The 72,089-nt window shown below is 39.5% G+C and overlaps 1 protein-coding gene across 3 annotated transcripts; it reads left to right on the top strand.

Annotated features, from left to right (window-relative positions):
* The first annotated feature begins 39,234 nt into the window (after positions 1-39,234).
* LOC121877274 (regulator of microtubule dynamics protein 1-like) lies at positions 39,235-60,683 on the top strand. Of its 3 annotated transcripts, none has more exons than XM_042382949.1 (10): positions 39,235-39,486; positions 41,274-41,393; positions 42,804-42,963; positions 45,347-45,382; positions 47,040-47,250; positions 48,113-48,287; positions 49,646-49,757; positions 52,817-53,031; positions 54,627-54,860; positions 58,590-60,683. In XM_042382949.1, the coding sequence occupies exons 2-10, from the start codon at positions 41,352-41,354 to the stop codon at positions 58,638-58,640; spliced, it is 1,236 nt and encodes a 411-aa protein (XP_042238883.1). In that variant the 5' UTR covers positions 39,235-39,486; positions 41,274-41,351; the 3' UTR covers positions 58,641-60,683. The 3 variants fall into 3 exon arrangements, with proteins under 3 accessions (XP_042238883.1, XP_042238884.1, XP_042238885.1); XM_042382950.1 differs by having other exon boundaries at positions 39,235-39,365; XM_042382951.1 differs by lacking the exon at positions 45,347-45,382 and having other exon boundaries at positions 39,236-39,486.
* Positions 60,684-72,089: the final 11,406 nt, after the last annotated feature.

Raw genomic sequence — 72,089 nt, forward strand, 5'->3', positions numbered from 1 at the left:
CACACTTATTGTATTTTTGCATCATACTGTGTTAAAGTTGACTTGATACAAATACACACAAATTATGAACATCATCTTGACACGTAGTTAAGTTAGCATGACACACACACACACACACAATAAGCAAAAATTCTTTAAAAAAATATGGTGTCATCTCAGAACCCCTGATATGACTACACAAGTATATATTTGTTAGTAGAGGCGGACGTACTGACTAACAGACGTAGTAGTGTGTGTGTGTGTGTGTGTGTGTGATTCCCCTTCCCTTTCCTTATGCTTCTTCCTTTTTTACTTCATCCTCTTTAATCCTCCCGCCCCTTCTCTTTCCTTTTCCTCTTTACACTTATTCGTTCTCAACCTCTTAATTTTTCTTCCCTCCCTCCCTCCTTCATTTTCCTTCTCTCTCTCTCTCCCTCCTTCATCTTCCTTTTCTCCTCTTTCTCCCACTTGTTCCTTCTCCTCTCCTCTCTCCCCCTCCAATTTCTTCCTCCCCTCTTCCTCCTTCCCTCCCTGACTCAGATGAAAAGTTGAAATTTCTTGACTAATATAATCGTCTATTAACTGTGTTCCAGCCCCAATTTAACATACAAGTCAATTCATCTTTCGGATAATGTTTCATAATTATCGTTCATTCGCACCCAGTATAAACACGCTCAAACGGACGATCAATTCTTAAAGCTCCTTCGTAAAACACGCGGGCCATTAGATAAATATTGTCTTGTAGTTCTTAACTTTTAGAAGGCAGCGATACACTCAGGTATTTCTTTCTGTTAACACCAACGTCAGACGATTTTATTCACCTGTGAGAAACCTCTGCTCTTTAAATTCCTACATGAACGCTTGGACTATACTAAAAAAAAAGTTTCTTAAATGTTCGTTCAAAAATCTCATAAGCCTACTTCGTGAAATCCTCGGAATACCTATGAAAAAAGTAGTATATTTCACAAATGTTCGTTCCAAAAATATCGTAAAACTCCCTTGCAAAATACTCAGATCATCAATTAAAAAATGTCTCAAATTACAGAAAATTATCGTTCAACAATCTTAAACTCCCTGATGAAACATTCAGACCATCGTTCCAAAAATGTTTCGTATTTCACCCCAATGTTTTTTTTATTAATGGTGGTGTTTGTGTCGCCGGTTATTAAAAACTTCTGAAACATTCTAAAGACAAACTCCACCTTTGTCACTCACTGCCCCTCCCATCCACTGCCCCTCTCATCCCTCCCGCCCACTTGCCCATCCCAGCCTTCCCGTCTAACTGCCCCACCCGCCCACCTGCTCCTCCCATCCTTCTCGCTCACCGCATTGATTCTTCCCGATATTCCGAACATTTTTGACATCATAATACGTCTTGGATGAGGTGAAGTGAGGAGGGTAAGATGTGAGGGCGGGGAGGGAAGATGTGGAGGAGGAAAGGCAGGAGGGGAGAGAGGAGATGGGGAGGGAAGAAGGGAGGCAGAAGAGGAAGGGGGGGCTGGGATGATAGAGAGGAAGGAAAGGAGGCTGGAAGGATGGGGAGGAAGGGTGAAGAGGTGGGTGGATGGAGAGGAAGGAGAGGAGGCTGGGAGAATGGAGAGGAGAATGGGGAAGGAAGAAGAGGAGGAAGGTAAGATGTAAGGGAGGAGATGATGTGAGGGTGAGGAGGAGGCTGGGAGGATAGAGGGGAGGCTGGGAGGATGAGGAGGAGAGAATGGAGAAAGAAAAAGAAAGGATGAAGTGAAAGGGAGGTGGAGGATGGTGAGGACCCTCTTAGCTCCCTCGTAATTTGTAGAGCAGAGAAATTCCTCAGAGTGGGTGATTTCTTTTGAGGGGGAGGGGGGAGGGGGAGGAATGAAGCGTTTTAAAGGCCTCTGTGTGTGTGTGTGTGTGTGTGTGTGTGTGTGTGTGTGTGTGTGTGTGTGTGTGTGTGTGTGTGTGTCACGAAAGCACACAGAGACAAAGAGAATTAGACAGAATGAAACAAGAGATACAAATAAGACAGGAAATCAAACAGGGATAAACAGACGCAAAAATAACAGACACCAAACATAAAAAACAAACACACACAAAACAAACAGGTCGTGACAGAGATAATGACAGCCAGGAGATCAAAGGAAAGGCCTTGATAAGACAGATGACGGCTGGACGGTATATAAAAGCGATCTTAGACACCCTCATCGTGGCGTTCCTCAGTTGACTGGATGTTGTGGAAATTGAAATTTTCGGCCCATGTCTGTACCGGAGATGGAAACGTGAAATATTGCAGCAGTATATATACAGTTTATAAAAAAAGAAGAGATTGGGGTGAAGTGGGGGGAGGGAGAGGTGAAGGGGAGGAAGTGAAGGGGGAGAGGTGAAGGGGAGGAAGGAGAGAGGTGAAGAGGAAGTGGGAAGGAGGAAGTGAGGGGGGAGAGGTGAAGGAGGAAGTGAGGGGTGGAGAGGTGAAGGGGAGGAAGTGAGGGGGAGAGGTGAAGGGGAGGAAGTGAGGAGGGAGAGGTGGGGAGGAAGTGAGGGAGAGGAGAGAAGTGGGAGGAAGTGAGGGGGGGGAGAAGGAAGGGAAGGAAGTGAGGGGGGGGAGAGGTGAAGGGGAGGTGAGGGGGAGTGAAGGGAGGAAGTGAAGGGGAGAGGTGAAGGGAGGAAGTGAGGGGAGGGGGAGGTAAAGGAAGGAAGTGGAAGGGGAGGAAGTGAGGGGGAGAGGTGGGAGAAGTGGGGGGGGAGAGGTGAAGGGAGGAAGTGAGGGGGGAGGTGAAGGGAGGAAGTGAGGGGGAGGAGGTGAAGGGGAAGTGAGGGGTGGAGAGGTGAAGGGGAGGAAGGGGAGAGAGGTGAAGGGGAGGAAGTGAGGAGGAGGGGGAGAGGTGGGAGAAGGGGGAGGAAGTGAGGGGGGAGGAGGTGAAGGAGAAGTGAGGGGGAGAGGTGAAAGGGAGGGAGGAGTGAGGGGGGAGAGGTGAAGGGGGGAAGTGAGGGGTGAGGGGGGGTGAGGGGAGAGGTGAAGGGAGGAAGTGAGGGGAGGAAGTGGGGAAGTGAGGGGTGGAGAGGTGAAGGGGGAAGTGAGGGGGGAGGTGAAGGGGAGGAAGTGAGGGATAGGAGAGGTGAAGCAGGAAGGGGAGGAAGTGAGGGGGAAGGGAGGTAAATGGGGTGAGGGTTCAACATTTTCAACATTTGGAAGACACACACACACACACACAAAAGTGTGTTTCATGGTAAGACGACTCAGGTGACTTGGGGCAGGAGCTGAGGACTATCTACAACGCCTTTATTCTCCCCAAACTAACGTATGCGTCACCAGCCTGGTCGTCTTCTCTCAACTCTACCCAACAACGTCAGCTAGAGAAGGTACAGAAAAGGGCCTGCAGAATCATGCTCGGCGCAGACTTCTCCGGCTACACCAACGCTCTCTCCACCCTGGAAATGCCATCCCTCAGTGACCTCCACCACCAAGCACTAGCAAGGTTTGGCAGTGGCCTACTGCACTGCACCATCCTCGTCATCGTCACCTCCTGCCACCGGCAGTCCCCCGCCCACCTCGTGCAGTCCGCCACTACAACAAAATTCAGCCCACAAGAGCCCGCACTGATAGATATAAGAACAGCACCATCCCATCTATTGTTAAAGTAATAAACAACTCCTAATTTATGTACTGTACAGCCTTGTAAATGTATTCAACGCATATCATTATGTCTAAATCACATGTAAGTTTGTATATTTTCAGCCACCGGCTGCAACTCTATTAATAAACCGTTTATTGTTATTTGTATTATTATTTAAATAAGTATGGGAAAAAAAATTAAGTTAAAATATACAGTATAAAGAAGGAGTGTATTTGAAAATATATGAACGAGTTACTGCTGCCAGGTAACTTGTGATCAAATGTTTACCTTCTCTACCTGACACTAACTAAGTCCAGGTCAATTGGTCTGTTTAGGCAAAGTGGGATTATGGATATTTTTTACATCTGTTTTCTTTGATTTTTCTTCGCATTACAATGTTTTATTGTGATATGATGATGTAATTCACCAACTATATACCATAAATGTATAATAAAAACCAACATTCACCAACAATAAACCAAAAATATATAGTAAAAACCTACTTTAACCAGCAATAAACCATAAATATACGATAAAAACCTACTTTAACCAATCATAAACCATAAATATACGATAAAAACCTACTTTAACCAACCATAAACCATAAATATACGATAAAAACCAACATTAACCAATCATAAACCATAAATATACGATAAAACCTACTTTAACCAACCATAAACCATAAATATACGATAAAAACCAACATTAACCAATCATAAACCATAAATATACAATAAAAACCTACTTTAACCAGCAATAAACTATAAATATACGATAAAAACCTATTTTAACCAGCAATAAACTATAAATATACGATAAAAACCTACTTTAGCCAGTACAATATATTCACCAACATAATATAAGTACAATTGTAAGCACAACTCTACACTCCTTAGAACGATTGGGTCTTAAGAAGCTAATATTATGAAGAACGACTCTTAATAAAGTGCTCGAGGAATAGTGTGTGTAGTATAGACGAATACATGGTAGCATGAGGAAGACCAAGGGAAAAAAATATATATATAATAAGAGAGGTAAGGTGAAGTTGTGGGCGGGAGGTTCTGATATGAGACCGGACTCAGATTCTCGCTATACTATATTATAAAGGAACTCTTATACCTTTCTGACTAAAGTTATAATGTAAAGATAGAGTCAGAATTACGCTTAAGACTATATATCATATCAAGAATCGTTTCCACAATTTTACTTAATGGAAAAAGGAAAGAGTCTGGAGGCACCTGAGAGAGAGTGTGTGGATATGATTGACAGTGTCCAAACGCTTATTAGAGTCTGTCTATCTTTTTATCATCTCTACTCCTCGTCTGCTGTTTGTATATGATGGATGATTGGAAACGAACACCTCAAGGAAAGAGGAATGGAGTAGGGAAGAATAATACAAGGAAAATGTAGTAATTAACAGAAAAGTTAAAACACAAGAAGTATAAATGTTTGGCCCACAAGTCCTCGTACCCACACTTTACATACAACAAGTGAATTTTTTAACCCCAAATAAAATAATCCCAAAGTCAGAACAAATTTGAATGTTACCTGAACCTTCGGCAAAGCACGATTTTTTTTCAGTGGTTAAATCTGCATAGGCGTTGGCCACCTGAGCTCTGCATCATTGCATATTCAAATATTCTCTTCTGTCACGCTGTTGAGAAAATTGACTTAACACATTCAAGATCAACAAATGGGATCACCTGGAGAATTCACACTAAACCTTTTACACCTGATAATTAAACATCCTGACCCTACCTTTTGGGGGGGGTAGGTTAGGTTAAGTTAGGTTAGCGTTAGGATCTATAATCACCAGGTGTAATAAGTTAGGGTGCGTAATCGTCAGGTGACCGACAGAAATTACGTACGAGTGTTGTAAATCTTCCAAGAAACAAGTGAACGTCTCTCGCGTAGCAGGTGTTGTGGTCATTGCCAAGGTGTCACCCAGTACCCTCCTGTTGTGTAAGGTCAACACCAACTAATCCACTTCGGTTCCTTTCAAAACTTTCAACCACTATTTTCTTGTGGCTCGTCAAATGACCTCCAGTCCTGACAGGTCCCAGTCACAAAAGACGCCAGTCCCAGTGACTCTCCCCCCCCCCATCCCCCCACAGTCCTGACAGGTAGGTTAAATTAGTAGGTCTCATTTGGCTTGCTATTCTCTTTCATACTATCATTTCCCCCAGTTAATACATAATTTAGTATATGCGTGTATTAATATAAATGTACAATACATTTCCTGTACACGAGTATATGTACCTGCATTCAAAGTGTTCGGTCATTGCCCTTTAACCAAGTTCATATTACATGTACTAGAACAAAAAACAAAACCACCTTCCTTATACACGCCACTACTACATTATTTCATCCATGTTACAAATACCCATCCACATATAAATATTACAGTCACCGGTACAGCTAGACAAACAGGTGCGGTAACATGCACGTTGTCAAGAAACGAAAATGCCACATGCGGACCTCAACACCAGAGAGAAAAAGCCTTCATACTGTACACACTAACGCCCGTATTATTAAACAGCATCTTCCCTTGAAGAGGGTCGTCGTGTTTGAACCCGAGTTTTAAACTAAATGAGTCCTGAGGGACACCGCAGTACAGTACTTAACGGGGTGGTGTGGCGGTAAAATTAACTTATTCCAATATTATAAATTAATTTTACCGCCACACCACCCTGTTAAGTACTGTACTGCGGTGTCCCTCAGGACTCATTTAGTTTAAAACTCGGGTTGAAACACGACGACCCTCTTCAAGGGAAGATGTTGTTTAATAATACTTTGTAAGTCGTGTCGGCTACATAATGCAACAAACTGCTCGAACACAAGTAATACACAATGCCATATAAATCTCCTTCCTGAAACTTAGATGATTTGAGTTGTGCAGTGAACGATCTCTCTGTCGCAATAATGACCCCATTAATCACAACTCCACACAGACAGACAGACAGACACACAGACAGACAGACAGACAGACAGACAGACAGACAGACAGACAGACAGATAGAAAGATAGATAGATAGATAAAGATCGTAGTTACTCAGATAAAAGACTTAAACTCCTACCTATCAAGGGTAAGGTAGAGCGCCCAGGTAAGCAGTAGGAGCAACACCTGTCAGTGTGGCAGCAGCTGGTCGTCCATCACGGCGTTATCTGGCCAGCCAGCCACGGAGCCCTTTATATATGAGTTCTGATAGCCTGCCAGTTTAATGGTGAACAGAGATTTGTGTGGTACTGGAGCACTGGATATGACCTTGTATCATCCTGTTGAGAGTGTGTGTAAGTGTGTATGTGTATATGTATGTGTGTGTGCTCGCCAGTCTTCTGCCAGTAAGTGTAGTTCACCTTCTGGTCCAAACCACATTATTCCCACAGCCCCACTTCAGGCCACCTTAAAACTCAGGTATTTCAGTGTACAGGTAAACTAATTAACATATCCACATTGTGTTTATTGTTTTTATTTAGAGATTTTTTTGTTTATATTTCTGTTTTATTTTCTCATTAATGTTATTGTTTTTATTTTATTTTTAATAATTGTCGTCTATATTTCTTACCCTATAAAATATAAGCCATTTATTACATTATAATTATATAAAAAATCAGGTACTTCTGGTGACAAATTTGACCTTCAATTGTTTTTTTGTTTTACGGTTAGATTAAGTTACAGCCTAACAACTAAACACAAAGAAAAACCTTAGTCTAATTTGGGTTATAGCTGTATTTTTTTTAAGTATATTAGTTATAACCTAACCATAACCTAACCAAAAACGACTAGAAACCCAGTACTGTAGCTGAATTAATATTATTGTTTTTAGTTAAAGTTCAAAACTAACCAACCCAAAAATACATAACCCAGAATTTTGTAAAGGAGGCAAAAAAAAAAATATCCTAACTAGAAGAAAGTAAATGTATTTTCTTCAACAGGTAAAGACAATCACACAAGAACGTCACTTTTACCCAAATTCTTTACCCATCACGCTAACTTCTTCAGCCATTGCCATACAAAAACACAAACAAGCATACACACTTCTATTAGATTACAGTATCTGGGTACTGTATAGGTAACCTCATACTCTCTGCTCTCAAAACATAAAAATAAATACGATAATGTGTAAATAAACAACAACTCTCAATACAACAACTATAAATAAACATGAAAACAAAGAAAATTTATACGATACTTTGTGAATACGCAATAAAAAATCGATAATATAATGTGTAAATAAACAAAGAATATCAAACAACACAATTCACAATATACAACACACACATAAACCAACACAACATACAACTCGCATAAACCAACGCAACTCACAATATACAACACACATAAACCACAAAAACTCATAATATACAACACAAAACCAACACAACTCACATAAACCAACGGAACTCAAAATATATAACTCACATAAGCCAACACAACTCAATATACAACACATATAAACCAACGCAACTCACAATATACAACACACAACACAAAAACCAACACAACTCAATATACAAAACATAAACCAACGCAACACACAACACACAACACAAAAACCAACACAACTCACATAAACCAACACAACTCACATAAACCAACGCAACTCACAATACACAACACAACTCATATAAACCAACGCAACTCGCAATATACAACTCTCATAAACCAACACAACTCACAACATACATAAACCTGTATTGTTACCAGCACTCATAAACGCCTATCAAATGAGTCTGTGTTTTAAGGTCCGTGGTTTAGAATGCATGACAAGAGGAGATGGAGGTGGAAATTGAATAGGGAATGAACACTGGATCTCACAGGGAAGGGTTTGTCAGGGCCTGTTACTAAATTGAGATTGAAAGTTGACAGTTCTGTGGATATTTGTGGGGGATAACACGTTTTTTTACATATTACGAACTTAGTTTGAGCGTATCTGTGTGTGTATTTTTAAATGTATGCTGTGACACTAACTAGCAAACTTTCTAACTGACTGTTATATTAACGGACATGACTGACATCACAAACTGGATAAAATGACGAATATGACTGACTAAACTGATGACGTGTACTGACTGACTGACGTGTTTCACTGATTGACCTGACTGACTAACTGGATAAATTACTAAGTCTCTAATTGACTAACTAACTGACTAACTAACTGACTGGCTGGCTGACTGGCTGGCTGGCTGGCTGAACAGAGGCGACTTTCCCACACGAATAACCCGAACTTGTCCTCACTTTATCACATTAAACGGATGAAAATTCTCTCCCACCAGCTCGATTTTTGGACACAAACTTCCTTTGGTTCAATTAAAGACACGAAAGAAAAAATCCTTCAGAAACTCCAATAACCATCGTAAAAAACATTATTAAGAACTTCTTTTTACAAGTTTGGTAGTCGTCATAATCTTTTACAGTGGAACACTTTCTTTTACAATTTACAGTATCGCTTTAATTGCATTTTTTTTTTACATTAGTGTCTCTCCAATAACGATTTTCTTTACAGTATGACTCATTTACAATGGCTGGGATAAATTTATATACCTGAATATGCCGAATTAGGACTGGCTATAATAGGTTAGGGCCTATCAGTTGGGGTCTAATAGGACTGGTTATATCAAGTTGGGCCTTATTATGACTGGTTATATAAGGTTGGGGCCCATTAGGACTAGTTATATAAAGTCGGGGTCTAATAAGACTGTGGCCCATTTGACCAGTCACATCGGTCTCCAGTTTTGCAGGTTAAGTTAGATCTAAGTTACTTTAGGTTAGGTTAGGTAAGGTAGATTTGGTTGGATTAAGTTAGATTAGATTAGGTTAGGTTACTTAAGGTAAAAATAAGTAAGATTAGAGTAGGTTAGGTTACTTAAAGTAAGGTCAAGTTAGATTAGGTTAGGTTAGGAAAGATTTGGTTGGGTTAGGTTAGGTTAGACAACACCACCTTCCTAGCACATCTCACACGCCTCCAGTCACCCACGGGGCCTGCTAAGTGCTGGCCTGAGCCGCATTTGCTTCATTGATTTCACACGTACTATACTTAGGCTCATCCCAGGAGGTCATTAAGACACCGCTTGCATTATGGCTCGATGGCCCACCTAGGGGACGTTTACGACCATATTTGTATGACAGTAGAGATGATAAATGACAGTGTTTACGAGAGCTGGTGAGGCTCGTGGCTGGGGGTCCGCTACGGCTGTCTCCTTGTCAACTCAGTGTATTTAATAACTTCTCGTTTAAAATAAATAATCGTCGTCAAATTAGAAACTAAATAACTTTTTCGTCTGAATCAGAGAAGATAATCGCCGTCAAATGAGAATCTTAAGTACAGTAACTCCTCGGCTGCATCACTTTGAGGGATCGTTGTCAAAGGAGCATCTTAACAACTTCTCGGTTGATTCTGAGAAGAAAATCACTGTCAAATGAGCTTCTTGATAACTTTTCGTCTTCGTAAATAAAAGTAGTGTCATCAAATGAGTATCTTGATTTGTCCTTGGTCTATAAAAATCTTCAATGGAAAATATCAATTATCTTATCTAACAAAAAAAAAAGTCATCGATGGTCTTAAGTTACCATAAAAAATTATCATCGCTTTCCATTTTGACAATTTCGACGTCAAGTGAACATCTCAAAGTCCTTCCCTTATAAAAATGAAATAAAAAGAGTCAAATGAGAACCACAATTCACTCTGCAAAGAAATGACGAAAAATAATCACCATTGGGCAGACGTTCAATGTCAATTTACGTTTCGTTTTATTTCCATCAACTTCGTCCTGTTGTCATATACGACACTGTGTTCATTCTGCAGCAATTTACAATGACTGCACAGACACTAAAGGACAGGGTGGTGTAGTGTACCTGCAGCAGTGACGGAGGTGTAGTGTACCTGTAGAAGTGACGGTGGTGTAGTGTACCTGTAGCAGTGACGGTGGTGTAGTGCACCTGTAGCAGTGACGGAGGTGTAGTGTACCTGTAGCAGTGACGGTGGTGTAGTGTACCTGCAGCAGTGACGGTGGTGTAGTGTACCTGTAGCAGTGACGGAGGTGTAGTGTACCTGTAGCAGTGACGGAGGTGTAGTGTACCTGTAGCAGTGACGGTGGTGTAGTGTACCCAGCAGTGACGAGGTGTAGTGTACCTGTAGCAGTGACGGTGGTGTAGTGTACCCAGCAGTGACGGTGGTGTAGTGTACCTGTAGCAGTGACGGTGGTGTAGTGTACCTGCAGCAGTGACGGAGGTGTAGTGTGTACCCGTAGCAGTGACGGTGGTGTAGTGTACCTGCAGCAGTGACGGTGGTGTGGTGTACCTGCAGCAGTGACGGAGGTGTGGTGTGCCTGTGGCAGTGACGGAGGTGTGTGTGCCTGTAGCAGTGACGGAGATTGTAGTGTGTGCCTGAAGCAGTGACGGGTGTGGTGTGCCTGTGGCAGGCGACGGAGGTGTGGTGTGCCTGTAGCAGTGACGGAGTGTAGTGTACACCCAGCAGCAGTGACAGAGTGGCAGTGTACCCTGTAGCAGTGACAGCAGGTGTAGTGTACCTGTAGCAGTGACAGGTGTAGTGTGCCTGTGGCAGTGACGGAGGGTGTAGTGTGCACCTGTAGCAGTGACGGAGGTGTGAGTGTGCCTGTGTGACAGGTGTAGTGTGCCTGTAGCAGTGACGGAGGTGTGGTGTGCCTGTGGCAGTGACAGGAGGTGTAGTGTGCCTGTAGCAGTGACGGTGGTGTGGTGTGCCTGTGGCAGTGACGGTGGTGTGGTGTGCCTGTAGCAGTGACGGAGATGTGGTGTACCTGCAGCGGTGACGATGGTGTGGTGTGCAGTGACGGTGGTGGTGTGCCTGCTGTGGCAGTGACGGAGGTGTAGTAGCCTGCCTGTAGCAGCGACGGAGATGTAGTGTACCTGTAGCAGTGACGGTGGTGTAGTGTACCTGTAGCAGTGACAGGTGTAGTGTGCCTGTAGCGGTGACGGTGGTGTGGTGTGCCTGTGGCAGTGACGGTGGTGTGTGGTGTGCCTGTAGCAGTGACGGAGGTGTAGTGTACCTGTAGCAGTGACGGTGGTGTGGTGTGCCTGTGGCAGTGACGGTGGTGTGTGGTGTGCCTGTGGCAGTGACGGTGGTGTGGTGTGCCTGTGGCAGTGACGGGTGTGGTGGTGTGCCTGTAGCAGTGACGGAATTCATGGGCGCTGCCTGTAGCGGTGACGGAGGTGTATGGTGTTGCAGCAGTGACGGAGGTCAACTAGTCATGCCTGTAGCAGTGACGGGTGTGGTGTGCCTGTGACGGAGGTGTGGTGTACCTGTAACGGTGACGGAGGTGTGGTGTACCTAGCAAGTGACGGAGGTGTGGCTCTTACTGTAGCAGTGACGGAGATTGTGGATGTACCTGTAGCAGTGACGGTGGTGTAGTGTACCTGTAGCAGTGACGGTGGTGTAGTGTACCTGTAACTGAAAGTGACGGTGGTGTAGTGGTGTACTGTAGCAGTGACGGTGGTGTGGTGTACCTGTAGCAGTGAACGGAGGTGTAGTGTGCCTGTAGCAGTGACGGAGGTGTGGTGTGCCTGTAGCAGTGACGGAGGTGTAGTGTGCCTGTGGCAGTGACGGTGGTGTAGTGTACCTGTAGCATGATGACGGTGGTGTGTGGTGTACCTGTAGCAGTGACGGAGGTGTGAATGTACCTGTAGCAGTGACGGAGGTGTGAATGTACCTGTAGCAGTGACGGTGGTGTGACGCACCTGTAGCAGTGACGGTGGTGTAATGCCTGTAGCAGTGACGGTGGTGTAGTGTGCCTGCAGCAGTGACGGTGAGTGTGGTGTACCTGTAGCAGTGACGGAGGTGCTCGGCCTTTTTGCCTGTAACAACATTGACGGAGGTGTAGTGTACCTGTAGCAGTGACACGGTGGTGTGAGTGTTACCTGTAGCAGTGACGGTGGTGTGGTGTGTACCTGTAGCAGTGACGGTGGTGTGGTGTACTGTGGCGGCGGTGACAGGTGGTGTAGTGTGCCTGTAGCAGTGACGGTGGTGTGGTGTACTTTCATGTGACAGGAGGTGTGGTGTACCTGTAGCAGTGACGGGTGTGGTGTGCCTGTAGCAGTGACGGTGGTGTGGTGTATAGCAGTGGTGTGGTGTACCTGGCGGTGTAGTGTACCTGTAGCAGTGACGGTGGTGTAGTGTACCTGTAGCAGTGACGGAGGTGTAGTGTACCTGTAGCAGTGACGGTGGTGTAGTGTACCTGTAGCAGTGACGGTGGTGTAGTGTACCTGTAGCAGTGACGGTGGTGTAGTGTACCCAGCAGTGACAGCGGTGTAGTGTACCCTGTAGCAGTGACGGAGGTGTAGTGTACCTGTAGCAGTGACGGTGGTGTAGTGTACCTGTAGCAGTGACGGAGGTGTAGTGTACCCGTAGCAGTGAGGTGTGTAGTACCGAGCAGGACGGAGGTGTAGTGTACCTGTAGCAGTGACGGAGGTGTAGGTACCTGTAGCAGCGACGGTGGTGTAGTGTACCTAGCAGTGACGGTGGTGTAGTGTACCTGTAGTGACGGTGGTGTAGTGTACCTGCAGCAGTGACGGAGGTGTAGTGTACCTGTAGCAGTGACGGTGGTGTAGTGTACCTGTAGCAGTGACGGTGGTGTGTAGTGTACCTGTAGCAGTGACGGTGGTGTAGTGTACCTGCAGCAGTGACGGAGGTGTAGTGTACCCGTAGCAGTGACGGTGGTGTAGTGTACCCCTGAGCAGGACGGAGGTGTAGTGTACCTGTAGCAGACGGTGGTGAGTGTACCTGTAGCAGTGACGGTGGTGTAGTGTACCTGTAGCAGTGACGAGGTGTAGTGTACCTGTAGCAGTGACGGTGGTGTGTGTACCGCAGCAGTGACGGAGGTGTAGTGTACCTGTAGCAGTGACGGTGGTGTAGTGTACCTGTAGCAGTGACGGAGGTGTAGTGTACCTGTAGCAGTGACGGAGGTGTAGTGTACCTGTAGCAGTGACGGTGGTGAGTGTACCTGCAGCAGTGACGGAGGTGTAGTGTACCCAGCAGTGACGGTGGTGTAGTGTACCTGTAGCAGTGACGGTGGTGAGGGACCTTGCAGTGACGGTGGTGTAGTGTACCTGCAGCAGTGACGGAGGTGTAGTACCTGTAGCAGTGACGGTGTAGTGTACCCAGCAGTGACGGAGGTGTAGTACCCAGCAGTGACGGAGGTGTAGTGTACCTGTAGCAGTGACGGAGGTGTAGTGTACCTGCAGTGACGGAGGTGTAGTGTACCTGTAGCAGTGACGGTGGTGTGGTACCCAGCAGTGACGGAGGTGTAGTGTACCTGCAGTGACGGTGGTGTAGTGTACCTGTAGCAGTGACGGTGGTGTAGTGTACCTGCAGCAGTGACGGAGGTGTAGTGTACCTGTAGCAGTGACGGTGGTGTAGTGTACCTGTAGCAGTGACGGTGGTGTAGTGTACCTGCAGCAGTGACGGAGGTGTAGTGTACCTGTAGCAGTGACGGTGGTGTAGTGTACCTGTAGCAGTGACGGTGGTGTAGTGTACCTGTAGCAGTGACGGAGGTGTAGTGTACCTGTAGCAGTGACTGGTGGTGTAGTGTACCTGTAGCAGTGACGGAGGTGTAGTGTACCTGTAGCAGTGACGGTGGTGTAGTGTACCCAGCAGTGACGGAGATGTAGTGTACCTGTAGCAGTGACGGAGGTGTAGTGTACCTGTAGCAGTGACGGTGGTGTAGTGTACCTGTAGCAGTGACGGTGGTGTAGTGTACCTAGCAGTGACGGTGGTGTAGTGTACCTGTAGCAGTGACGGAGGTGTAGTGTACCTGTAGCAGTGACGGTGGTGTAGTGTACCTGTAGCAGCGACGGAGATGTAGTGTACCTGTAGCAGTGACGGTGGTGTAGTGTACCTGACAGCATTTCCTCCTAAAAAAAAACCTTAATTAAATTATATATTTTTTGCCCACTAAAATTTTAATTGCCAACTCATTTTTTCTTATCTGTAACATCGACAAAGAAATTTACTCCACTCAAGATAACATAAACCCCTTTGTAAATTAAAGGCTAAATGCATTTAATAAACAAAAGAAAATCGGTTGAACGTGTTAGTGATATTTGGTCTCCTGTAAACACAAACTACTTTCTCTTTTTCATTTTATTATACCATTTAAAATGGTAAACACCCATTTGATAATTATAAGCAAAATTAAATTCAAGTACAAAAAAACCAAAATAAAATAAACCCATCCCCAGCTTGAACGAGTTAATAGAATCTGATCCTCCTGAAACGTCAAGTAAGTTTTTTATCAATCTTGGTTATTACATCATGTGAATCCTTTGCGTGAGCGCTAAAAAACACAGCAGCCTCACTTTGTCCCATTTATGAGGTATATACTCGTCCAGGATATGAAACTGTGATCCTATCTGCTCCATGGTGTACAGGCCCAATGTTTTCCCACTTTATTCCGAAAATACGACAGCATGAGGGATTTTGTCTTGTTTATATTTTGCCACAGTGACGGGATGCTTTAACAAATTAATTCTGGATTATACGTGATGTTAGTTTCTAAGGTGATTTATATATTTCTTTATTTAGTTTAAGTTTTGGAGGGTAATATATTTATATGTTTTTTTGGTAGTGGTGGCGGCGAGATGGTGAGGTTGTGGTGAGATAATGAGATGGTGAGGCTTTGGTGATGGTGAGAATGTGAGGTGATGGTGGAAGTGATAGTGTGGTGGTGAAGTTAAATGGTGATGATGATGTAATGGTGAAATGGTGGTAAGGTGGTCCTGATGGTGACATAAGCATTAAACGCTGCTGGTGCTATAGTTATTTTCCCACACTTTAAACAGCATAGCTAACCACGCTGCCACACCATGACCCGCCACAGTATAGTGCACCACCGGGATTATCTTCCACGCTGACCATCACACCTGATAACCTGTCATTATGCAAATCAGGAAGTTTTTGCCCACGTGTAATGAGTGGTCGGCGGTGTGCCTGAATGAGTTAACGATCTCGTTAGCTCGTTCATCCGTCAAGTCGTCTAGTTGAACACTGTGTCAGTTTTCCTCCAAGGAGTTGATTTTCGTAGCTTATAAAGAACAAGATAAACATCAGAGTCAATAAATAATAATCTGGTGTCGGTTATCATCAGGAAAACCAATATTTCACATCAAAATTGTAGGGTTAGATTTAGGCGCTGTATTACAAGCCGCAACGCTCACCCTGGCACTGAGTTATCGCCTGGCGTAAGATGATCAAGGTGCCCTGTTTGTTCCTGTACATACCGTATGACTGGTATACAAGTTATACAAGTAAACTAGCTGATAAAGGTTAGTTTGATACAAGAATGCGGTTTGATTTCTGCAGCTGTGTTCATATTGAGTCATGGTACCAGCATACATAGAAGCAATGATATACTGCAACACCAAGGAAGACAAAATGTGAGAGATGTGACGACAAATGCTCAGCTGTAGACAACAATACTATGTTATAAATGACAACCATCGTAGAATAACGACACACATTTACTCTGACCTGACTATAATATTATCTATCCTAAATTAACTCAACTGAGCTCAATATAACCCTGCCTATAATAAATCTAATCTAATCTAAAAAGGCTAGCTTTACCGAACTTAACTTAACTTATCTTAACTCTAACTTAACCTAAGTTTAATTAGCCTAGCCTGACTCGACCTGACTTAATCTTTTATCATTTACAAGGGCTCGTACTTTTTACGAGAGTTTGAGTGATTTTTCGTGTTGATTGACTTTTTTTATTTGTAAGAAAACGAAGCAAAAACCTGGAATATTTTACGGCAACGCTGAATATTTTGTTGTGACAAGGTGAGCGTTTATGTCGTTGGGTCTTTTCTTAATAAAACTTCACTTCGTTGCCTCTAACTCAAGGAGATTTTATGTCTTCATAAGGGTTAAATCAGTTTCGTTAAAGAGTTAATTCACCGTTCTCAAAAAAGTTAAACCATATTCCTCAAAAGGGTTAACTCTTTTTAGTCGATGGTTTATTCTTTTGAGGATGTTGGTTTAATTCTTTTCAGGACGATGGTTTAACCCTTTAAGGAGACGTGATTAACCCTTTTGAGAATGATAGTTTAACGCCTTTAAGGATGATGATTTATTTCTTTACGACAATGGTTTAAATCATCGTCCTCAAATGGTTAAGCAATTATACGCTAATATAATATAAACACAAAAACAAAATTACTGTATCACGAAAACTTCCCCCACAAAATGATTATCTTTGTGTGATGTAGATGTTATAATGGATCAATTCACTTAACAACTTAGTCTTATCTTTTACGCTTGCATAAATTAAATTCATACACTTGACATTAACTATTGCAAATATTAAAAGAGACACATCATCTATAGTGGCTTATCTATGTAATTTAATTTAGGAATATTTCTTGATTTTTTTTTGTTCATTATCATATACGTTGTTATCGTTACTTATTAGGCTCGGTGTACCTCTGTCACCTCATTCAGCTGAGAACGGATAAGGTTAATAGAAACTTACATAAATAGACTGATAGGGTGAAAGCCTCCTTGTACTACACCACTGATGACGTACCGCACCAAGGCATCGTCGTGGCGGATTTATATTCGTGGCCTCATTTTGTCCAGGGTCGGCACTAAGTTTTTTTGAGAGTGTACTATGTTTAAGAGCTCAGGCAGGTGGTGGTCACAAGACCAAGAAATGGCCTGATAACATGTCTTAAGAGCACGCACAACACCCCGGCCCCCACCCTCCCTCTCTCCTCCGAGCCTTACGCAGCCCTCAGTAAGGTTAGGTGAGGTTAAACTCTTCGTCTTGTGGGCAAACAAATATAGATCTGGCTAGTCTTCTGTAAATTATTGTATTCATTACTCATTATCTCAAGCCACATTCAAGTGTTGCATGAACGTCATTGTGTTCGGCTCTAGTTGTGTTTTAGAGCATTATAACCTTAAAACGGGGGAAATTAGTCATCAAGTAAACCAAGACAGCGGCCGGATGTTTCTTCTTGAACCGGGCGTGTGGGCGATAGAGGAAAATAAGCAAGTTGTTTTGAAGTTTTGATAGCTGTTGAAAACAACTTGTTGGATAGCCTGTAGAGATCAAATGTTGTAGTTTATTATTTAACTAAAAATAAATACTTCAGCTGTTAGATGAAAGAAAATTCTTAAAAAAATAATTACTTTCCTGTCATGGTTTTCTATTGCGGAAATTAGCCTGATAATTACCGCTGTTTAATGTGTCGCCAGTAAAATGCCATAACAATGAACACTTTCTGTAGCGTTGTAGTACAAGTAGTCGGGCGCACTAAAGCTGAAACCCAAAATGGGTCCTGCACCACCACCAACGTCAAGGATGCATGTTTATGACTCGCCGTTAGTTGCTTGGTATCGTCAGGAGCGGATCCAGGGGTTCCGGCCCCTCCCCCTTTTCATCAGAAAATTCCAATACTTTTCTTTTAGTGGAGTATTGTATTCATGAGTTTTTATATAGTAAAAATTAATTACTATTGTCCTCAGAATATCTCATAATATCAAGTGCAGTTGGCCTCAAGACGGATTAGTGTATACAGTAATATTTGCTTGTCCAGATCCTACTCATTCGTCTCTCTTGTTGATATACAACAAGTTTTTAATCTTATTTATCGCTGCACACGTGACAGAAACACAAACATACTCAGAAGGAAGATGCCCTGATAAGGTCGACATGTGTTTTTTGGCTTTGTCGAGGCCACAACAATTCCCGCGCCTGTGTGCCATCATTCACGTTGTCTTGGAGGAAATATGTGACACACGATACGGCTGTGATGTCCGCGGGGAATATTTTGTTAATGCAATTATACTCGAGGGTAATCTCATAAAATAAACTCGGTATATATTATCGAGGTCTGGTGCGGGATGATTCATGGTGGACGACTGCATGGAATGTAAACAAACAGCCGAGCATCAGCAAGCACGGCTCTGCTCACTCAATCCTGAATCTTACTATTGAAATATGCAATTATTCTGTATTCTCGGTAACTCTCACTCAACTATTATCAATTCTATACTACTGAATTATTCAGATATATTGTATCCGGAATTAAAAGTAATCTAACTGGTGTGAAATGTCATTAAACACTCCAGACCAAACATCAAGACAGACGCCAAGGTCGAAATCAGTCGTCCACGTCCAGACCAAAGTCAAGACCAGACATCAAGGCAGACTTTTCATAGCACCCTTAAGTTAGAGACCAAATTAAACATTAAGGAGATACCTGAGTGATGCAGATCGACAAAAAATCATTCAAGCACTAAATACAGACGCGACTAGACATAGAGATCAAAGGTTAAGACCAAAAATTCTAGCATATCAGACAAACAGGGAGGTACCACCTCCTGGGAAGATATTGGAAGCATAATGTATTGTCTATTGCAGTGGTTCTCAACGTGGGTCATATGGCCCCCTAAGGGGCCACGCCATACTTTAGGGGGGCACATGGATCAAACGGGGGGCACAGTAAGTTTCAGAGGGGGGGCCACCCAAACTTAACTGCCAGGCGTATGATCAATTTGCCATCATTGTCACATCTCATTCTTTGTGCTAAGTTCAGTAGCTTATATATTGAAAATTACTCTAGTAAAGTCTAGTAATTAGACAAAATTTATGAAATCTCCCTTGATATTGTGAGGAGAGGTGATCTTCATTTGTCACTAGCAACGATATAGCCAGATACTGACAAATTGGCAAGTTTGCATCAGCCACAAGGATCACACTGAATTAAGTACAGTTCCGTTCAGAAAAATGGCAGCAATCGCCTTAAGTGTGATTAACGGCAGCGGTGGGGCGAAAACGGCAAAGGGGAAGAATCGGCAGAATTATGGTTACGTGAACAGAAGCGACATCCGGGACGATCACGTCGGCAGTAGGCAGTGAAAGTGTGACCCCAATGGGAGCAGATAACACAAAAAGCAGGCCCGGGGTGATAGGGTTCTGCATAAAGTGGAGGGAGGATTGGGTGAGCCTCCACAGTGGTTGGGCATTCCCTTCCCTTCCACTTGACAATGACAGCAGCTTGTGGGGTGCTCCCCCAGTAATTTCGACGTATACTGCATATTCTAAAATTAAAGTCACGCGCATCTTCGATGTCAGCGTCTACTGGTGGGGGGGGGGGGCACCAGGACAACCCAGTCAAAGTAAAGCCAACAGTACTAAGTGTTTCATAGACCTCAGGAGTCTGACACTTGATAAAGTTCCGGTTCTTATCTTGTTGGAATTGAATGTTGAGACCGTGTTGTCTGCAGTACTTCGTCATCCAATTAAACTGTTCCTCTGCGGTTTTCAGGGAGTCCTTGGGGAAGTGCAGATTCAACTTACTTGGCTGGGTGGCAGAGGGCAGGGTGATAGGGTCCGTGGCATTAGTGTTTCCACTCCGGCTAGTGTTTCCCATAGAAACATTACCTTCACTGTCATAATCACTGGGGTCTGACTCTTGAAGGGTGTTGGATTCAGTATGGCCAGACGAGTTGGCGATGGCATCCGCATCAGAGATGTCTGCATCCATGAGAGAGCCTCTTCTGGGACGTTTATGTCGACCCCACATGCTGGCAAAAACTTGCCGGCTGAAGGGACCTTTGTGGGATGATCGGGAAGTCAAGAGCACCTATGGACACGTCTGTCCCCTTATGTGGTCACGCCACGACTGTATTATTATTATTATATTTCGCCCCCCAGGTCCTGGTGTGGGTCAGTGACCTGTGTCCGGTTGGGCTTATCCCCGTAAAAAAGAAGAAAGAACACACCTACAGCGGTTAAAAATAAAGGTGTATCCTATAATTATAGAAAACAGAGATGAAAGGCCAAATTAGACATTAAAGGTTCAGAAAGTGACCCAAAAATATAGGATACTATCGTACTTACTTTGGGAATGTAAATTGAACAAATTATTATAAATCAGAGAACGAGAGCAACATAAAAAAACTGACTCGGTCAAGGGAAACTCATGTATTATAGTCATAGGTTTAGACGAATGGGTACAGGTCTTGGTAACCCTTACATTAATTATGCTAATTATTAGGACTGGTGCCCATTAGGGCTGAGGTCTACTAGGTATGAAGACAATTAGCACCAAGGGCCCATCAGGACTGGGGCCTATTTGACCAACAACTAACTTAACGAGCGACACTGGTTAGTTTCTGTGTTGTAGACGAAAATACTGTATAGAAAAACCATGATTAATCACACAAAGTGGTTAAAAAACACGTCACCACTTTAGTCCGAATCGAGGACAAAACTGAATTGTAATTAAATTAATATTCATCAGTAATAAACCTAATTTCATCTACAGCAAAGCAAGGTTTATGATCAATGAATACTTACGTAATTACAATCAAATTTACATCCAAATTCGTTTACCTTAATCACACTTTTCTGAACCACCCTGTATACTGTAACCTTCCTGCATACTGTAACCTTCCTGCATACTGTAACCTTCCTGTATACTGTAACCTCCCGGTATATTGTAACCTTCCTGTATACTGTACCCTTCCTGTATACTGTAAGCTTCCTGTATACTGTAAGCTTCCTGTATACTGTAACCTTACCGCATACTGCAACTTTCATGTATACTGTAAACTTCCTGTATCATGTAACATTCTTGTATACTGTCATTTTTTTGTATACTGTAACCTTCCTGTGCACTGAAACCTTCATGTATACTGTAACTTTCCTGTATTCTGTAAATTTCCTGTATACTGTAAACTTCCTGTATCATGTAACCTTCTTGTCTACTGTAACCTTTATGTATACTGTAACCTTCCTTTACACTGTAACCTCCCTGTATACTGTAACTTTCCCGCCTCCCAAATAACACCGTATCATTGCAAGATAAAACTGGATTGAAATCTCTCTCTCTCTCTCTCTCTCTCTCTCTCTCTCTCTCTCTCTCTCTCAAAACGTTTTATTCCCTAAGTATCTGTTAAATCTCTGTAGACGATGGTATAATCCCTTGCAGACGATGGTTTAATCCCTTGCAGACGATGGTTTAACCCCATGAAGACGATGGTTTGACCCCTTAATGACTCTAATTTAACCCAATGAATATTATGGTTTAACCCCTTGAAAACGATAACTTAACCTATTAAAGATGATGGTTTAATCCCTTGGAGCCGATAATTTAACCTCTTGAGGACGATAATTTAACCCCTTGAGGAAAATGGTTTAAAATCTTAAAGTATCATCCTCAACGAGTAATAACTCAAGCTAACATCGTCAAAGCTTAACTCCCTGAGGACCACAATCCCCTTAACCCTCTTCCCAGCCTCTCTACAATGTTGTCCCATTTATATAACTTACTGTAAATGGTTAAAATAATATCAAACAACCCAAACCCCGTTAATTGAGGTTAATCAATCAGGGAAAATCCATACAATTTGCCTTTGATACACTCTACCTAAGTAATTCGTGTTTATTTTATTATCAGTACAGGTACAGTCTCTCATAAAAACTATCTGTACTTGGTGGGGTCGAGGAGCTTCAGAATAAACACTGTGACTCCTGTTGTTTCGATAGGGTTGTCAAAATCATTCGTCCATTGTGTCATATTTTTTCAACACAATTTTGTAGAGAGTTTTTTGTGTGTGTTTGTCTTTACATGTAAAAAATCAGGTATACGGATATCAACCATGATGAAATTTCCTAACATTAATATTCACTATACCCGACTAGCTTCACTTCCCCAACTATAAAACTAAGGTACCCGGGTTTACTATGGACTGTGACCGAACCAATAAACCAACACGCCTCTCAAAATAATAAGCTCCTTGGTGAGATTATTATCATACATAACCAAATACTTGTATAAATTCACCTTATTTTAACTTATAAGAAAAATATCCACTCCGATGATTTTTAATAATAATTTCATAAACGAAAGATAACAGTGATGATGATTGCTTATGTACCGACCATAGACCTTCTCTTCATCCCACACTAATGTTAAACGAGGATTGTTACTGTATGATATTATAACTTATGTCACATGAGTAGTGTTGTTTTATGTTGTGAAAAATAAAATGTTTGGTGGAGATTCAATGTGGTGATGATGATTTAGTGTGGTGATGGTCATTCAGTGTGGTGGTGATAATTCAGTGTGGTGATGATTCAATGTGGTGATGTTTCAGTGTGGTGATGGTCATTCAGTGTGGTGATGATTCATTGAGGTAATGGTGATTCAGTGGGGTGGCAGCATGCAGAGCCTAGCAACGCGGTGGTCAGTGTTTAGTTTAGCATGACGCAACTACTGTCCCTTGAATATTGCATATCATTTGCATACTTAAACACTACATACAAAACCACATTTTTTAGGGTTTTAGTATCGGGGTGTCAGTTTGTTGTTTTCGGCACCATAGAGTTGACTGATGAACACACTCCCAACCTTTAAGCGTTTATTTTTTAATTAGTATACATTTACGCCTACGTGTGATTTTCTATTGATGAATTATGGAAAGTGGCCTGTGAGAGTCTGAGAGATATAGTGTGCAGTATATTGGTACCGGTTTATATATATATATATATATATATATATATATATATATATATATATATATATATATATATATATATATATATTTGTTTGTATAATTTAAGTCTTTCAGTTGTAGTATTCTAGCTTGAGAACCTGGGCCTGTGTAGTACATAAAAAACGTATGTAGAGTGTGTGTGTGTGTGTGTGTGTGTGTGTCTGTGTGTGTGTGTGTGTGTGTGTGTGTGTGTGTGTGTGTGTGTGTGTGTGTGTTAAGGTGTAGTATGAAGTGGATGCGTGTTCTGGTGAGTGTATCAGTATATGGATATATCTTTCCGACTGTTCATCTGCCTCCACTCAGATGCTTCAAGCTCTCACCAAGGTCTATAGAAGAGAAGGTCAACCTGCGAGCAGGAGGGTGAAGCTTTGCTGACATCAGGGGGTAGACTCCCGCGCTCCCTCGCCTACCTCTCACCCCTTATAAACAGAACATTTTATGGTTCTATATACCATACTTCGTTATCTCATTATTTCACATCGAAAGAAAATGATACTAATAGAGTGTCTAGTCTTGCATATAACTTTAGCTAAGGACACCAATCAGTGCAGTGGGCGATACATAGAAGGAAAGGTTAAAAGAAAAACAATGTATTTCAGTTTTAGCTGTGTATTAAAGAAGTGCACCTTAAGGTAGGGTAATTATGAATATAAATATAAAATTGCCTACAGGAGTTCCTTTCCTCCCTGTTGTGTCCATTATGTTAATAATCTAGACATGAGGTGGCAGGAGTTATGACCTCACATGACAAGTGTTACTGCCACTGACGCCAGATTATGGGGAGGGGGAAGAGTGGTAGTTAATAAAAGCATTTTATATCTTCTCATGAAAATAAGTTCTCTCCAAATGAATTGTTTCACAGAAAACTTCTACTAACCTAACCTTAACAAATATTACCGAAGAGTAATTAATTATTTTTCCGTTTTAAATACAGGATAACCGTCATGGGTGATATGATATTATGATATATTCTAAACAAATTCAATGTGAACGTGAGTTCCCGAGAAAAAAAATAAATTTAGAGTCACTTAAAACATACAGGTGAGAGGAAAACAAATACCAGTAATAAGTGTAAGTAATAAACTATGTAAACCTGGCCATTAAACTAAATAGGGATAATTGCTTAATATCGATAAATTATATGTAATATTTTAAGCTTCTAACTGGCCATCGGCGATCATGTACTTCATCATATTACGAATTATAAATTGTTCAATAGAAAACTTAAAATAACTTCACCTAACCTTAACGGATATTACCTAAGAGTTATTATTTTTTTTCGTTTTAAATACAGGATAATCATCATGGGTGATATGATATTATGATATATTTAAAAAAATGTAAATGTGAACATAAGCTCTGGAGAAAAACAATTAAAGCTAAAGTTACTCAAAACAATAGTAAAGGCTTTTTTTTTTTTAACGAGGATTAGCCCACAAGGGCACAGGTCACTGACCCACATCGGGGCCTGGGGGGCGAAAATGTAATAATAATAATAATAATAATAATAATTCATAGTGAATAAAATATATAATAAAATACAAAATTTTAAATAAAATAAAATAATAATAATAATAATAATAATAATAATAATAATAATAATAATAATAATAAAGAACCATAAAGAAATAAAAAAAAATAAAAAAGATCAAAAGTGAGAAACAAAATACGTATGTTGTGTTGTCAAAGTAAGAGAAACAATTGAGACCCTGATATTGTGTGTAAATGAGGCAGAAAGTCAGATCAGTAACCTGGGACTTGGTCACAATTTTTCGTGATGCCATGTGGCAGCAGAGTCTACCATTAGACAATACATTATGCTTCCAATATCTTCCCAAGCGGTAGTACCTCCCTGTTTGGTAGCTGCCTACTACTTCCTATACCTGCCATGAGAGGAAAACAAATACCAGTAATAAGAGTAAGTAATAAATAATTAAATAAACCCTAAACTAAATACATATATTTCGATGATCTTTGTCTTTTATATTATATACTTACTGCAGTATATACTTATAACATATTTATTCACGTGACAATAATGGTTGACCCTCGTGTATGAGATGGCCTGCCCTAGAGCCACCCAAGGTGATATTCGTTTGCTTTTGACATTATTTATGGAAGGAATCTCTAGTGTTAAATTTATGATAAACTTATGAAAAATAAATAACATATTCAATATTTATTAAACTACTTTTATAATGGACTGCAGATTCTGCGAGCCTCTGGCAGCTGTTCAATGCCCACCGAGCAGATCCGAGCATTAGCAGTATTAATGTTGTCTTTTCTCTTAAAGAGGCTAATTCACTGTATCTTTGTTCTTAATTTTTTAGGAAATGTATGTAAGTGTACTGTATATTCCCCTCTCCTTTGAACAAAGAATTACACCAAAACACTACACAATTAGCGGGCATTATGTGACAGAGGACACCAGTTTTCACAGGTCTCTCGACCTCTCTACCCACTGACGTCATGCGTGAACTGGATCGCATTTTGGGTCAGGTGTGGGAGGACCTCCTCTTCTATAAACCTTGGCTCTCACATCCACCAGTCTTCCTCACTTACACACGAAAACAGACGTAGAATCAGGTAAAAACGACCCCCACAACCAAGTAAATACAAGCCAGTTAAGTCGAACCCTTCACTCACTTCCTGGTCCAAGTTGGGAATAAAACCAATCTATTTCTCATCCTTGCTTTCCTGTACTTTGAATACATACCAAACTAGATTACGTGAAGATTAGGCAACACAGCTTAAACACCCTAACACAACCTGGAGGGATGGGCGAGGGGCTAGATTAGGTTAGGTTAGCGTTAAGGTTAATTAAGGTTAGCTTAGGTTCGTGACAAGGAATAGTTAATCTTAAGGCGAAATAAGCTAAGGCGACTAATACACTCTCATGATCCACCACACTACCCTGGGTTATCGCCTTCCCTCCTCTCCTTACTCCGCAAGACAGAAGGGGCGCCGGGGAAGCGTGCGTGACAAACACAACTCGCAGTAAAACATCGTCGACACTGGAGAAGGTAACCCGAGTTCACCATCACCAGCGACACACCACACACTCCTACCCTCCAGACGACACGGTCACCCCCCCCCCCCAAGTCTCACGCTCATTATCACTCACTCTCAATGTCACTTTCACTTTTACATACGGTCTCTCTCACCTTCATTTTACTCTCTCTCTCTCTCTCTCTCAGGCACAAGTAACATTACATGACTATACTACAAGAAACTACTGGGTGTAACAGTTTCACATTGAAGAGGTAATAAATATAGATTTATAAATGTTATAGTGTTAACTTTGTTACGAGTTGGGGATTTAGAATATAGTTAAAAGTCTACCCAGATCCCAACAGGCAACAACAAAAAACAAAACAAAGACAATCGGACTATAAAAGGGTAGACAAAGGATGCGAGTTTTTGTTGTGTATAATAAAGTACCATAAATTCCTTAACAAAATATTCAGCTTCCTATAATTTACCCTTAACCAAACTTAACCTAAACATTAACAGTATATACATATTAATACAACATAAAACAATCGTGAAGCAAGGTGGAGGTGGGAGAGGCAATATAAGATTACAAATACTTAAGTGAGGAGCTGAGATGGCTGACGAGTAAGGCTGAGTATTGTAGAAGACGGTAGGTAGTCACTGTCCGTAGGTTTAGAGGATAGGTGATCCTGTGGTCACTTCCCAGAGTGTAGTGCACTCCCCTTGAACTCGAGCTGACAAAGAAGACTTGGAGGAAGTGACGCAACAACCAGGATATGGAGAAGGGAAACCACGGAGTGGTAACTAAGACGAGTCATACTCGTGTCTCGTCCCTAGATGGCGTTGCTCGTGGTGCTGGGTAGGTAAATCAGGACAATTGGTGGAGGGGTTCGTAACAACTTACAGACAGGTAAACAACAACAGCTAAAAAGATGAAACCTTATGAAAAAATGCCACTGAAGCTATCAGTATCGGTAAAGTCTATCCCGTGATATTATATGCTAACACTCAAAACAAGAGCGCTTGTAATATAGCGTTTAAACTGTACACATACAGGAAATTATTTATAAGTAGGCAGTAAGACATCAGAGAAACAAAATATAATCATCTGTACAAGATTAAACGCCTTTTGACTACCAAGAAATGGAACTGAACTCTCTCAGAGAACGCGAACTGGGAGAAGCAATATTGGAATCACCTGAAGATTAACCACTCTGACGCTACCCGGGGATTAGGTTAGGTTGGGTTAAATTTAACATTAGAGTGGTTAATCGCCATCGTCAGGTGAAATAAGCAGGGGTGTCTAATCTTCAAGTGATCCAAAACTTATGGAGGGGAGACGGGGTGGGGGACACAAACTCAGCCATCCTCTCTACTCTACTGTACCTTCAAGCAGTGTCAATCTGCAACTTCAGCCAGCCCTCATTCATGGCGCCCTCCTACTACTCTCATTAATGGGAAAGAAAATCCCATAATGAGGCACCGTGTTGGCCAGGTCATTAGGGGGCCGCACGTGACGCTGGCTAAGGGTGGGGGTGGAAACCTTACAAAATATGTAAATACTGAGACCAGAGTGAAATGTTGCTTGGTGGCGGAGGGTGGTGGGGGTTCCATCAACATTGCACTGCTACCTGATACTTGACGCACGACAACACAAAAAGCATGGTAACTATTGCGTAGAATAGGATTAAATAAGGTTGATTTTACTCTTTGTAACTTAATAACTTTGACATTTTATTTTAACCCAGGGAGACATAAACATCATACTTTTTTCTTAAGAACATAAGAACGTAAGAATGGAGTAATCTGCACTGGGCCTATTGGCCCATTCTAGGCAGCCCGTTTACACCCAACCCCTATCGTCATATATCCAACTTATGTGTGAAGTTACCCAGCGTGTTCGAGTTAATGATAATGGTCGGTAACTTGTTTCACTCATCCACTACTCTATTTCCAAACCAGTATTTACCTATCTCGCGCCTAAATCTAATTTGTCTAATTTAAAGCCATTGCTACGAGTTCGCTGCTGGTTGGATAGTTTGAGTACCTTTGTTTAACCCTGACTCCCATTTATACACCTCGCGTCATATCGCCCCTCAGTCTACGTCTCTCGGGGGAGTGCAAATTAAAATGCTTTAATCTGTCTCTGTACTCAAGGTTCCTAATGCCCGGGATTAGTCTTATCATCCTCCTCTGAATGCTTTCGAGGGATTCTATATCCATTATGTAATACGGTGACCAGAACTGAACCGCATAATCCAAGTGAGGTCTCACAAGCGCAAGATATAGTTTTACGATAACCTCGCTAGTCTTGTAACTAACACTCCTTTGTATGAACCTAAATACTGTACTTTCTTAGCCTTGTTTCGACCAAATAACATTGTTGTGTTGGTTTAAGATTTCTGCTTACCATTACTCCTAAATCTTTCTCGCAGTCGGATTTCTCAAAAACAACGTTGTTCATCTGATATCTGGTTTCTCTGCTTACATTTGTCCACGTTAAGTTTCATGTCATTTTTCAGTCCATACGAAATTTTTTTTTAATTTCCATGTAGTTTTGCGTAGTCCTCGTCAGATTTAATTACATATCCTATTTTAGTGTCGTCAGAAAATTTACTTATGTTGCTGTCTATTCCTATATCTATGTCGTTTATGTATGGGACTCCACTAGTGACGTTACTCCAATCGGATTTAGCGCCGTTAATGATTACTCACTGTTTCCTGTCCTGTAACCTCGCCCAATCCATTTTAGAATATCTCCTCCAATGCCATGAGCCTCCACTTTTCGTATCCGACCTTCGTAGGGGACTTTGTCGAAGGCTTTGATAAAGCCGAGGTATACCACATCATAATCGTGTCCATCATCCAGTGATTCGAATACAGTTGAAAAGAATTTTAATAGATTTTCAGACATGAACGCCTTCTTGTGAAGCCATGTTGGGAATCATTAATCAACTTGTGCTTCTCCAGGTGATTTCGAATAGAGTTTGAAATTATTGATTCCAGCAATTGACCTACAATTGGTGTTAAACTGATTGGACGGTAGTTAAAGAATAGTGATTAATCTCCCTTCTTGAAAATTGTGATCACATTCGCTATCCTTCAGGATTCTGGTACGAAACCCGTTTTTAATGACACGTTAAACAACTTTGCTAAGGGCATACTAAGCTCTTCCTTACATTCCTTTAATACTCTGGCAAATATCTCAATGGGACCTTGTGCCTTATTAGGCTTTAGTTTGCCTATTTGTTTACTAACGTCGTTACAGGTCACTACTATCTCGCTTAATCTATTTTATTCACTATCTCTGTATATAGTCGATGCCTCGGGTATCATATTTAAATTCTCGGTGGTGAAAACTGTTGAAAAATATCTGTTCAGATTATTGCTCATTTTTCCGTCGTTATCAGTTAGCTCGCCGGTGTCTGACTGTATTGGTCCAATCTTTTCTCGTGTTTTAGTTTGATACATTTGGAAGAATCCCTTGGGGTTTGACTTCGCCTCTCTTGCTACCAATAGTTCATTATTCTTCTTTGCTTTTCTTATCTCGGTCTTAATCCTACTGACCAATACTTTATAAAAATCTCAGAGGTAAACTTCACTACAATTTATTCTCCTACCCATAGCCTTCCTTTGTCCAATAATATACCCCTCACCCTCTACTGTAACTTTGAGATGTGAAAGAGACCTTCAGATGAAGGATGGTTGAGGCGTGTCTACCATAACATAGTCCATATATGAGTTGTGGAAGTATCAAAAGTAACATAGACAGAGATTTTCCAATGTATAGTATAATGTGTGTTGACTGAACGGTGTGCGGAGATGACAGAGGCATGATGACCGAGAAAGTACGAGAGGTTCTTAGGTAAATTTGCTGTCATCTGCATTCAAGTTTTAAGTTTCTATTTCAGAAGTCTTCAACATTTAAAACCAAGAGGGTAGTGGGAGCATCAAAGCTCTGACGTACGCCAGGAGAAATGGAACACAATAGTTAGCTTGTCATCCATGGTAAAGGGTAGATAAGATGAAAGATTAGGTTTTGGTGATGAAATTTGTGGGAGATTTTGTTAATTCATCAGGCAAAGAGAAAGTCTTCGCTAAAAAGAAGAATTACAATAGAAATACCCAGAGTGACCTTCACACTGCGTGTCAGGTGAAGGATGTCCTACACTTCCCTTCCTATAAACTATGTAACAGTCCCACATGTAAAACTATGTAACAGTCCCACATGTAATACTGTGGAACAGTCCCACATGTAATACTGTGTAACAGTTCCATATGTAATACTCTTCAACACCATTGCCTCGATTGTCCTACAATCAGGAACCTGCCACAGGGAGTCACTGATCACAGTTCGTCACGCTCGGTGCGGTGCGACACCAACAATTTGGCGAGGCTAAATTAAATTGTTTTGTTGTACCCTTAAGTTGCAGTGGACCGCGTGTCTTCGACTAAGTTTGCCGCCACTTGGGCTTAATTGATTAAACAAGTTTACAGTAGCTGGTGAAAGTAGTGGTGGGCGGGGAATTGTAGAATGTAACAAACTGGGGTTAACATCGTTCCTTGGAAATTACGAGTTGGAGAACTGGCAAAAAACTGTGGACGCGGAATTTACGTGAAGGGGAAGGATTAGTGGGACGCTGTTGTAAAGGTAGAGGATTGTGGAGACTTGTAGTTGAACTTTTAGTAAACAAGAAGCCCTGGGAGACTGACAACACTGAGCCTCGGGACAACACCGGGAGATTGACAACAAGGATGTACTGGCAGTGAGGCAAATAACGTACAATACCTTATGTGCCGAAGGCTTAGAACAGTGTGCTACTCTCTACACCTCCAACCTATTCTCTCCCCACTGCGCCCCCCCCCCACCATTCACCCCTCTCCTGCTGTCCCAAACGTGCAGTTCTGCCCATTGGATCGACTTTCATACTGCAAGATAAGTATCAGTACTTGTAAGCCATATATTAAGAGATAAGTATAAATGCTTATAATCATCTACAATAATAATCAATGAATGATCACACCATTGAAAGAAAACCTAGGCTTCAAATTGCATTGCCACATTAACTGTCTGAATCACCTGTTCACTTTATGCGTGCCGAAATACTACACAACCAGGTACGAATTTCCTGAAAAAATCTCAAATTCTTATTAAGAAACCACATTACAACAAAACAATGCTGCTGGATGATATTATTGTACAAATACTATGATCAAATCCTGTCTATATCATGAAAAAAAAACAAGTAAACTCATTCTGTACCAATACATTTCATTTCATTAGAAATTAATATCAGTGACCATATAATTTTTATTACGGTGGATAGCAAGTAAAGAACCAGAACGATAACTTCCTTTATTACAACGACAGTCATATACCTTATTCTGTTATTTTATTATATTTATATTTATCTATTTACCCATTTATTCACCTATGATTACTGTACAGGTATATACAATTTATTGAGTTTATTTATTGATTTATTTTTTATTATATCATTTACAATAAAACCACGCTCGCTTTTCTTCAAGCAGAAACTTTTGTGTGTTGAGTTTACCGCAAAGATCATCATTTTAATCAACACTGAAGCAGAGATCATTAATCTTTCTCTCTTTCAGGCACAGAGCATGTCTTAATAAACTTAAAGGCAACAGCACTGCACCTGTGTTTTTATTTGTTTACAGCACTATCTAAAAATATAGTTCCCTGTTGTACATTAACTACGATACTGTATATAGCAATAATGCCATCTCTTGAATTATTATTCTATTTATTTTTTTTATCATAAAACGACGTCAGTTTACGCTTATTTATCTTGTATTTTTCGTAGGTATAAAAGGTAAAAACCTCAATTTCGATCATAATTCGACAAGACTACAAGTTTGGTAAAAGTGTTAATTGGGCCCTTCACAGTTTCCTATCATCCAGAGTTCACATTCTCAATCTTTATAAGTTAATTTCCCCTGTAATTTGAAAAAGAGTAATCGCATGAGGCACCGGTAAGAGTCTCAGACAAATTTCCTAAGTTAATCTGTCTGCCATACTTGTCTTACTTATTAGAGGAACCAGTTTAAAGTCTTGCGTTGTGTGTATGTATATATATATATATATATATATATATATATATATATATATATATATATATATATATATATATATATATATATATATATATATATATATATATATATATATATATATCCAGTCAGAAGGGAAAAGCAACGTACGATCTGTTGAGGATCCCAGGCTGGGGTCTTGGAGATAACATGCAAAGCAGCTTAGGAGGGTAAGTGTGTGACAGTCGACTTTTTTCCTCTGTATATCGGTCACCAGCCCAAAAGTTTCGTCTGAAATACTGAACGACTGATTATAAAGCCACACCTAGTAAGACTTGTTGGATACGATAGTAAAAAAAATTATTATTACACTAGTTAATGAGAATTGTTTTTTGAGCTACCGGTATTAAAAACTAACGTACAGTACTTGTCTACCATAATGAAATACTGCATAACGATAATACTGTAAATCGTTAAGTCTTGATGCAGTATGTATGTCTTTGTACATATTGGAAAGAAATCGCTTTTGCGGTACGTATTTTCCATGCTATAATATTTCCAATAAGAAACTTCAGGGGTAGTCGACTGTAGTAACTGTAAATGATTTAGTTATTAATAAAAATAAGTGAGGGTAATTAAACTGTTACGCCGATGGTTCCTGATAAAAAACATGACAAATTTCGTCATATTTTCTGAACTGCTGAAGGATATTACGAGTACATTATAGTTTACAGTTCTCATGCAGCCTCTCTAGGTCTCACAGCCTCTCTCTCAGTCTCACAGCCTCTCTCGGTCTCACAGCCTCTCTCAGAACATTTCATCCCTTTATTTCAATATATCAATCTGGAGACTAAACGCCCTGAGTACGATGAAGTACCCAATTGAGGCAGGTCAGTATGATACCTGCAATCCCCTCAAAGTAAGATACTTAACCCCTTGACTACAATGACAACCAAGACCCTAGACCTAGAGTATGATGATATTGCACAAATAGGGTTAAATATCGTATTCAAAGGAGTTAAGCTGTAAGATGAACCCATAGCAACGTGACACCCTCGACTGTCTATCTTATTAGACTTAGCACCAAAAAACTCAGCTGCACACTCAGCTGCACCCGGTGGAGACATTGTTTTATTGACTAAATAACGTGAAGGGAATATCTACAAAATCTCTGCTATACAATAACTTCATACTTGATATAATTACCTCTTAATTACCGCCAGACCCTAGAATAATGACGCTAGATGACATTAATCCGGGTCAACTAGTCAAGACAACACCGGGATCTCTAGCAAGACCCTCACCAGAGTCACCACCCTCTCCTTCCTCTCTATATACTACCCTTCCTCTTCCCTCCATAATACGGCTTCCCTTTAGTAAAACCTACACCCGCATCAGTTTTGTAGGATCACCTAAAGATTAACCACCAAACGCTACTCTAACCCAATACTAACCTAACGTAACATGATGCTAACTTAACGTAACATAATGCTAACCGAGCGTAACATAATGCTAACCTTACCAAAGATAATGCTAGCGTAACATAATCCTAACCAAACCTTATGCTAACCTTGCCTAACAATGCAAACCTAACCTAATGCTTACTTAACATAATCCTAACCTAACGCAACATAATCCTAACCTAACGTAGCATGATGCTATGCCAACCGAACCTAACCCAACGTAACCTCCCACCAGGTAACATTTGATTAAAGTGTTTAACCATGAAGTGAAATAAGCTTTGGGTGTCTAATTTTTAGGTGATCCGTTACATAGCATCCACCTAGGTTAAGAACTTCTCGGTAAACTCCATTCTTGAAGACGAATATTACTGTATACAAGGACTCGGTTACACCTGACCTGAATCCCTCTCTACTTAGTGGAAAACATGAGACAGAATAATTATTATGTAAAAATGTAAAGGGAAATGACCTACATAATCTCTTAAATAATAATTAATGGTGGCTTCAGCTTAGACAGGTATTAAGATAAGAAACATGTCACAGCTTCCAGAGGCCTTTATCGCCATGGTAACATTCGCCTGGGATACAGTCAGTAATATTTCTTTAGTTTTTACCGCATCTAACCTAACCTAACCCAACCTATCCTAACCTAACCTAACCTATACTAACATCCTATCCTATCATCCTATCCTAACCATCTCTCACAGCGCTTGAGGAATCCTTTTCGACAGGGAAATTTATAAATTTAGAGCCACTAACCCCTCAACACACCTATAACTACCCCATCCTAATAACGTGACGTCCTGTACCACCAACAGGTGACGCCACGCCTATAACAACCCCATCCTTGGGATCAACGTGACGCCCCCAACAAGACGTAAAGTGGCGTATATTGTGCGGGTGGTGGTAACTAACGTACGCTTAAAGCAACAACTATCCCCAACAACTATCATTACCAGCCGTTCCACAACCCCCTAAAAGGCGGTGAATTACTTACCTAGTAACTCCCCACCCCCCTCCCCCCCCCTTCCCCTCGCTCCGCCCCGCCCCCAATATTTACAACCCATCGTGAAAACAGCCGCCGTCATTACTTAACCATTTTTATGCATCTGGATTTCTTATTATCGTCAATAACTGAACTTCTAAAAACTTTTCGCCACATTCATGGTATATGTTATTATTATTATTATTTCTCAAGGAGGGCGATAAGCGTCTGCTATCTTCATCTGTTTATTGTTATTTTGCAGTCATGTCTCTCCTTCTTTCCTTCATTTTCTCTTTCACTTCCTTTTCCATTTCCAATAATTAGATCTGTTTGCACTGATTCCCGTTATGAATACAAAGTCACTTTTTCGGGGGAGGGCTAATATTCTTTCCTATATTCCAAACTCATCGTTATTCTGCCATTATGCTGTTCGATTCCGTTCGTAAATTTCAGTGACGATGCGAAATAATATACCAAATACGATCGTTTCAAAGGCGTTGTTGCTCTGTAGATACTCACGTACCATATAATTAACATTTCACCTTTCAATCCCATCTGTTTAATGACGTGATCATTAACGAATATAATGGTCTTAAAAACCTTGTTCTCCTCTATAGAAACGAATAAACTGTACAATCTCTCCACCTTTCTATAAATGCTATTCTGTTTTGTTTTTTCTCCAACATGGTGGGTTTCTAGCGTGAGCTGCCTTTTCTTTACGGTCATTGCGACTATAAATTGAAACTTTAGTTCACATCGCTTGTGAGGCGGAGTATGACAGTTACATTTGTGAGGTAATGTTGTGTTGCTGGCTGATGGGGCAGGTGAAGGGATATACTGTAGGTGAGGAGGGGAAGGTGAAAGGAGACATGTGAGGGAAACAGGTGAGAGTAGACTAACAAGGGGAAAATGTGACAGCAGACAGGTGAGAGCAGATGTGAGGAAGGGCAGGTGAGTACACACACCACCTGTACACAAGCACAACATTCGACAGCAGGGAACCACTGTAAACACTGAAGAATCAAATAAACCCTCATGAACCTGAAATATATATATATATATATATATATATATATATATATATATATATATATATATATATATATATATATATATATATATATATATTCGTGTGTGTGTGTGTGTGTGCAGTGGATAAGCGTCCTGCCTACCATTTGTGGTGGTCCAGGTTCGATACCCGGCATCCTTTTGTGTGCGCGCGCTCGCACATACAATTTATTAAAAATACGATAATTAGTACTTTGAAAATTTAATTTAATTATTTAACGTGGTTTGATATTTAATTTATATAAATATCCTCATTGTCGGGTAGAGATCCTCACTCGACCATAGAAATTAACGCAAGCCAGACAGGCTGAAACGATGCATTTCGTCTGAGCAAGACGGGCTAGAAGATTTAATAATTCGTGGAAAAAACGACGGAAACCGGGAGAGCTGACGGAAAAAAATGCGAGTGTGACGCCGCCTTAGCAGAGACGTAACCGACCGCGCAAGCAATGGCGAAGAGGATAAAGTACAACACAAGCGACAGGCTCTGTCAAGTCTTTAATTTCTGCATTCAAGGTAGGAGGAAGCCGGGAGTTATGGGTGAAAAACAATGATTTAACTCGCTCCTTTATCTGAGAGTAATTCAGGTAAGGATAAGCACCTGTGTCTTACATAAAATGTTGTCCTCTACCCCATTATGGCTTGGGCTGGGAAAGCTTAATATAAGAGCCAAAACAAAAGAGTATTCCATAAACAATTTTCGTTTTCTCTCATAATGATAAAGAATCATTAACCATGGGCTACTACTGAAGAAAAACAAATTCATTAAAAGGGAAAGAAAAAGAAAAGTACCCAGCACTATTTATACTGTAAAAAAGGGGGCGGGAAATAAAAGGAAAGGGCTAAACGCAAGCAGTTTAACACAAACAGTTAAAATAATAGAGTTGTAGAAGGTGCATCACATCACAAATGCGAGTTTAATTAGCAGATTTTAAAGTTAGTTCACGATTAAATTGCAAAAATTTAGAAACCTTTAATCACTAACTTTAAAGCTTATCTGGGTGATAAACAGAGCCAGGAGACAGCAGGAAACTCCTCACTCGCTTTATCTCCCACCCAGGAGGAGGTGAGCACCGAATAAACAATGTCATCTCTGACCACATCCCACAAAATACAATGTATTTAGCTGCTGAGAATGGGGGGGGGGCGGAGTCACTACCAAGATCAGAGACGTTACCGAGAACAAGTTCCAGCTTGAAAGTCATGGACACTAGTACTGACACGTTCCTTGATAAGAGAGAGGAGTTTGAAACAGTGCTGAAGGAACAACAACTCTATATACTAGGTGCTGTAGAACTGTTGCACAAGGACAGGCGAATCGACCCAGAGGAATGCGAGTTCGGTATAGAGTTAGACGAATATGACACCACGAACCTTACTCAAGCAACTTGCAAGAGGGGTGTGGTTATCTATGCTAGGCAAGATCTTAGAGTCACCCAGGTGAGGGTACAGGGATTGAATATTTTTGAAGAATCAAAGTGGTGTAAAATTAAATTAAAGGTCGAGAGACTTACTTATTGTAGGGTGTATCTACAGATCCCAAAACTATAGTTTACTAAATCAAAGGAACTTAAGAGCCTTAGAGACAACACCCTAGCCACCTCCTTGTTATGGGGGAATTAAACTATGGCAACATCGACTGGAGAAATGAGATCACGCCAAATGATTTAAATAACTCAGCTACTTGTTTTTGTAGAAACACTGAGATATTAATTTTCTGTTCCAGTATGTTAAGGACCCGACGCATTACAGAGGAGCTAACACCCAAGCCACTGGACCTCAAGATAACAAACGATGAGTGTATAGTGGCCAAACTGGAACACCTATCCCCGTTGGCACCAGCCACCATGTAATGTTGTCCTTCAGATTTAACTGTTACTTAGTTCACGACAAAATCAGGCCATATTACAATGAAAATTACGACGGGATGAGGGAGGAGATGAGGGGTATCCACTGGCTTGGCTCACTAAGGTATAAGAAGGCAGACACTACGCTGAATATCATAGCCAGTAAAGTGAACCATCTGATCGAGAAATATATACCCAAGAACAAACCCAGTGCCTCTAGGAATACAAGGAGATCACTACACATGAACCATCCGCCGCTAAGAGAAAAGGGAGAGGCACCCAAGGCAAACACCTTAGATCATTCCGCTGTTCTAAAAAAAATGCAGCCACTTTTCTTCATAGCACAGTGAAGGAGTTTCAGAAATCAAACCCAACAGTGGCTAATTTTGAAACCCTGTAGTTATACGTTCTACTACAGTGCCGGATTTAGACCTGTGGAGGCCCATGGGCAGCCTCTTTGTGGAGGCCCCCCTCATTATAACTACCCAAGAGGGTGGGGTGGCGAGGGAAGCGAGCCTAAACATCTGGGAGTTCCTGGGGCGCTGTAAGCCCCCCGGGAAAATTTTGAAATTTGAACACTTTGGAGAATTTTGAAGCCATATGGAGTTATATTGAGGAAATTAGAACATTGAGAAATGTTTAATTAACTGTTTATTTATTGATAGTGTACAAATTCCCAACACACACACACACACACACACAAAAGTGAGACGTGACTGGAGTTATTCATGTGGTTTCAAGTCGACCAGCCCTGATATAGCTACTACCGCACATGTCAACAAATTTCAAGAGACTTCACAGAAAAGAATATATATTATTAGTTATTACAGAGAGATGATTCTTTGCATTATTAATCAGATAAACCTCTACTCAAATAATGAAAATAAAAATAATCCAAATGAATAAACAAATAAATAAAATATTGTAATATGTAAAGGCCACCAGATTGTGGAGGCCCCTAGGCAGCTGCAAACTTTGCCCACTCCTGAATCCGGCCCTGTTCTACTAATGCATGTAGACTGACAGACTGGAAATATGCAACAAGAATGAGACCTAATTATGGACTGTACATGTAGTGTGCAGTTGTGAGTGTGACAACAATGTCGAGTTGGCGGTATACGGTACCCCTATTTACATAAATTTTAACTACTAAAGCTGTGCCATATGCACTGCTATCATACATATTTGGAATCTAGGGGTTTTAAGCTTTCCAATGATATATGATAACTTTAGTCACTTTTGGTGGTGCCTCTAACGGAGTCTAACCCCTGTTGGCCCACCGACTATATGGGCCAACAGCCCTCCACAGTTTCCTCCAATCTTATGTTCTTATGAAATAAGAGACAAATTGGCGAAATGAAACCTAACAAAACCCTTTGTCTTGGCGATTGTTCACTACAATTTTGACCTTTTACTTAAGTTCACAGAACTGAACACCATAGACCTTGAAAATGTAAATTGCCGAAGCCGATAAGTATATACTAAATTCATCATGAAATGCAGGAAGTTACCTTCAAATATAAAACTTATCACTGTTGTTCAGATCTTCCTGCTGTACTGTATCTTTCAACATTATGCATCAAAGCAAATATGATACTGATTAAGTGTATACGCGAGATATTACTTAGAAAATGTATTTTGTACAATTTAACATAAATAATAAACATTGATTTACATTCTCTTGCGAGTCAAGATGTTGACGGTATGTGAAGCAGCGGTGTGTTGACATTGTTGAGTCCGGACGAACAACGCTAAAACAAAGATGTTCGTCTCTGAACTCTCACACCTTATGCAGATGTGATATATATGAGCGTTAATTTTGGGTGATAGTTTCAGTAAGTATAGCGCATTTTCATAATGAAGGAAACTTGACATAGGAAATGCAATATAATTTGCAAAGAAAAACAGGTGAATGAACTTATGACCCTGAGTGAATATCCGGAAGTTGCTTTCACTGTAAGTATGCACCAAAAAGTCCGTGTCAGTAGGTTTGGTAGTTATACTTTACTCATTACTATTGGCAAGCCGACTGAAATAGTCTTAGTAACCAGCAGATTTCTTATTGGGATTAAAACTACTTAGTATAAAGTACAGTGCTGTACAGTATATTAGAACATGAAATACCTGTTACTACTGTATAAGAAACCTATACTGTGTGACAACTAATTTCACAACAGTTATAGAGTAGGAAAGTAATAGAACAATTATTATTTCATTAAAAATATCACCGAAACATTACAAGTCATGCATTTAACCAATCTTATTCTAGTGGGGCTAATGACTCCCCTTTTTTTTCAATTTAGGGTATATTTGTTGGTCTATCCATTAACAATAACTTAATTACTGTTCTACATCGGGGTTACAGCACATTATGTATTATATCTAATTCTTGCAAAACATCCAATGACCCATGTTTGTAGTTTGAGGAATCCGATATATTTTAAATGTAACTTAATTTTTCAGTTTACAGCATCTTCCTTCAGACAGCATGACATTCAAGATTTTCTTTTTTACATACACGTTACTTTTAAGTTAGGTTAGTTCAAGTTAGATAATTAACTTAGAAATAAAAAGGTGACTTTAAAGAATAAAATTAATGACAGCTCTTACCATGATCCTCTAAATCCACTCTTAAGAGTTTATTTTCATGAGTTGTACAGTAGTAATACTGTATATACCATATCCAAAACAAGGGTGACCATAAATTAGCTTAGCCATGATACTGCCCTGTCTAACCAAATTGAGTGTTGTATCTAATATATGTCTCCACCTACTTGATGTCTAACTGTAACAAATTGGCTTTCGTTATTGTCAATACAGTACAGTATATACTGCATGTGCAGTACAGGGTACTATATTGGTCAGCAGAATCTGGTATCTTATGTGTTGTCACTTAATATTTTAAAAGAATCCTGATGATGTCCATTATTATTAATTCTATCAGTGGCTGCTTTTATACAAAATATAGGACAATATTTTTTATAACTCACTACGAACAAGTCAACTGATAGAAAGGCCACTATTATTTTGGTTCTACTGTAGCTATGTCAAAGGCAGCCACTCAGTAATATGTGCATTTATTCAACCTTCACCAATCAGCAGCATCTTGCTCCATATTTAAAACCTATACAGTTCCGGTATGGACTTGGTGTTTGCACACCATTCAGTTGTGTGTAGCTAACAGCCTGACAGTTGTGTTTGTGTGATACAGTGATATCGTACTGCAGTTTCACAGCTTAAAGTAAATGAAGCAGACTTCATTTTTCCATGAGAAAGAATAACAAGCAACATCTTCCAACACCAGCCTTGGGGTGTCTGTTTGCTGCTTTGAGGGTAGTGATATGTGGTGAGCTCCAGTATTTTACCTATGCATTAAGGAATAATTATTTTATATTACAAGGCATACCATTTTATATTATTGGGTATTATTATTTGATAGGGCAATATCTAAATATTACTGGGCATCTTGTTAAATTGTTCTTTAAAAAGTTCTAGGTAATGGTGTGAGCTGATATGTGAAGATAAGGATGACCATAGGAACTGAACCCCATTCTACCCATATGAGATAAATAAATAATGTTTGCAAAATTTAAGTTTACTGTACTTAGCAAAAATAATTACACAATACTGTAATTAACTATTTACTGAAGAACAGCATATGAACATTACATTTATCAAGATTAATCTATACAAAATACAGCATAATGCTTTATATTTAATGTATTTTACAATTTTATTTTCAGAGATGTAATCCAGATAAGCTTTCATTCATTCAAGATTTTGCTATGAACTGACACTTTGTTCACCAGAAACATTCAACAATGAGTGGGGGAAAGACAATCACTCTGAATGTTAGTTCCAAGGTAAGCTATGAGCCTTGTAAACACCCAAGATAATTAATTAATTTATCTTTAGCTATATAGTAGTCACTCAATAACACGCACCATGATAAGAATTTCCCAATTATGTGACACCCCTTTTTTACACCCACTAATAGGCATTAACACAAATCTGATAGCTCAAGCCAAACTGAGTGGTGGCGAGCCATGGAAAATTTCCTACATAATCCACCAGTTCACCACTAGCAAAATTCCGAATCATCCAGCTGTAGTCATGATGAGTGGCCAGCTAGGCAAGTGCACTTACATATTCCTTTTCTATATCCTGAGATGAAGTCAATGGCAGGCTAACCCAGGTTGCTTAGCCAGTAAGCCTAGACAACAAGGTGGTGTCTGTTTATCATCGTGTTCTTAGCCAAGTGGAATGGACATTACCTTTTGTTTATTTATTTATCATTTCCACCACGTATCAGCTAGTTTCTCATTATTTTTACAATCAACCTCAACAACGATAAGTCAACATTGGTACCATTGGATAACACAATCTTGGACGGAACTAGATCAGACACCCCAGGCTCGCCCCACTAGTCCAGCACCAGTTAATATATCACATACTACACAAACTGTATGGTTTTATGTATTATCATCCCAGTTTTATTATGTCTTAACCCTTAAGCCCCGGGTTATGGTGCTGCTGGCTGTAACCCCCCCCGTGTGGATAAATCGATAAAAAAATAAACTTCCAAAAATAATATAAAAAAAAATTGGCGGGCTGATCGGACGTTCTGGAATGTCACCAGGGGCCTAAGGGTTAAAGCACTACTCTTTGTTCGAACCTTGCCGGCATTTTATGTTGTGTAAATCCATTACAGGGTATTGAGCATTTTGTGGTGTACAGGAGTATAATTAATGTAAAATTAAATTTAATTAAAAAAATGGCACTCATTCATGGATGAATCCTTATATAGTACATGTATAGAATAATACCTGTGAATTGGCTGGGGTGACTGATAAGTTAACTGTCCCAGTAATTTTCCTACCTAAAACAAATGTACAGTGTACTACATGAAGCATGATATGGTGCTACAGTATGGTGAGTGTTGTGTAGTGTACTGTACTACATACAGTACAATACTATTCTTTCTGTATTTTTTTTTTTTTATTTGAATTCATTCCATTTGGCAACCATCACAAGTTATGCTAACACTGCAGTTTTTCAGAATTGAGTATTAAGTTGGAATATTTTGAAAACTTATGAATTACTGTATGAAACAGAATTCAACTTACATTAGAACTCTCCTGAATTTGGAAATGCTTGAGTATCTACTACAGTACAGTATTCTAAATTGTAAAGGGATTATTGTATAATTGAACATTGTTAGACAGATGCCATTGAAAACTGTATGAAATGTATAGCAAATAATATTTCCTCAGGTTGCTGTTGCAGCAGCCCTGGGTGCTGGAGTGGTAGTGGGGGCAGGCACAGCATATCTTCTTACCCGCCTAAATGAGCACACTCGCCTCACACAACAGATTTCCAGTCTCCATGCTACCATATTAGAGGTGAAGAAGGATATTGCTTCATTGGAGACAGGTAACAAGACTAACATAATTTACTTAACATATTAATGTGCCTGTGAATATGTATAGCACTTGCTTCCTCTCTTAACGGTCACTGATTCATGTCTGGGATATCCCCAGGCAACCCAGCTGTGAATGGGTACGGACTTTAACTGGGTAAATGAAGGCACTTAAGTGTGGTGTTGGCCACACTGCCTCCTTGTGTACTAAGGCTTAGTATTCAAGGTGATGTATCAGCACTGCCACTACCATTTAACTTGAAGGAGTTTCTTGAGAGTTTTATTAATCTTCGAACTCCTCTACATAATTGTTTTAAACATGATATTCTTTCTGTTGAGGCTTCAGTTACCCATGGCTTGTGTGTGTGACTAGGATGATACATATGGATAAAAAAATACTGTTATGTACTATATTTGTAAAAATTTGTTTTTCCATGAATAAGTGTATTGGGGATTGCTATCTGTATTTCATTTACTCCTCAATCTTGTTATTTATAGGTCTTACCTTTGACCTATAGCAATGCAGTCATTAAAATGATTTATAATCTATAAATTGATATAATACTGTAATAATAATAATAATAATAATAATAGATGCCCCTCGAGATCGAAGATGGCCGGCCCTAGGGCCACCTAGGCGTGAATTTGTTTAAGGTCTAGAAGCTGTTGCCAACACAACAACCACACCTAAGTTAACGAGCTGCATGACCTTGTGTCAAGGAACAGTCCGAGAAGACCGGACAACTTGCCAGCAGCACTGGCTAACCATTACACCGAACACGATCTGCAAATCAATTAACATCCAGGTCCCCAATTACTGATGGGTAGACAGAGGCAAATGGCATAAACTTACCCATAATTTCACCCTGCCCAGGGATCGAGTCAGTTCGCATGCAGGCGCATAAGAACATAACATAAGAACATAAGAAAGTGGGATACTGCAGGAGGCCGACTGGCCCATACAGGGCAGATCCCTTTCACACCCATCCCAGCACTTCCATGTGCCTATCCAACTTCGTCTTGAAGCTCCCTAGCCCCGATCCTACTATAGCACTCGGTAGCCTATTCCACATATCCACAACTCTATTACCAAACCAGTGCTTGCCTATCCTTTCTGAATCGGAATTTATCTAATTTAAAGCCATTTGTTCTAGTTATTTCGTTATTACTGAGCTTCAGAACATCTTCCATTTTACCATTGTTAATCCCACTTACCCACTTGTACACCTCTATCATATCTCCCTAACTCTCGCCTCTCTAATGAATGTGCCTAAGCTTTTCAGTCTTTCTTCATATGGAAGGTTTCTAATATTATGGATCATTTTTGTCATTCTTCTTGTACTCTCTCCAAAGAATCTATGTCCATTCTATAATAAGGACACCAGAACTGAACCGCATAATCCATGTGTGGCCTCACTAATGCTAGGTAAAGTTTCAAGATAACGCCAGCAGTTCTGTTACTCACAGACCTAGATATGAACCCAAGAATCCTGTTTGCCTTGTTGCTAACGCTAATACATTGTTTTCTAGGTTTCAAGTCGCTAACAAAAATACACCTAGATCTTTTTCACAAACTGAGTTTTCTATTTCCGTGTTACCTAGTTTATACTTAACGTTTGTATTCGTCTTCCTATCTGTAGTACCTTGCATTTATCAGTATTAAAATTCATTTGCCAGTTACTGACCACTCATGTAGGGTATCTAGATCTCTTTGAAGTGTTCAAAGTCACTGTCTGAATTTATCACTCTCCCCATTTTGGTATCATCTGCAAATTTACTAATCCTACTAGTTATGCCTAAATCAAGATCATTAATGAATATGCTGACCATTACACCATAGGTTGTCAGAAGCTCTGAAGAATTTTGCCAACCTGTGGGTATAATTTTGTGAGATATGACTTCAAAATTCATGAAAGTAGTTTATAAAAGGAAGAAACAACTTGAGAAGAGCTATTGTAAAAGGTCTTATCAGTATTTTTTATCAAATAAGCTGTGAATATTTAGTGTACCTGTATATGAATAATGAAAGAGGGCCATTGGTCAGTTAGTAATGTTGTGGACACCATACCCAAGAAAGAGAAGTTTATTCCTATTCAGGTATCCTCGATATATGAATAGGTTACTAGTAGGTTCCCCAAAAAACATTCGTTAAATGAATTTTCTATCTCAAATAGAACATACTGTACTTAGGCAAGGTAATTAGAATTTTTTTTTATTTGGTGTGGCACTTTCTGGCATGGTCTTTCTTCATGTAAAAGTCCTGGACTAAACTAACTATAATTTCCTGGAAGTTGGGTTTAAAGAATGTTAACTTTAGAATAACATTGACGTTTACCAAATAGTTTATGAACGACCTAGATCACGGTTACTAAATCATATTCTTTTCCTTTTATCAAGGTCTAACACACAAAGATATTCCTTGGGATGCTGAAGGTAAAGTACAATATTAAGAGCTTGTTAAAAATTTTCTATTCGGTAAAATGTAATACGTACAGGAAACTGGCTGAAATAACAAAAAGTGAATGCAATACATTACATGTAAAAGTGCTAACATTCGAACATGAACTTTTACTGTATTTCCTCTGCATATCCTTTTCTGCTTTACCTTTCTTATTATTTCTGTAACTCTCATACAGTATTTACAGTATTCTTACTTGTCTCTTTATTATATTACATAGTCATCTTCATTACCACCTGTTCTCTTTTTCTTACTTTACACCTCTTGTACCTCTTTTACTGTATTGCTTGGAAGAAACAACATGAAACAACCATTTGGATAAATAAATACTAATAGGACTCTGCCATTTGCTGATTCAATATGTTAACATTTACTTAATTTTTTATGCAAGTTAATATAACAGACTGTATCGTAAAGTTTAGTTTAAAATCTGTACCTCTTTCAATACATTGTATACAGTACAATATACTGTATCATACACATTCATGAACAATATGTACAGTATATGAAAATGTCCACATAGTGCCATATATAAACAATAAAGTTTGATCCAATTGTCAACTTTGGCTCAGGTGGAAGAAACCTCAAGTCATTAAACCACTGTAAAGGGACCTAAAGGCATTACAGAGCAGTGTTTACTATTGACAGTATTTATCATTTCACCATTTGGGCGGTTGGTCCATCCGGTGTTAGTACAGGAGGAAACTGGAACACACCCAACTAATTTTATTACAAGACCCATGTCCCATTCCATGATAGATGAGGGTTTAAATTAAAGATGTGTCCGAAGTATTGGTATGAGTGGTATCGGGTAATTTTGGAGGTATCGATATCGGTGAAAAATGGTCCGATACCAGCCAATACTTTTACCAAACATCTAACAGTGCAATTTAAAATTGCAAAATTAAGAAAATTAAACAAATTGACAATTACTGTACCGTATACAGTATCTATTGTAGTAACTATACATATCGACATGGAGATATTAATAAAACAGGAGCAGATCCAGGAAGGGGGTCCTAGGGGTCTAGACCCCCTTTTCATCAGAAAATTCCAATACTTTTAGTTTAATGCAGTATTGTACCCATATATTAGTCAGATTTAAAAAAATTCTGGGGGAGAAAAGAGGGGGGGGACCAGAGGTGGAAGAGGAGAAGGGATAGGGGATAGGATATGATACTTGCTGGTGGTGTGTGCAGTTCATGTGTATTGCCTCAGTACAATAAGGATAGATGAAATTAATGTAGCACTGTACAGTATAGGTATACTGTAGTAAATGATGAAATTGATCTTAACTGTGTGTGTTATGAGTCTAATTATATAGGATGACAGTATAACACATTTACCAGATAGGCAAGTGTCTGGCTACTGCTTCGCTACTACATGTCTCACATTCAGAGATTTGAACTTGTGGTCGGGTGTCTTACGCTGAACATTCCCCGACTGTACACGATCTTGAGTCATGGATTCATCAGCATGTTGATAATGCTCCTTAACAACAGTCATTATATGGTATTAAACAAGCATTCAGTAATTTTCTATAAAATTTTTAGCATTTAAGCAAAATTTTATTTGTTAATATATTGTGATCAAAATAAGTAATAGATTAACAATATTTATAAATTTCTTCAGATTTTGATAGAGCTTATGGTCGCACTGAATTCTCATCACCCCGAGCTTCTGCATTCCGAAAGAAGACTGTAAGTTTCAGCAGCACCACTACCTCAGGCAGTTACAAGACAGCCCCTGAGTATGACACTGACAGCAGCAAGGCCAATGACACTGACTACTTCTCCCCTGATGAGGATGATGATGAGTTCTTTGACTTGTCACCAGAGGAAGAGTTAGTATCATTTAGTGAACCTAATACCCTTTTTTACACTAACATCTTACTACAGGTAATGATGGTCAGACTAAAATTACAGTAGAAATTTTACTTTTCACATACAGGGGCCCCCAAATTCGCAGGGGTTAGGTTCTCAAAATGGCCGCAAATCACCAAATCTGTGAATAACATAAGTTAATGATCAGCTGCGTGAGAGGGAGATTATGATGCACATGCTTTTCAATAAATAACTCATTACCACAGCTTACATCATTGTTTTATGTATGCCTAATTGTTACATACTGATTATTTTAATGTCATAATACTATACATATATGTAGTTATAAAAATAAATGTAGTTAAAGATGGTGAGAGCTGATGGGGGTGGTCGGTGGTAAATTGAAGAATGGCCATGAGATGAAGATCATGCATAAACCTTTTTAATTTTATTTCGTATATACTGTACAGGGTATTTGCATTTATTTTATGGTCTTTATCAATTTTTACTGTTTCAGTATGAAAACAAAAATATTTTGGGTGTCATGCCCACTAGAATTACTTAAAATTGGTTCAGAACAATAGATCAGGTATTGTTATGTGTACAAGTGAACATCTGAGACCGAGTATGCTTGAGGATGTACTGGTGCTGTATTTTGATTTTGTGTATACAAAGGAGTAAACATGGAAACTGTCTGTTAGCCTCTTTTGTACAGGGCATTTCTCTGTGCTGAATAAAGTTGTTTAGTGTTAACCATATACATAGAATATTAAAAGTGGCACCCCATAGTGAAGGGGTTAATGAATAGGGTGGCACAAATTAGTCCAGTGTAAGAAGGGTTTACTGTTAAATTATTTATTCTTACAAATTTATATTTTCCAGGGAAGGGGTAAATTCTTATGGAGAAAATGGTAAGATTGAAAGTGGACAGCTATCATCTTTATTAGATGAGGAAGATCATTTATACCAACTCTTCAAGCAGGTAGATCAAGTGATTGATGGCACCGGGGATGAACAAACACAAGCTTACAATTTGTTGAAAAATGAAGAAAATGAAGTAAGCACCCAAGACTCTTGTTATGCTTGCCAAGACATTTATTTTTGGACTACTGTACTTAAAGCTAAGCACAAAAGTTCTACCCAACTTCTGAAGTACCTGTAGTAGTTAACTGTCATTCAAGTTAGTATTAATGTCAGAGAAGTAAAAACCAATTTTTCATCCCATTATTAATCATTCTGTAGACTCCAGTACTTTTCCATAACACTGAACATCACTACTAAATGTCAAACTCTCATCTAATTTTTAAAAGCTTGCTGATTTCTATTACTTCATGTGTGAGGTGGATCAAAGGGTCTGGAAATCTGAGAGAAGGGGTAAATAATTAGGGAAAGTTGTGTAAGATCAGTGTAGAAATTGATAGGGAGGGTCTAACGGCCTGCTCACACTGAGGCTTGAAGCAGACATATTCTGATGCAAGTTGTCCGAAGACATAAGATATGTGACGCCACGGGAGGTATTATGATTTTCTCAGCTTAGCTGTTACCTGTTACATGACTCACTGTCTTTCTAGGGAGAGGGAACTGTCTTCCCTCTAGGATAAAATTTGAAATACTCAAATTAGATGTAATTTGAATATGTAGTGTAAGATATGTGTTGTCAACTTGACTCACTCGTTCGGACAATTTGAGTTAGAATACTGTATGTCTGTTCCGGCCTCAGTGAGAGTGAGCCCAAAGACAACAAGAAGGAATATACAGACATAGTACTGTATATGCTCAAACCCCAACTTTACTTTCACCTCTGCTTTGGAAGTACTGTACTGTATGCTGTGCATCTTAAGTTATACATGGAGCTAATTTACATATTCCAGTACTTTAAAACTTTATGATATGATATAAATCCTTCTATCTTCCTTATGATATGATATAAATCTTTCTATCTTCTTTATGATATTATATAAATCCTTCTATCTTCTTTATGATATTATATAAATCCTTCTATCTTCCTTATGATATTATATAAATCCTTCTATCTTCTTTATGATATTATATAAATCCTTCTATCTTCTTTATGATATTATATAAATCCTTCTATCTTCCTTATGATATTATATAAATCCTTCTATCTTCTTTATGATATTATATAAATCCTTCTATCTTCTTTATGATATTATATAAATCCTTCTATCTTCCTGGGCTGTATATTTAAATGAGATACCAGTACAGACTTTAGTGATTTGGGGATTTTTTTTTTTTTTTTACACTGACTGGGGAGATACCTAAGACAGTGTAGTACTACATATGGCAGTGTTTCTGTTAGTGATCTTTATTCAAGCTAAGTTTGCTTGGTACATTATGAATAAAAGAGATGGAAGTACCCTGTAAGACAGTACAGTATTTAATGATGTGTTGCAGTATGCAGACAATCCAGAGTTCCTGTGGAGGGTAGCAAAAGCAACAAGAAATATGGCTGCTATCCAAGAAAAACTTGGGAATGAAAAGGACAAGGAAACTTTGATATGTGATGGTAATGTTACAATATTAAAGTTTTCATTCTTCATTCATATCATTCAATATTTAGTTTGAGTTGTGTTTCTACAATACAAACTGAATTATTCATACATCAACTAACGACAAAATTCTACCCTCCATATTTTATTGTGTTAATGAAGGTTCTATATCTGTATAATTTTTTAACGAAGTGCAAGCAAAAGGTCAGTACCTGTGCATACATATACAGTACGTACTTAAAAAAAACCTGGAGTAAGTTAGCAGAATAATTTTGAGAACATTTAAATTATCTTAATAAAAGATGTGATACTGTATTTTGACGAATACAGTAATCTCCTTGTTAGCCGGAATAATTGGTGCAGAGCGGTTCTGGATTTGAGAGCTTTCTGGGTAATGAAATAAATTTTCTTATCCCCCCAAAAAATCACACATCTCTGGAGGTTTAGCTGCAGTTAGACAGAGAGCTGCAGTTATTTAAGCAAATACTATACAGTGCTACTCTATACGTACAATTTTTTGTAAATAAACAAAATTAACTACTGTGCTGTATACACTGCACTGTACTCGCCAGCAGACGCTGTCATCTTGAGCTTGTGATGCAGGCGGGCCATGTGACAGTTTGTTGATATAGGATGGCTGCTTTGTCCTGCACCATTTACTGCGACAGCTGGTGCTAATTGTCACTCTCCTCTCTTCCCACGAAGGAGAGATTGTACAAACTGCGTATACTATATATACACCCTCTCCACACTAGCTTACAGTAGGCATACACTGTCCACTCTGGTATGTACAGTACTGTACATACAGTACTTTCACATTTACTGATTGTACAGTACAGTAATCACTTTTTACATCTTAACACTGCTTTAATGGTATTCTTGGCTGATTGTATCCTGGAACAGTAATGTACAACACAGATTTATGCAAAAACAGAAGTGAGCGAGCGAACAAGCTTGTACAACGGCAGCAAACAATGAACTATGAGTGTCATGATGCTAAAGTTTGAGAGATAAGCTGTGAGATACATCAGCCAATCATAGGCATCCTCTGTAGTCACATGACAGTAGTAGCCAATCATAGTTCACAAGCACTCAGAGTCAGCACATGATGGAATCTCTCAGAAATTTTTTTGAATGCCCGGAATGGAGAAATTTTTCTTGGAATTTCTCGGAATGCTAAAAAAAAATCCGGTTTATGGAAACTTCCAGGGATTGAAGATTCCAGCTAACGGGGCGATTACTAAACCACCCCCAATTCTAAGCCACAGGGTGAGTTTTGGACAGAATGCATGGAAAAAAAGCTTGGGCTTCAATTCTAAGCTGCACCCTGAAGTTGAAGGGGGAATGAAAATCATATTCACATTCAAAAATGTTCAAAACACAAGAGATAAAGATACAGTACATACATATATGGTATTCAATACTTGTGTATATACAGTATGCACATATTAGAATACTTGAATGGGGTAACAAAATTGTGGTGAAAAGTACACAATTATCTAACAAAAAGAGTAGATGTGGCAACAGCGCCAGTAAGTGAAAGGTTTTAAACATCCCAGGATTTGCCGGTTCACATAAATAAGGATAGCTATGTGTGAAAATTAACATAACCTGCATAGTTTTATTGAAAAAATACTTTAATGGGAATGTATTTTCGGAGCATATCGACCCCCACCTGCACAGATACGGTAGTTTTTTTAGCTACTGTACATATACATCACTTCCCACACATGCTCTTCATTTTTCTTATTTCATAGTTTTTATATTATATTTTCTTTACACTCCCCATCACTTAATGCAGGGGATGCGTTCCCAGAAAATGCCATGCAGAGTGAATCTATGTAGAGCGAACCCATTATAACATGGGGAGATAGGGGATACGTCAGGTAGACCCAAAAAGTCCCCCAACATCGAAAACACTCTAAAACCAAAGTTCAAAGACATTGTACAGCTCTAAATAACTCACTAATTCTGTGCACATGTATCTACCAAATTCACTTAAACATGATGTTGTGGAGGTACTGGCACGTCCATGAAATCAGTTCCCAAAAGTTAAACACTGCAGCCATTTGCAGAGGTGAGCTGAGTCATGTGTGACCTCCTTCAAGCCTCACCATAGCAACCCAGCCTAGCTGGGAACTTTCTCCCTCCCATTGGTACACAAAGAAATGTTTATTCATTTTATATTTTTGACTTAATGATATTTTTTTTCTTCATATTCTGTATGTCGGATTGTGTGAGCATGTAACTGAATAAAAAAGTTGTGAAGACAGTTAAGTTTATCTACCAGAAAGGCCTGACTAAGGTAACCTCTCACTGGACCTTTGAAGAAGATGCAAGCTATGGTTGTAATATTGTCATACATAATGAATATATATAGTGCTCTAACAGTGATTCCATCCCCTCCTGGTGCTCTAACAGTGATTCCATCCCCCCCCTGGTGCTCTAACAGTGATTCCATCCCCCCTGGTGCTCTAACAGTGATTCCATTCCCTCCTGGTGCTCTAACATTTATTTCATACCCAACCCACCTGGTGCTGTAACAGTGATTCCATCATCTCCTGGTGCTCTAACTGTGATTTCCTCTCCACCTGGTGGTGATTCCATCTCCTGGTGCTCTAACAATGATTCGATCCCCTCTTGGTGCTCTAACAGTGATTCCGTCCCCCCTGGTGCTCTAACAGTGATTCCATCCCCTCCTGGTGCACTAACAGTGATTCCATCCCCTCCTGGTGCTCTAACAGTGATTCGATTCCCTCCTGGTGCTCTAACAGTGATTCAATTCCCTCTTGGTGCTCTAACAGTGATTCCATCCCCCCTGGTGCTCTAACAGTGATTCCATCCCCTTCTGGTGCTCTAACAGTGATTCGATTCCCTCTTGGTGCTCTAACAGTGATTTCATCCCCTCCTTATTACTTTTTTCTTTATTTATTGGATGCTCTTCAATCTACCACATCTTAAACAACATAATTCTGCCTCTCTTTTATGTTACTTGTAGCAGTTTATAAGTATATATTTGTAGTTTATTTCTAAGCACTCTATTGCAGTATATTTTTACTTTGTATTTTGTCACCAGCTTTTGGATATGCTGCAAAAGCACTTGATTTAGATAAAGAAAATGCGGAGATTCACAAGTGGTACGCAATCCTCGCTGGTGCTCGTGGAGAATTTTTGGGCATAAGAGAACGTGTTAAAAGTGGGACCATCTTCAAAAAACATATTGATCGTGCTCTACAACTTAAAGCTAAAGACTCAACTTTACACCATCTTCTTGGTCGATTTTGTTATGAGGTAGGTGTGCAGTGTTGTTGTTTTATACAGCGATTTCAGTATTTTTATGTATGGGTAGTAAGATGGGTGAAAGCAAGAGCCATGAACAGGGGAGCTGCTTTGATTAATAAGGATATGGGTGCAATGAGGAGGGAGTTGGCTGCTGTCCACAAATGAAACTACTTCAGTATGTGATTTAGAAGCAAACATTGTTAGTGAATAAGTTAGGAAGGGTAAGTTGTAAGAGAAACTTGATGGTAAATGTGATCATAAGCAGAGTGATACATATAGAAGGGAGATAAGGAAAAATGATTGCTAGGTTGAATAAAGACATAGAGAAAGTGAGGTATTTCAGGTATCTGGGAGTGCATGTGAATGGGATAATGTGTGGAGAAGTGAGTAGTGAGTAACTGAAGGAAAAAAAGAATGAAAGGCAAGATATTGGTGAATTAGGAATAGTTGATCTGTCAGTACTGTACTGTACATGATGCGAAGTGTGGGCTCTGGATGCAAGAGAAGTACATTAGAAACTACTACATATTGCATTTCCCACCTACTGAAAAAAAATCAAAATTTTTTGATAGCTTAACTACCACCAGAAGGCTGTGGGGCACTTGAGTTGAGAGCCATAATGATACTGAACACAGAGAACTAATATGCAGTTGGTAAAAACACAGCATAGAAGCTATAACACTTGGAACCTTAAGTCTTAGAATATTGTAAGATACATGGCAGCTGATGCTCCTACTGGGCAGCACCTCAATCTGTCCAAAATAGCTGGCAAAAGACTATACCCCAGTTTTTCAATGCATGTTCACAAGAATTCATGAAACATTTACAAAACCTGTGTATTTATTTAAAATTAGAGTACTGTGAACATAAAATTACTGTACTGGGCATGAATCATTAACATGCGAGTCACACATTTGTCGGGAATCATTACTAATTATTTTTGACAGCTTGCAGTCACTTTAGATGCTATATGTTTCCGATTAATTTAATTTCTATCATCTCCCAAGTATTGTCTTGTTTTTAATTACAAGACCATTGTGAATATTAGCCTCCATTATGAGTGACGAATTAATCCTAAATTTTTTTTGGAATGGAGACATATAATTGGTCTAGATTCCCATTCTCCCATGGGTTTGGAAATGGAAGCTGCAAGACTGAAGTCAATGTGATGAATCATGAAGGGGTGAGGGACTGTTCTGGTGTAGAGGCAAATTATTTTTCAGGGAAAACCATCAAATTCTTATGATCTTTCTCTCTTAAATAGCAGCATCCATATACTGTAGTTTAGAAACCCATTTCTTTAAGTATTGCGGGATACAGATATGAGTTGGAAAAATATTTAGTTGTACTTGAGCTGCTATTATCATTCATACTGTGGTGAACCTCATAACATTAGTCGTGAATAATGTACATTACAATTCTTACATCTCCATTCATATAATGGGATTTCAGAATCAGTTTCTCATTTTTCATTAGTACTGTGCACATGAAAGTACATTGATACGGATGCCTTCAATCAATATATTATTCATAAATTTGTCTCCTTATAGTGTCATGCTTTAGTACTGTTTTCACTGTTTTCTCAATTCTGTTTTAATTCGTAGGTGTCACAACTATCATGGTTAGAAAAACGAGCAGCAACTGCACTGTTTGGTGAAGTACCATCATCAACCTACGAAGAAGCCCTCCATCACTTTACAGCAGCTGAAATGCTCAGACCATCGGGTTGGAAAGAAAATCGCCTTTTTGTGGCTAAGTGCCACATCCAGTTGAACAATTACTCAACTGCTGCTTCATGGTTAGAACGAGCAGCTGTGGCCCCTATTATAACACCTGATGTAAGTTAAAATTTTTATCTGCTTGTTAAACTTTGGTTAAGTTTTGTTCTTAGTCTGTCTGTCAGTGACAGTATGGATATACACTCAGACCCCTCTTATATGCCCTTCACTAATTCCGACTTCATGGTAATTCTGACAGTTTTGATGGTGTTAAATTACAGTATGGAACTCAGCAATTTTTCAACATTGAGACCCAAATATACAAATAACAAAAAAAGTAATTACTGTAATATGATATTCGGTTACTAAATGTAGTAGGATAAGTATGGCACATAGCCACACATACCAACCCTCCTGGGACATCACTAGTTGCAGATACTTTTTTGAGATACAGTACTGTACTGTATTGTACTGTACATAGAGTAATTTTAATTATGAGAACATAGTGGTTTTTGAGTTTAGCTAGATAGATTTATTGAGTTAAATTATCATAAAATTTTCACATTAGTTCATCATGTTTTGTTTAATACTAAATGTACTAGAAGGAGTATGTATTATCAAAGAACATGACAGAGAGAGATTTGTTAAGTAAATTATACAGTATACAATAATCTTTCGTAACTCATCATCTATTAAATCATCATACAATATGCAATAGTACACTACAAGATAAAAGTGAGTAGCCTAGATCCACATACGACAATGGGCAGTGAGACACTGAGTGCGGTAGCCTTGTAGACTCACTTCCACCCCCCACCTGCTAATTCCTGTGCGCATGGCGACGGGAAATTTAAAAATTAATTATCTTCCAAATGCGGTTAAATAGTAATATTGGTTTCAATTATTAAAGCACGGTGAAGCCCTGGTTCGGATAAATAATGGGCTGAAAAATGATCGTCTATTGTACTAAACTTTACATTCTGTAAGTGTGAGTATCCTATGTACAAAGCAGACTGGACAGTGTTTGCATCCTGTATCCTGGTGTATAAAGTTTGTGTGTACTGTACATTATACTGCGTTGTATAATGCTGCAAGCTACACAAAAAAAAGTGGCACCAAGAGGTTGAGGAGGTGGCACAGTGAAAAGACAGTATATAAAAAAAAAATTAGACATTCTTAACAAACTGAAAAAAATTGAGCCTGTTTAAGTGTTAATGGTGGTGTATGGAGTATGCAGGTCAACATGTCGACCATTTATGAAGTGAAATATGCTCAAGGAAAGCTGAGGAGGCAAGAACAAAAAGTTAGTCTCACCCATACTCATATGGATAGCTTAAAATAGGAGAAAGTTGATGCTGCGGTGTATGACTGGTACAAGCAGCAATGAGCCAGAGGTGTTCTTGTTTGCGGCATTGAAATCCATGATGATGTACAGCAGTTTGCAACCCTGCTGAAAATGCCTGACTTCTGTGGGAGCTTTAAGTGCCTCTATAAATTTGACAGACGCCACGGGATAACCAACAAGCGAGTGGCTGGCGAGAGTGCTGATGTGGTGAGCGTCCAGCCATTCAAAGAAGAACTGAAGCAACTCATCCGTGACAATAACATACTAAAGTATGAAATGTACAATGTGAATGATACAGACCTCTATTGGAGGTCCTTGCCTAATACAGTAATACCGTTGCATCCCAGTGGAAGAACAGCACCCCTGGACTCGAGGCCAGCAAGCAGCATGAGTTAGTGATGTTGTGTGACAATGCTGCTGGCAACCCACAAAATCAAACCCATGGTGTTGGGAAATGCCAAGGGGCATGGTAACAAAAAAGCCAGGTTCACCTGGGAAATAATTGAAGGCTAGTTCTACCATGTTTATGTCCATGCAGTCAGACAATTTCAGGTGACAATCCATGGCATCCCCAGACAAGAGGTTAAGGCCTTAGTCATACTTAACAATGCACCTGCCCCCACCCCCCCCCCCATCAATATGACTTAAATAATGCTGATGGGCACATCAGGAGTGAAATTTTTGCTGCCCAACACCACCTCTCATCATTCTGGCCTGCAAACATCACTACAGGTGCCTCCTCTTGAATGATGTTTTGGTGGTGGAACCAGTGCCAGAAGGGGATAAAGACATTCTGAGGCCCAAAACCCTGAAGAACATCAAGGACTACAACATCCAGGATGTAGTGTTCAACCTCAAGGCAGCCTGGGAAAAGATCACCGAGACATTACCACATTGAGGAATTGGAAGCTCCTGAATGGTGGTGCTACTGCAGAAGCTGTGTTACAGGAGGATGCAGACTTTGAGGACTTCGAAGTGGAAGAGGCCCACACACTTTTGTGTGACATTGGTGGCACTGCTGTGACCAAGGAGGATTTAGGCGAGTGGCTGTGCATGTGGATGCCGATGATCCTGGCTGTGGTGCCCTCACCCAGAAGGACATAGCAGAGAAGAAGTTTCCACTACCAGTCTCAGAGAAGAAAGGGCACACCTGGACACCCACCTGAATTCTACAGCCACCGATGATATCCTCCACTTCCTCCCCTTTTACCAGAATCTTCGATAAATGAGAGCAATTGCTATTGATGAGATGCAGAAGATGACCAAGATTAAGCAGCAAAACATTGGGTACTACTTCCCCAAGGTCCCTGCTCCAGTCCCCAGGTGTCCTAGTGCTGTCTCCTAGGGCAGATTGCTTAGTACTAGTTGTTGACAGTGTTTCTGACTCCAGCCCACAGCCTTCAACGTCAAAGATTGCACACCTACCACCGTTACCATTACCACCACCACCACCACATGTGTCATCATCATCCTGTCCATCACCACGATCCAGCACTTGTCAGTGATGGAAATCCTTTGTGTCACTCTTGAGGTGCCTCTCTCCTTCATGGTGGGAGAGGACTGACAGTTATCACCAGCTGCCACAGTAGATGGTACAGGTCAAAGCAGGCCATCCTGCATCATCATATCACTATTTGGCATGCCTGCATCACAAGCTTAAGATGACAGCATCTGCTGGTGAGTACACTATAGTGTATACAGATCGGGTCACAGAGTATGCTTATTCATAGCACACAACCCCACTTATACATGTCTGATCCCCTGAACTGCCCTTACGCCTAGGTCTCGTGCAAGCCAACCCACCCAGCATCTCTCGTTAGCTCAGCATGTTTATCACTTGTCTATGCTCGTTTGAGAAGAAAGATAAAAATAAAATCACCACAATACTCTGATGTGGCTTAGAAATAAAGAAAATATAATAATACAATATAAAACTATAAAATAAGAAAAATGAAGAGCATGGGTGTGTATGTGTGGGAAGTGAATATATGCATTGAGGCAATGAGCTGTAACTGTGTCACCAGCTCGCTAGGTAGTACCCAGCCACATATGTCCTATTCTGTGTGACATCATGATATATACACAGCACAGCAGCAGCCACATATCTCTCTGAGTCAGCTGAGTGACTGCCTGGATGAACTGTGTCCTGTTTCCCAGAGGATGGTATGGGCATTTGTTTGTACATTTAAAGTGTTCATATGGTACCGTATGTTTAATATTTGTATTCATTTGTACATTTAAGGGGTTTATATGGTACCATAGGTTTAATTTTAATTTTACCTATGGTAATTTCAGTTTATGCAAACTTTTTTTTATGTAACCCGGGCATGCTTGAGAAGCTCCTTATTTCTTCCTACGTATTTCCTGTTAAACTAGAGATGTGTCTAATATGGCAGGAAAAATGGTAGATACCTATCATGTGAATGTTCATTAACCTGCCATCCTATTTTTCCATATCATTTATGATTGCAGTTAATTATTAATATTTTACCAATTTCTTTCAGGATGAAATTGTTCAGAAAGAAGTTTTGGAACTTCAAGATAAGTACTCATGAATATATCTTTTCAAAGAGTGGAGTAAAAATAATGGACTGCTTACTTAGTTATTTATCTAAACTTCATATTGTGATTGGTAGGAATTAAAGTTATGATGTTTATAGAAGTACAGTATGTAATTATAAAATACTTGTTGACTTGTTCTACAGTTTTAGATTCTATATCTTTCCAGTTCTTACAAACAATTACACAAATTGAGTATTAGAAAATCAGACTACGTACAGTACATGTGCCACACTGCTGGATTGTTGGAAACTGTATAATATAGGATATAGATAGAGAGCTAGAAAATTGGATTAGTTGTTGTGTACAAATCTTTGTATTAGATCAATCATGTGATATTCTTAGGAATTATGAAACTTGAATTGTATTACAGAACTTTAAGAAAATTGTACAGGTTCATTCTAGTTTGTCAGTACTGTACAGTAGTTAAAGGATCATTCATGTTATGATACAGTAATTAGCTGCTGACATTAAGGAGTTCGTTCATGTCCAGAAGTTGACCATATCTTATGATCTGATCTTTTCTCTCCTGGTGCTTTATTAATGAGATTAACTTATATTTACTGTATAATCCATTTTTTTTTTATCCAACATAGTGTTGTGATGGAAAGGGCATAAATATATTTGATTTCTGTTACAGATAGGTTATATAAGCTGGGGCTGACAAACAAATAGAAAACTCCCTTTTAGTAAAAACTTATCAGGTAGCAATCAGATATGGGAATTTATTGACTAGATGATAAGTTATGAATTTTGCATTGTTGAATACTGTACAATGCAGTACTGTATATCATTTCAAATATTCAGATGCCCTGTACTACTTTAGTAAAACTACATACTGTATAGTAGTTCTCTTCTCTCAAAACTTTGGTCTCACAAGTTGTGAATATTTGTACATTTGTGGCCAACATTCCCATAACACTTGGCAGTATCAGGCCTGTAGTTGTGGGTCATACATACGATTGATTTTTTCCTGTTGAAATTTGCCTTTAATTATAAATTAGGTTAGATGAGCCATAAATAAATTAACATGTTAAAATCCTAATCTCCCTGTCTACATATGCTTTCCATGGATGCCTTTGTTAAAAGTGTACAAGGAATTTGGCCCATAACACTTGCACCTGGAAAGTTTTGTATGCAAACCAGACAATAATTTAACCTGATAACAATGTAGTGAGTTTGTTAAAGCTAAATAGTTTTGGAGGAAACAATAACTTTCTATGTGAAAATAAGAGACATTGGAGTAGCATGTTCTTTACTCTGTGACTCATACTTGAACATAAATACTGTGCTGTAGTAATTACCAGACTTAGAAGTTCATGAAAACGGTGTGACATCTTAAAAGGAAGGGACAATGATGGCCACAGTAATTGCTGTGAAATTCCAAGTCTGAAGCTAGTAGATTGATACCAGCCACTCTGTGAACAAGTTCTGGGCAGATCCCTATCTTTAGTTGTTTACATGCCACTACACATATTGGGAAATAGCATGCTTTTTTATCAAACTTCTTGAATGTTGTTTTGCATTAGAGCAGCAAACCTAACTTTTTTTATGTAAACTATATTGAATATTTTGTTGCAGCATGTTTTACTCACATTATGAGGACTTTTCTTGAAAGAAGAAGCACACAGGTACTTGAAGAACATAATTTGACTGAAATGGGTGTGAGAGTAAGTGAATTGGTTAGGAATGAATTTCAACAATAAATATTTAAATTACTGAGAACTGTATTTCAGTAATGCGTACAATTTGTGAGTAATCTACAGATATATTTCAAAAGTAAATGCTGGTGCTACAACTGGCTTAAATGCATATGCTGAAAGAGGTACAATTTACTTATCTCTATAACCATCATAATTATAAAGCACATTGTACAGGTCGCTCTCATTTGTACCGGTGATTGTGTTTACATAAAAGGCCAGTACAGTATACAGTATAATCAAAATCAGTAGTGTACATGTTCAATGTACACTGCCCCATGCCATACCATGAACAAAATATGTACAATATCTTGTAATAAAAAGATTATTAATGCCAGCTTCCTAGCTGTAATATCACCTGGAAAAAAAAATGGAGAAACCACTGAGTACTGTACCCCCTTTACCGAATTCCTTCCTCGAGCCATGTACTTTATTTAGCACCTGGAATCAGAATGGGGGAAGGATGGGCTATGTACATTACTGTAAATGAAGTCAGGTTTCCATAGTAAAGGAGGGATTACATTACCAACCACAGCTAGATTGTCCCTTATGACAATAATGTACAGCAAGTTTTCATGCCTACACCAATATTTATTCAGTAACTGAATAAGATAATTTTGTTCAATGAACATTATAATTGGGTATACTCTATTCATCAGTACATTCTTTTTCAATCTGTAAGAAGAGGTTGACATTAAGCAAGGGTAGATAAGTACTGAACATGGCTCATCAGTACTTAAAGCAACTGAAATAATATCCTCCTTAATTAATACATCTTAAATGTGGTATTAGGCAGCATAAACAGACTAAAATAATGCTGCAGGTATTTTAGGTACACAGTGAAATCTTGAGATTTATTGAGAACTAAGCAGTTGTGCTCCACCTCCAACAAAAACAAATTTCAAATGACTGCTGCAGTCTTTTTAATTGGTGTGCCAGTGATCAGGTACGGTACAGAGGTTAAGCCCCTTTACAACCAGGGGATTTTGGGAATGGTACTGTACATGAGAAATTAATTGTACTCTGTTAGTGTCCTTGCAACTTATGGCATGGATGATATTTTCCCATGATGCAAAACATGTAGTAGGCAGCTATCAAACAGGGAGGTACTACTGCCTGGGAAGATATTGGAAGCATAATGTGTTGTCTAATGGTAGACCCTGCTGCCATATGGCATCACGAAATTTGTGACCAAGTCCTAGGTTGCTGATCTGACTTTCTGCCTCAATTACACACAATTGCAGGGTCTCAATCGTTTCTCTTACTATTGACAACACAATATACATACTGTATATAGTTTCCCATTCTTGATTTATTTTTTTATGGTTATTATTAATTATTATTATTATTACTTTATTATAATATTTTTGCCCCCCAGGCCGCCGTGATGTAGGTCAGTGACCTGTGCCCGGGTGGGCTAATCCCCGTAAAAAAAAAAAATGTGATACACACCTGGATATGTGCAAACCTTTAGCTCAGTATAAATGAAAATTGGGTGAAAAAAAAGTAAAATGTGTATACTATTTCAAACAGTTTCTCATGAATCTTGTATAAGGAGAAACCTGTGTTGCCGAGATACTTACTGCTTATCATTAGTCCTTAATCTGTGGCTATAAATGGAAGTTTCATGTTCCTTGTACCCCAACTTTGCACTGGAGGGGGGGGTGCAGAATCCTCAGTCACAAATTAAGGGTTAAGGGCATTTTTCAGATACAATTATACTTTCTTGATCAATCATTTAGTTGCATAAAACAGTCATTTGCTCATAACACCATTGTATATTACTTTGTGAGAAGTTGAATAAGATTGTCTATTAGAGGTTAAAACTGTAAAATATTTGAGATTTATTGAAAAGCACACAATTTTTTTATTGGTGAGCAATGTTAGTTACTGAAGTACACTTGTGCTTTGTAATGAATTACCTGAGATTCAAACAGCTTGTAAAACAAGTATCAGTGGGAACAAAGAGAGGTATTGAAATTTCATTCAAAATTGTATGTGACAGCAAAGCTGCATGGTTGGGTTATTACATTAAATAGAACTTTTATAACCTATTGGACTTCCTGAAAGACTTACAGTATATTATGCAGCCAGCTAAATGTACAGGTTTAGAACTAATTTACCTCCCTGAGATAATAATTCACTTTTACTTTACTTTTATCCTCTTCGCCACTGATCGGCTTGTTAGCTGCCCGGGCGATCGGTCACGTCTCTGTCATGCACTGTTGGCAAATACTGGGCATGCACCGGCTCCTGAATGTACCTGAACCTGCTCCAGTGTTGGTCAAGTCTTGTCTTGAAAGAGCTCACACTCGGTGCCATCACAACACTCTCTGGTAGATTGTTTCAAGAGTTTATAACCCTCACTCCAAAAAAGTTTGCCTTCACGGTTTTCTGGACTTGCGGCTTCTTCAATCTTGAGCTGTGACCCCTTGTGGGGCGAGCGTCCGCCAGCTCCAAGTAAGGACACTCGCCTGAGTAGTGCCCCCTGAGATGCTTATACACCTCAACTAGGTCCCCCCTTGCCCGTCTGTAGTATAAGCTAGGCAAGTTCAGGCGCTCCAATCTCTCAGGGTAGCTGAGGTGCCGAACTGCAGGCACCAGTCTGGTGGCCCTCCTTTGAACATTTTCAACCAACTGACAGTCCCTAGCATATCTCGGGGACCAGATGGGGTGACAGTACTCCAGATTCAGACTAATTAAATGATTAACTCCTGCTCCCCCCACAGCCAGAGCCTTGAAATATTTTCTCAGGAGTCGAAATCCCCTTTTAAAGTTTTAGGTGAACAAATTCGTGCTGTCACATCAACAATGAACATCATTCTAATCCCTTGTTCTTTTACAGTATAACCTGGGAGTATAGCAATGATAATCTTCCCTCCCAACTGCTCACTTTCTTAGTACAGTACAGTAGATAGTTTTTTTTAAAGCCTTTTAACCCTTATAAAGGTTTCCAGCTGGACCACACAGTCATAGCAAGTTCTAAGGGTAAAGCAATTGTTCAAGAAGGGAATGCACAGCCATATAACTTCATTGTATTAATGGTGTGTGGAGCTAATGGTGAATATTACTTCTTAGGAAGTAATTCAGCATGTCTTGTCAAAGAGGTTTTTTTAGCCACTTTGGGATATCTGACCCACTCATATACAACCATTTTTTCAGTGTCTAAAATCGAAGTTAGGGTTTACTTTTTGGACTAACAAATGATCACAGTTCAGGACACAAGCTGGCACAAAAAAAATCTTTTATAAGTTATTATGCATTCTTTTCTTTTTAACAATAGAAAAGTGGAAAATCTTTGGGTGGATCTTTTCATCTGTGAGATTGTTTTGGGTCACATTATATAATTAAAGTAGGGTAGGTCTTCAGATTAATTTCCCATCAGACTGAATTTCACCCCATACACTGTGCTTACTGAAAATTAGTCCCTTAACTGAAGATAGGCCCCAGGTCCTATGAACACAGTCACACCCAGGGGAATAAAGTGCTCTTTGAAATAAGTTGTCTATGAAGTCTCTTGTAACACAAGTAGTGTTTTATTAGTAACTGATACAGTTGTATACTATAATCTATTCAGACAATAATACAAGTCAGGAAGGAAGAGTGTTTGGTTACATGTGGATGACCGATTCAGAAATCTCTTTATATAACAGAGGCTGAACGGACTCAGTTACCCTCCCTCCTCCCGAGGGTAATTTGTGAGACTGTTGTAACTGTTTTCCCTAATTACATCTGAACAAAGGACTGGAGTGACACTGCTGATGTGTCAGTATAAATTTGTTTATCATCTGCTTAAAATGATATTTCTAATTCTGAGAAAACCTGATGGGAATTTGGTTGTATCAGGGCTTTGGTTTTAAGGGGAAGGTGAAACTCATCATTTGATTATTCCCAACTGCTGCTTTCAAAGGGTTAAATAGGTTCTAACTGTAAGCATTGTTGGTGCTGGTTGCATAACCGTGGATATAAGAAGGATTTTAAAAACAATCTTCCATTTGCTGACTTCGTTCATAAATTATTTCTTTGGATGATATTACCTTGATGGTGACTATTTCTGTAAGTGTTTGTATGAGTTAGACAAGGCCTATGGATGTGAAGACTCCTCAGTGTAAAGTTTGACAAAACTTTTGTATTAAATAGAAATGCTGAATAGGAGGTTGGTTAATAATTTATTTAAAAGCAAACATAATGATGCTATAGAAGTAAAATAATGATTTTGATAATAGGTACAGTAAGTACTCGCTTAACGTCAAGGTTATGTTCCTGAAAACGCGACATTATACGAAACAACGTTAAGCGAATCAATTTTCCCCATAAGAAATAGATAAAATATGGGAGTTACGTTCCTGATCCTCTCTTTATCCAATGAAATATATTACATATACAGTGGGGTATGCTATAATGAATCTAATTGGTTCTAGAACCTTGTTCGTTATAGCATTCGTTCGTTATAGGATTAATCCGTTCCAGGCCCCCAAATACAACCACTTAACACTGAAAAATATAATATAAAATTGTAAAAAAGTGCATAAATATGCATCTAAACCCCTGAAATAAAGAATATCATTAATACTTGTAATAAAAAACAATAAATTAGTAAAAAAAATATATATATTTTTTTTAAATAATGTTCGTTATAGGAGTTTCGTTCGTTATAGCATTCTCAATTTTATAGGTAAAACCGTTCGTTATAGGAATATTCGTAGTAGGATCCGTTCGTTATAGCATACCCCACTGTACAGGGTACAGAAATTCAATGGGATTTTTATAGAAAATAGTAACTATGCAGTATATATAAAACTAAATCATTTTGTGTTGGTACTCACTAATGGGGGGAGGTGGTGGAGCTAGTGTGTGGTGGGTAGTGGAGCGGAGGAGGAGGGTGGAGAGTCACTGAGACAAAGCGGGTGCCTCCTCCTCCCGCTCTGACTGGCGTTTCTCTTCCATTTTTGTAGCAAGGCTTGTGGTCTTACGTTGCTTCTTCACAACACTAGCATCAGTAGCACTTGATGGGGGCTTGGAAGCCATTTCGAATGGTTAGAGTACAGTATTTATAGCAAAAACACTTAAGCACACACAAATGATGTGGAAGCCTAACAGAGACAGGCTTGGTGTCCTCTTGTGGATGCTGTGACGTTCTGCGAGTTAGAGGTAGCGAGCCGAGAGAGGGTGATGTGCTGTAAAAAGTAGTCCGTGAAGACGCAAAAACGATGTTATATTGAGTCGTCGGGACTTCAAGCGAATTTTGGGTATCTAAAGATTAGTGACGTAATACCGAAACAACGTTAAGCGGGCCGATGTTATACGAGGACTTCCTGTACTTACATGAGGTACAGTTAAGAGACACTAAATGTACCTATTTTCTAATACATTTAACATTGTCCTCTGTGTAGTTGGTTTAAGTCTATCAGATGCCTTGCTCAGTCTCCTGTGAAAGCAGGCCATCTGCAGACATTAGAAAAAAGCTTGTTGCAAATGCAGAAGTATTTAGGTAATGGACAAGTTCTAACGTAGCTATTATAATTTGTATCAGAGCCTCAGAGTACTAAAATTCACTTACGTTACTCTACAAGTGACTGATGACTTAACTTCTCATGACTGTGGGATTCTCATAAATTTTGCCCTTATCATAAAGTACAGTATTTGAAAGATGGCACTGAATGTTCTGAAGGGTTGAGTTGTGAAACACTACACCTAAAATTTCCATTCATTATTTAAGATCTCAAAATGATTTTATCCAGCAGCACGTATTAATGTGTATGAAGACCCCGAAGCACTAAAAAACTTCATATGCACTTACAATATGTGTATGAAGACCCCAAGAGTGTTAATTCTGCTTGCATTAATTTGCTCCTCACACATTTGATATATTCCCTCCTTTTAAATTTGCTTCTGATATTTAAGAAAGAGAAGAGGCCCTCTATTGAAAATTTAAGGGGTAAACTTTACAAATTAAATCCGTTCATTGTGTGTGTCTCTTTTCATAAGGGCAAAAACTTCACTATCTATCTTTTCTTCTGTTAACCTTACTCACGTACACATGGGATGGAAAAGGTTCAGTAAACCTCACTGAGAAGAAAAGATAGACACAAAAAAGAAACACAAATAATAACAGATCAATCTGCACATTGCTGATTTGGTTAAGAAAACTATGCAAATCACATGATGTTCACTTTGCTTCACTGTCCATAGCCTTTCCTATTGCTCACTGTTTGCCTATCTCAGGTAGAGTGGTCCAGCTTGTTAAAACATAACAGTTTTCTTCCATGTGTATCTGGGTTCTGGCTCTTTCATCTCTTAAGCCAATTCAAAATCCCAGTAAAAATTGTATCTAGGATTGACAGTTCTACCGTTTAAACTTGCATTTAGAATAATATTTTCTCTACTTCCCACACTTGTTGATGAAATGTTAGTTATGCCTCGTCTTTTGTACAGCTTCTTCTAACTTGCTATCTTTCTACCTTTTTCAATGCTTGTTGTATTTCATCCTCTTACTTGTTTGATATTTTCTCAATCTTGCTTGCTTTGTCTCTTACATTCCAGGTTATTCACTAGTTCTCCCTCTTCCATGCACACTGATAATATTACTACCTCTTGCTAGTGCTCTCATTCTTCTTCTTTACTAATCATTTCACCACTTATCAGCCCACTAGCCATTCAGGCAGTTGGTTTGTCCTTTGTTACTTTTTTAGGAACTTTATTGTTCAGTGTTAGTACAGGAAGAAACCGGAGTCTCCAGAGGAATCCTGTGATGTTTGGTGGGTCACACTGGGTAACATCCTTCCCATGTGTGTCTAGGCCAGGATTTGAACCCATGACACAGTTGTGAGAGATATTGTATGCACATTACTGCTGCACCATCACCAACACTCTTTGTGTTCATCTATATCTCCCTTTTGCATATCCAATTTCTCTTTCAGTATTCTTTCTTAGCACAAGAGAGGTGTATAGGGGACATTTGTTTACTACAGTAGTAGTTCCTATTAACTTTCAATCAAATGGGATCAAAACTATGGCCCTCCACTCCAAATGTTTTCAGGATGTCTACTAATCTTGCAAGATTTTGTATCTCCTGGAAGATTCAGCTTTCAATTTCATTCATCTATCCCAGTTTTGGGAGATGCACGGTTAACTTTTACATACTAATGGTATGTCTGTTTCCCATCAATGGTTCTTTTGTGGCCCACATTCACACTTTAGCTCAACTTTACGATCAAACACATTCTTCAACTCTGCATCTCTTAAAAAATTACTATTTTCTCAAATCTAACTTTTATTTTCACCCCTACTTGCACCTTTCTTCCTCTTTAAACTTTTCTACTTAGGTTAAGCACATTCATTGGTAGATTTTAACAAGTTCATATCCCAACAGCTCATCATAAATCTTATTAGTATGTAATCTGACTCATTGGGTACATTAATTTCTAGTCTGGTACTTCAACACATGGGCTTGGTGTTTTCCTCTTATTTCCTCTCCAACTTACTCTAGTGTTAGTCAATTATCAAAGTTGGAAGTGGTTTTTGAAACATTTAAGATTGTTTCCTATACAGTGGTATCTCCGTTAGCCAGAACAATTGGTGCAGAGCACTTCCGGGAATGAGAGATTTCCGAGGAACGAGACAACTCTCTCAAAGCCAGAAAAAAATCCCTCATCCCCGAAATTTTCCGGGTAACGGAAAAATGTTCTCGGAAGTTTCAGAAATTATCCATTACATGTACATCATTTCTCGAACCCGGAAAAATATCCCTCATCCCCTAAATTTTCCAGGTAAGGGAAAAATGTTCTTTGAAGTTCCAGAAATTGCCCATTACATCATCTCTCAAACCCAGAAAAAAAACTCTTCCATCCCCAGAATTTTCCGGGTATCATGAAAATTTTCTCGTAATTTTCTGGAAAATGTGCCCCTCGGAAAATCATTCCCAAAGCTGTATTTTTCCAGAAAATTCTGGCTTTGTGAATGATTTTCTGAGAAAAATTCTATTCCAGCTATCGGAGAGTTCTGGGTTTGAGGGATTCCGGCCAACCGAGTTATTACTGTAATTTCCATTGAGCGATGTGGTCTTTATGAGTTTTAAGCAAATACAGTACAGTATCCTGCACTGTAGAAGCAGCAGCTATGAGAAAAAACAGTATCATGCAATACCTGTAAACAGTTCTTTCATACTTTTTCTGTAAGTAGGATATTTTGTAGTATCAAAACTTCAATGAAAATGGAAGTTACTGTATTTTACAACTACCATAAAGAATAGCTAGATCATTTGTTTTCTGTGTACGGTATGCCAGATGAGACAATGGAAAGACTGAGGGTAGATTAGGGATAATACAGGCAGATGACTGAACCTCTTTTATAGGAATTGAAAGCCTAGGATGTAGCAGTATGTGTCATAGGAATTGTAGTTGCCTATGATGTAGTACAGGTATCCCTCACTATACGAACGTTTTCTTGTATGAATTTCCTAAATTGACACCACTAGTTCGAGATACCAAAGCTTTCCCCACTTATACGAATTTGAGTCCTGGCAAAAATTTTAATTTTGCTGCCCGGGGAGAGATGTGCAGAAGTGTATTCTTGCTCATTGATCATACCCCACCTCCCGCATTTTCCACAAGCTTGCGTCTGTCCTTCCAGCATTCATTGTGTGTGTGAAGTGATATCTCTCTTTATCAATGTGCATTTGTGCCATCCTTTCAATATTATTTTTGTAATGGCATCCAAGCGTTCTGCTGAACCTTTGGCTACCCGTACTACACTGAAGAAAATACGAAAGGCTGCAAATTTTGAGACAAAGCTGGAGGTAATAAAGCGCCATGAACATGATGATGGCCCTACCAAGATTGGGAAAGATATTGGTCCGGCAGCTTCAACTGTGGCCACAATTTATAAGCATGCTGACAAGATCAAGCAACCAGCTGAAACTGTCATATGGGTAGGAGCAAACAAGCTTGCCCATAGTCTTGGCTATGTGATGGACAACATGGAGCTGTGGAGAGAATGAGAGTCTACACTGAGATTCAACAACAGCTGAAGAGCAAGGCAAGACAACCCACCATATCCTCCTCCTTCAGATCCATCACCTTCAAAATGCTTCCTGCATCTTCAGCTTCCAGTCTCACACCTTCTGCCAGTGAATTTTCTTTCACTCCTCCCACCTCTGCTGTGACTGTGGTGTCCTTGGCAGACAGCAGTGATGAGGTGGATAACCCTCCTCATCTCGCTGAGTAAGGCCCTTACTTAGCCCACCACTGCTCACCCCTTTATGGGTGAGCCCAGACTACCCTCCCTTAAGATAATGTACCAAAATTAAACAGTATTTTATTAAAATTATTCATGTGTTAGGCAGTAATTTCATTTATAAAGTAGATTAGTTGTCTACTTTTTATCATTAGTTTATTTATTTTTTCTTCCTTGTTGTAAACCAATTTCGTGTTTTGGGGGGTATATTTTTGTTTTGTTTTTTGTCACTGGGGAACTTACCCTGCTCATATATCGAGGGATACCTGTACAGTAAATGGAAAGTGAACAACATGTTTACCTTTCCCCTTATGAATTTCACAAGATGGTATTACCTGTACAGTATCTACAAAAATTCTTTCACGTGCCAATGAAATTAAATTCCTATCTATACTTTATGAGAAACACCTGTTAAATTCCAGGAATATCTTTGAGTTAAGGAATTGATAACAAATTACATTTTGCCCTCCAAATACTGTACTGGGATAATTTGTGCAAAGTTGTCCTGTATGCTGTACAGCATACTGTACAGTACAAGATGACCAAGACACAGTAGATGTATATCTTTCACTATACATTACTTGCATTGTAAAATGAGTGTACAGCAGTGTATATGAAAAAACTTAAAATTCAATAAAAAAACAAACAATATACAGGTATTGCAATTTTACTTATCATCTTCGTCACTGATTGGCTGTCTACTCGCTTGGGCAGTCGGTCAATACTCTGATACACACTGCTGGTAAGTACAGTACTACCTGTACTAGGATTGCATGGGGTCTTGAATATACCCGAGCATGCACCACTGTTACTCAAGGCTGGTCTTTAATGAGCTCACACAGTGTCATTATAACATTCTGTGGCAGGTTATTCAGAGAAGTTGACTCTGACAATTTTCTGTACTCGTTGCTTCTTTAACTTAAGGCTGTGACCTCTCGAGGGGAGGCATCTGCTAGCTCCAGATATAAACACTTGACTGAGTAATGCTGTGGGGCGTAAGATCGCTGTCACCTATTATAGGGGATCTACTTCCTATAACTTTACTTTAATTTGTCCGTCCCACTACTTCAACAATTACTGTACTTTCCGACTGAACTTCTGACCTGTGGTAGCATGGCTCGAGGGTACAACACGTGGGTAAATGTAATAATGGCACCAAGATATATGGAGAAAATAAAGGTGGTCACTGCAGGAAAATAATACCACTAACATACAATAAAAATGGTTTATTAAAATAATGCTAGACTTCTGACTACTTCCAGTAACACACTAGTGTCAATATCAACTCCATGGCAATACTGAGACACTTGTCAACACGGTACCTTACATATTTCACAATCACCCGTACTTGGTGTACCTGTAGAAAGCATATACACTGTAAATATACATAGAGTACACTTGGATCCAACAACAACACAGAGAACCTGAGAGATTGCTCTCGTTAACAGAACAGGACCTGTAGCACTGGTATTCCAAATAAATACCTCCTGTGCTTCTCTGTTTCATAGCCAATCAAAATGTGGAGACCTTCACACTAGGTTAACTCCAGATTCTCATACAATTGGAGATGACATACCAGAATACAAGGGAGAAATTACGACCCACGCACTACTCAGGAGTGGGCTCATACAAACAGCGACATTGCCTTAGCTGGTGTTGTTTATGTAGCGGGGTGGCCACAGGGGACAGTGGACGTGTCTGGTGCACATCCTTCGTAGCCGACTGGTTCACCACATTGCCAAAAATGGATTAATTGTGGTCATATCTCCCGAGCTAAGAGCCAGGAGCTCTGTTTTCGTAAGGAAACTAGATTCTCAGGTAGGAGGGCAAACGGCAGACTCTCTGAAGGCAGACATTGAGAATACCAATGAAGGATTTAAGTAGAAGAAATAATCAAGATAAAAGACTACACACACGTAATGAAGATTTGTTGCGAAGAAACGGCTATGGCAGACAAGGTCCTCTTAGCATGCAACATGTCGATATCCCCTCATCAAATATATAGGGAAATATACACCAGTCTCCTGACATGTTTCACATGCTATAAATATGAAGAGCATACCACAAGGGACTGCCCCGAAAAGGAAAAGAAATACTGCTCCAACTGTGCGGAGGAAGGACATGTTTACACGCAGTGCAACACCACCAACAAAGGCTGGGTAAATTGCAAAAGGAATGGGGACGTGCACCACACCCACCCTACCATGGCCATGTCCTGCCCCATCAAAAAGACCCTCATCAAGTACAAACAAGAGCAGGAAAACCAACGAGAAAGGATGAAAGACCAAAGCAACATATGCTGAAATAGCAAAGAGGGCCGTGAAAGAGGCAACAAAGCCAACTACTTACACCATAATGAAATTAAGTGACACTGATCATTTCAAGGTAATGGTGAGCATGCTACATGCTCACCTCCATAACATTATAACCCCAGGATCATATGCCGACAAACTCAATAGGATGCTTGAAATAAACAACATGCCACAAATGAACTTCCCTGAAAACCCAAAC

The sequence above is a fragment of the Homarus americanus genome, unplaced genomic scaffold (genome assembly GCF_018991925.1).
Source record: "Homarus americanus isolate GMGI-L3 unplaced genomic scaffold, GMGI_Hamer_2.0 scaffold367, whole genome shotgun sequence".
Taxonomy (NCBI): Eukaryota; Metazoa; Arthropoda; class Malacostraca; order Decapoda; family Nephropidae; genus Homarus; species Homarus americanus.

Coding starts and splice junctions, on each gene's coding strand:
- LOC121877274 (XM_042382949.1), top strand. CDS start 41,352: ATGAGTGGGGGAAAGACAATCACTCTGAATGTTAGTTCCAAG. Junction 45,383..47,039: donor TATTCCTTGGGATGCTGAAG/GTAAAGTACAAT, acceptor AAATTTCTTCAG/ATTTTGATAGAGCTTATGGT. Junction 54,861..58,589: donor CCCCTATTATAACACCTGAT/GTAAGTTAAAAT, acceptor AATTTCTTTCAG/GATGAAATTGTTCAGAAAGA.